Source organism: Sorex fumeus, unplaced genomic scaffold (assembly GCF_029834395.1).
Source record: "Sorex fumeus unplaced genomic scaffold, SorFum_2.1 ptg000026l, whole genome shotgun sequence".
NCBI classification, from domain to species: Eukaryota; Metazoa; Chordata; class Mammalia; order Eulipotyphla; family Soricidae; genus Sorex; species Sorex fumeus.
In genome coordinates, this window is record NW_026606083.1 from 14144695 (window position 1) to 14197415 (window position 52721).

Consider the following 52721-nt stretch of genomic DNA (forward strand, 5'->3'; position numbering starts at 1 on the left):
GTGTATATCCTTCGCATGGCTTTCACAGGCCAGCAGAGCCTCAACTTCCTCCGCAGCAAAGCCGGCTTCCTTCATCATCTTATTTTGACTTCTTATTTTGCTTGTTCCTTTACTGGGATATGGTCTCCGTCACATGCAGAGGCACAAGCAAAAGAACTCTTCTTCGTTGGGGCTGAAGTGATAGCACAGTGGGTAGGGCATTTGCCTTGTATGCAGCTGACCCAGGTTCGATCCTCGGCATCCCATATGGTTCCCCACGCATCGCCAGGAGTAACTCCCGAGTGCAGAGCCAGGAGTAATCCCCGAGCATAAGCATTGCTGGGTGTGGCCCAAAAAGAAAACTCTACTTTGCAAGAATGTATGCCTTGTTCCTGTTTTGTCCTCTTTCCTCAGCATCTGACAGAGGGCCTGAGTTCCTGGTCAGCCACAACATCTTACTACATTGCAGTAATGTATAAAGTGACCAGCACACTGCTTGACTTAATAAGTAATAGTGAAGATTAGCTAGCTTCCTTGCTTCCGCTGGAAGCACTCATGTATTCTTCATTCAACACATGAGCTTGATTTCACTCCGGGTACCTAGCAACATGAGACAGAGAGAGAGACAGAGAGAGAGAGAGAGAGAGAGAGAGAGAGAGAGAGAGAGAGAGAGAGAGAGAGAGAGAGAGAGAGATCCCTACCCTTAAGGAGCTTCATTCTAGTGCTGGGAGTTGTGACTGATTCACTTAGGGTCCCCAGGGAGGCTTAGGAATGTAGACACTGAGGGGGCCAGAGAGGTCAGCCAGAGGTAAGCTGTTTGCACACATGTAGCTGACTTTACTTTGATACCTGGCACCATCTATGGAGCCCTGAGAAGTGTCTGGAACAATCTCTGAGCACAGAGCCAGGAGTAAGTCCTAAGCACTGCAGGATGTGACCCAAACACACACACAGACACACACACACACACACACACACACACACACACACCTGCAAATACTCAGAGTAAGTGGTTTTGGGTATGGATTGAGACCCTGGGCAGGGCTAGGAGGGCCTGCAGGTGGGGAAGCCAACCAAGGATGGCGGGGGAGGGGAGGAGAAGGGTCTGGAATGGCATCTGATGGCGCTGTGGAAGGAGGAAGCCATGGAACCACGGGATGGGCACCAATTGGGTCTTGGGCCCCAAGGGTCGAGAGGGGGCAGCCGAACATTTCCCGTCTTGCAGTTGCTCTGCTGTCTTCACTAGACAAAGGTGTTCAGAGCAGGAACTGCTATGGTTGGTGAGCTTCAAGCCCAGTCTTGACCAAGATGCCTCATCTGAAGAAATAGAAAGCAACCTCGGTGACAATGTTTTACGCACAAAGGAAGGACTGAGAGAACAAGGGGAAAGCAAACTCCAGAGCTGGAGAAATAGTCTGGCGTTAATTAAGGCACTTGCCTTGCACGTGGCCGACCCTGGTTCGATCCCTAACACTGCAAACAGCGCCTTGAGTCCTGAACTGCTGGGCTGGGTGTGGCCCAAAAAACAAGAGAGAAAACGAAAGAAAACCAAGCTTCACCCCCCTTTTTTGTGGCTATAGCCATGGGCCATACCTACAGATATGGGGATAGGACACACAACGTCCAACTCAAGTGGTCCTACCACTTAAACCACATCTGTGGCTTCCAACTCCCTCCTTTCTCATCCTCTCCACAATCATGCTAAGCATAAAACACGATCAGCCAAAGTCCCCCAAGAATCAGTTTCTGCTCCTGGCACTGAGTTCCAAGAACACGCTGGGCATCTTCGTCATATTTGCAAATTCCACTGGTGAGCAGTGAGCAAAATGACAGCTTCAGCACCAAAGAAACAATAGCCCGAGGGTCAGAAAAGGCCCGCTCCCAGCCCTGCTGGTCAGACCACCAGCAAAGCACCGTCTGCTGAAGCGTCTCTGGGGCCTTATTTGCCTAGTGGATGCTCAAATCTCTCTCACAAGATGCTGAGAGCATGAAACGAACTGCATACAGAGCTCTGTCACCCAGGATGCACACCCATTTGTGCACCTGTCATATTACTGATTGTGAGCAGTTTTGTGACTAGATCTTTTAGTTTTGCCATGTGGCCCATGGTCTAGCTCTCTCTGGACCAGAGGGCTAGAAGCCACAAGCTCCACATAGAATTGTCAGCCAGGTTTCCCAAAGCCCCTCCCCATTACCTTCTGCCCCCCACCCCGCCTCGTGGCCCGGAGTGCCTCTCCTCTGTATGGGGGGGAGGGGGCATCAAAGCAAATTGTCCAACTCAGGTTGACATCACCACAGCCTGCAACCCCACCCACCCCATCACTGAGAGTACCTCCAATTTGGTCGTGCAAATGTCCAGCCAACACACGGGGCCTCCAGGCTTGATACACACCTGCAGCGTGTATCAAGAGTCTGCCAAGTCAACAGGCTTAGAAGCTGGCTGGTGGAGAAAAAAAAACATAAGTCTGAGGAAGGTTTTCACAGTTATTAAAAAAAAAAATCTGAGAACCAAGAAGCTCACGACTAGGTGACTCAGATTCTAGGGAAGGCCAGTGCACAGCGCACAGGAAGATGAGCATCAACCCAGCAGGACGTGCATCTGGCCAGCTTGTGTCTCCTGCTGCCTGGCCTCTCCTGCACGCATCATGTGACCTTCTCAGAAGTTGCCGAGTTCCTGCATCCTGAGTGAGGGAGACCAGTGTGGGACCCCTCCCCACTCCCAGGCCCCTGCAATGCCACCGCCATCACGAGGGATTTCCAGCTGGAAGGGTACCCTGGATAAACGCTTCTCAGCATTTCTTTACTTCTTGGACCCCCACAAGATTCCAAGGGGACCACAGGCGAGACTTGTTGTAAATGGGAGGCATGGCATGAGACTAAGGCGTCAACTGGCTGGACAGGGACGACACAGGAAGAAAACAAGGTCAGAAGGAGGCCCCAGAGGGCGAAAGGTTGAGGACCATGCAATACTTCAATGTGAGCATCTATGCAGTCCAGCCAATGCTACTGGCCAAAGTGACCCGCTGCCAGGAACCCTGACCTCCAATGTGATGGTATTCAGGGGCTGGGGTCTCTGGAAGATAAAGCAGCCGAGATGGCATCCTGAAGCTGACGCCCCTGCTGAGGGGAGAGACCTGGGAAGTGGGACAACAGGGTCCCCCGGTGGGCTCCCAGTCATGAGAAGACTGGCAAAGGGACTAGAGAGAGAGTGCAATGGTTAGGGCTGACCCGGGCTCAATCCTCAGCTCCAGTAAAGATTCCCTGAGCCTCACCGGGAATAATCCCTGAGCACAGACTCAGGAGAAAGGCCTGAGCACTACCAGATGTGACCTGAGTCCCTCCCTTCAACCTGTGTGTGTGAGAAGAGTCTGCCAAGCCACCAGCAGGTCCTCATGGACACCCAGAGTTCTGGTGGCACCTTGCTTTGGCCTTGGCACCTGTAGAAGAGTGAGCAGGCAGGGGCTGGGTTGGTGCCATCCCATCCAGAACAGCCCATCCCAGGCCTGGGGGGGGGATGGAAAAGAAGGGGTACCCTCACACAGAGGAGGGTGCCCACTCCACCCTGGAGGATGAGTCACCATCCAGAGGAATGTGCTGTGGTCACCACAGGGCACACGGCCACACCGTGCAGGTCTTGCGTTATTATCTGGAGCCAGTCAGTCCCTAAGCGCGTGCGCGCGCGTGCGTGCGTGCGTGCGTGCGTGCGTGCGTGCGTGCGTGTGTGTGTGTGTGTGTGTGTGTATGTGTGTAGGGGTCCTGCTGGTCTTTGCTCCCCGTCCCCACCTTTCCCCAGTCCCAGGGGATTCCAGGCAAACGCACAACGGTGACATTTGCTGAACTGTGCTGTGCTCCGAAAGGGCGCTCAGCAAGCCAGAGGGCACCATACCGGCCCCCAGGACTGCTCTGGGGAGTGACCCACTCACCTCCCCAGTGGAGGTAAGAATAAAAGCAACACGCACATCGGGAGAGCCTGCAGCCAAGCCTCTGTGCTGCTGGACCTTGGCAGAGCCACTGGCCGAGAGGCAGTAAACAAAATATTGGCTAAAAGAGGCTTGCACAAAGCAGCTCGAATAAACCCTTCATTTGGGTTCAAACGATGCTCCTTAAACGCCAGGTAACCGCCAGAGCCCAAACAAAGGGAAGAGCAAGACTTACAAGCGCCTCCCCCTTCTAGCCGGAGGGAACCAACTAACAGCTACTTTGAACACTCTGTCCTCCCAGCACTCTCAAGCCTTTTGAATAACAGAAAAACAAATAAGGATCGGTCGATTTAAAAAGTGCTACTTAATCTCCAGAGAACTGGGGGCCTTCGCTCCCCTCACTGCCCCAAGAACTAAGGATCCGTGGTTGGGAGTTTCTAACCTCCCCAGCTGAGACTTGATCTGTAAAGGCTTTGGCTGCGGACCATACCCCCGGGTTCCCGGCAGAAACTGGCTCTGGAGCCAGTTTCCTTCTGGTCCAAGACCCCTTGCTGAAACTTTTCTACTGAAAAACAGGCATTTCTGTGCCCCGCGCAATGAAATTCACGCTTCAATCGACTTCTCCCAAATATTGTGTCATGTGAGTTACATAATGGCCTTTCGTTAATTAAAGGTGGGAGGGGCGTTCGAGGCGAAACCTAATTAATTCCATGCTTGGTGCCGGCTACACCTTTTAAGACTGCCCGCAACTAGCAAGAAAATTTAAAAAAAAAAATTTTTTTTCAAAAAACTCGGCAATCACTCCATCTGATGTCAGAACGACAGATGCGGCTTCCTCTTTCACCCAGAACTTTGAAGTAGGGTGTGGCTCCGGGGTGGGGGAGGGCAACGGATGAGCGGGGGACTGGAGAGGCGGGGGACAACGACGACAGCTCCGGGGAATTTGCAAATAAAACTCCCCCTTCACCACCCCCCTAAGCGCGCGTTCTTCAGAGGCTATCGTGCGGGGACCCTCGAGACTCTCCCCAAGTTTTTTGCTCGGGAGAAGTTGCGCGCTTTGAAACGTCCGAGCTTGAGCTAGTCCTGAAGAACTTCGGGGCGCTGCGGCCTCCCTCCCCCCACGCCCAACTCCGGGTTCCAAGTTGGGGAAAACTTGGAAGGGCGCGCGCGGCGCGTGCATCCAAGTCCAGCTAGTCTAACGGTTTCGCGGGCACCGCTAGAACCTCGGAGCGCGCCGTGACTCACGCCAGTGACTCAGCCCTGACCACACCCCTGTCCCCCGGGCTTTCCTCGGCCGCCGCCCCGCTGCCCGCGCCCTCGAAAGCCCCAACAAGCCCGTTAGATTCCTGCACCCGGGTCCGATCGTGGCGCGCGACACGCCTCGGGGTCCCGGGGGCAGGGGCACCCCAACCCCGCTCTGCAAACTCGGGCGCCTTTTGTCTCGTTCTCGCCTAGTTTCCTTCGAGTGGACCCGCCCCCTTCTCCCTCCCCAGCAGGGTCTCCCAGTTCTCTGCAGCCTGGTGGTCCTGGCGCCCGGGACCCCCGAGATCTAATCCCAGTCGCCCTCTGCACCCCAGCACGGCGCAGTCCCCGTCCCCCGCAGCACCCCGTGGGTACGCGGGACTGACCATCAGGAAAATCCCAGCGCGGGCCAGAAGTAACGGGACAGCCCAGGACAGCCCGGAGCTGGGGGTGGGGGGGGGCGCCCGGGGGACCCCGCCCTAACCCCCCGCCCACCCTTCCCGCCCCGCGCCGGGTCCCCATTGGCTGGCGCACTCCGGAGCTGGGATGGCTGTGGGAGGGGACCCTCTGGTCGGACGGGCTTATAAAAACTGCGCCCGCGGCGAAGTCCCGTCCTCTGCGCTCCCTCGCTCCGGGTCCCCACGCCCGATTCGCAGCCGCCGCTCCCAGCCACCGCGCCCCGCAGCCATGTCCACCAGGTCCGTGTCCTCGTCGTCCTACCGCAGGATGTTCGGCGGCCCGGGCAGCTCGAGCAGCCGGCCGAGCGCCAGCCGTAGCTACGTGACCACGTCCACCCGCACCTATAGCTTGGGCAGCTCGCTGCGCCCCAGCACCAGCCGCAGCCTGTACGGCGCGTCCCCCGGCGGCGCGTACGCCACCCGCTCGTCCGCCGTGCGCCTGCGGAGCGCCGGGCCCGGGCTGCGGATGCTGCACGACTCGGTGGACTTCTCGCTGGCCGATGCCATCAACACCGAGTTCAAGAACACGCGCACCAACGAGAAGGTGGAGCTGCAGGAGCTCAACGACCGCTTCGCCAACTACATCGACAAGGTGCGCTTCCTGGAGCAGCAGAACAAGATCCTGCTGGCCGAGCTCGAGCAGCTCAAGGGCCAGGGCAAGTCGCGCCTGGGGGACCTGTACGAGGAGGAGATGCGGGAGCTGCGCCGGCAGGTGGACCAGCTCACCAACGACAAGGCCCGCGTGGAGGTGGAGCGCGACAACCTGAGCGAGGACATCATGCGGCTCCGGGAGAAGTAAGCCCGGGACGCGGCGCGCCTCCCCGCCCCCCACCCCGTGCCACGCCCTTCGGGATGTGGCTCGGGGCGGTGGCTGCGGGGGTGGGGTGCTGGGCGCGGGGGGGGGGGGGAAGGGGACGGGGGGTGCAGGGCTGTGGCTGCAGGGCTGTGGCTGCGAGGCACAGCAGTCCCGCCCGAGCCCAGAGCTTGCATATCCGTTCCCCCCACCTCACTCCCACTCATTGCCCCAGTTAACTGGGGCCTGGAAAGGACCGCTCGGTGCAGCTGTGCGCGCTTGGAGAAGACTTGCGCAGTTTCCCTAAAACTTTTACAAAGTTTCCAGTTTCCCCCACCACACACCTCTCCCTCTCTCTCCCTGTGTCCCTCCCTTCCTCTCTGTCTTTCTGTCTCTGTCTCTGTCTCTGTCTCTGTCTCTGTCTCTGTCTCTCTCTCTCTCTCTCTCTCTCTCTCTCTCTCTCCCTCTCTCCCTCTCCCCCCGCCCCTCTCCGGCTTCCACTATTCTGGCGGGCTGCCAGCGCATGGTGGGAGGAGGGAGGAGAGGATGGCCCGGGAGGACGGGAGACAAAGGGAAGCGGGGAGGCGCCCCCGGGATGCGAGGTGCAAGGGGTGCAAGCGGTGGCTCTGATGGCCTTTCCCTCCCCCACTGCGGCCGATGTCCCGCTAAACATCCCCGAGCGCTAAACATCCCCGAGCGAGTGGCCAGCTGTCAGGGGAGGTGGCACCGCCTCTAGGAGGTTGGGTGTGGCTGCCCTGGCGGTCGGGCGCGGCTTCCCAGTTCCCCTTTGGTTCATGTGCAAACTCTTTCAGGTTGCAGGAGGAGATGATGCAGAGAGAGGAAGCCGAGAGCAACCTGCAGTCCTTCAGACAGGTTTGTTGCAGCCCTCGCGCCACGCCCTACCCCACCACCCCACCCACCAATCTTCTCCACACACTTTAGCTCCAAACTTAAGGGCTGTGCAAAAAGCCCCTTAGGGGCTCCAGATTGGAGCCTGGGAATGAAAAACAACCACCACACAACCCGCAATTGTAGCTGTTCCCCGGGACAGAAAGAAACTTTTGAATTTTCTACTTTTGTTTCCGTTCTTTTTTTTTTCTCCCAAAGAAATATCCACCCCACCAACCTACTCCCACTTTTCGTTTTAGCAACACACTGACATTCCGGTTTGTAACAGTTCCAGTTCACTTCAGATTGTAGTCTGGTAACCTCAATTTGACTTTTACGAGGCCGCTGGGGATTAAAAAGAAAAAAGCTTGATGCTGCCCTGTAGTTTAAAATGTAAAGCGCGTTGGAGAGTGAGACGCGGAGTTTCCCTGAAATGAAGCCAACAAAGTTGTTTTCTTTTTGCTCTGCAAGTTCTATTGTGCCCTTCAAGTTTGATGGAAGTAGTGCTGTGCACAAGTATTTTGTGATTTAATAAGGGTGAAAAGCAGCCATCTGTCCCCTGGGCTGAAAGGTATTAATGGTTTCCATGGGCCCCACTACGGAATGTAGATACAGACATTCTGGCAAGGGTGCTAGCTCGGGACTGAAATAATAGCAGCCTTTGTGTGCCCAGAGAAGCTTTGCAACAGGCTACATTCTTATTGAATATGTAATGATGTCAGCGCAGTTCTAATTGGACACAAGTATTTGCTAACATCCGTTATCTAATATCTGGCCCAGGCTTGTGGAGGATGCTGGATTCTTAGAGCGGTAGACAAACCTCACATTTTGCAGGCCCCCTTACATGGGGTTTTTATGCTTTAGGATAGTCTTCTTGGGTGAAGAAGAAAGCTACAGCATTGTCATGAAAGGGCTTTTCTTGTTGCCCTTGCTCTCCAAATTAGATAGACTTAACTTAGCTTAAAATTGAAATCCTAAAGGCTAAACGGGTGCATTGCTGAGTCTCCAGAACATGCCCTGAGAGGTAGATAAGAAAGAGGCTCCAAGAGCAATAGTAAAGTAACATTTTGAGGCAGGAAAACACTTGCTAAATTAATTTAAATATACAACCCGTATAATTCAGCTGGGCTTAGGCTGTTAGTATTTATGATCCTGTCCTTTGTAATGTTTTCTGCAGAGTAGTAAATGAATAGAAAGTTTTAGCATAAAACATGCCCTGTTTAGGAATGAAAGTCCATGCCTCAGATTTTCTTACTTGAAGTAGACTGTCCCATCAAATTCTCTTAGAGGTTGGTAAATTATCTTTCCTATATTTGTTTTGGCAGGGGTGGTAGGGATTTCCCTCAGACAAAATTCAGTTTCCCCTAAGCCTGATATTCTTTTCTGAGTCTAAAAACATTTTTCCAAAAGTTGATAGAAACATCTCAGTACTTAAGTCTGTAAAGGCTATCAAGTGTGTGTTCGATACATAGAGAAAAGGTCCCCAAAAATCCAACTGACATTTCTTTGGTGGGTGGGGTTTGGGTGGGATCTAAAAGTCTTAGTTGCAGAATTCCACATTCTGATTTGGAACACAGCAGATGACAAATGTGGATACACAGAAATGAGGGAGGGGTGTGGGGCGGGAGGTGGGGGGTGTGGGGAGAGCATGTCTGGCTCCATTGTCTGTCAGCCCTTTGATCAGTCATTCTGAAAGAAGCCAGCAGCCTCAGAGCCAAGTGTTGGTGGGGCAGAGTCAGGAGAAATCCGCCCTGAAAGCAAAGCAAATCAGCCGAGAGTGACATTTCTCTTACCACCGGCCTGGCCTATAACTGAGTATCAGAGGACCTGGAAGCCAGAATGTCCAGCAACTAGATAATGGTTTGGGATCCTTAGGAAGAGTTTCAGATTCGAATAGAGAAAATAAGAGTGTAAGTACACTGTAACCTGTGAAGCACATACTTTGATACCATTAATGACATCTGGTCGACCTCCTATTACTGCACAGATCCATGAAGTAATCAGAAAATCTTGACCATCTGTAGCATTGCTTTTCTATATAAAAAAAATAGAAAATTTTACTAGCATAAAGTGGAATCACTAATTGGGTATGCTGACCATATTGGTCATTAAACAAGTGCCCTTGTTTAATCTTGTCTCCTTGACAACCATAGAGTACCCCATCATATACAGAGAAACCCATCATATATTCTAGCGATAGGTGAGTTATCAACTTCCACCAAGATCATAAAAGGAGTTGAGGAATCAACACCGTTTCCGCAGCGTCCTTGAGCGTGACCTAGGGGTTTTAGTCATAGTCCTTCATGTTCTCACTCTCCCAAACAGGACGTGGACAATGCTTCTCTGGCACGTCTGGACCTTGAACGCAAAGTGGAATCATTGCAGGAAGAAATCGCCTTCTTGAAGAAACTGCATGATGAAGTAAGGCTGGGAGGAAGGTGCCTCTTAGGGAACGCATGTGTCTCGGGGGTTCCGTCTCGTCCATGGTACAGCTGACCCTCTGCCTGTCTGTCCATTCTGCAGGAGATCCAGGAACTGCAGGCGCAGATTCAGGACCAGCATGTGCAGATCGACATGGATGTGTCCAAGCCTGACCTCACGGCAGCCCTGCGTGACGTGCGTCAGCAGTACGAGAGCGTGGCCGCCAAGAACCTGCAGGAGGCTGAGGAGTGGTACAAGTCCAAGGTAGGCAGAGCTGAGGGGAAGTGTCTGACTCAGCCAAGACCCTGTGCCTGCCTGTTGTTCCTACCCACCTCTCAGCTCTCGCTGGAAAATGGGCTGGAATGCCTATTCACGTTTTTGTCTGTTGTTTGAGTCTCCCCACCTTTCTCACACCTCCTGTTCAGACTGGCAGACACTCCTCTCTTTTCCCTCTGATTAAAGTCCAGCCTCCAGCCTACCCTTACCACCGCTTAACCCTATCAGCTTTCCGCTGCTCTTCCTTGGCAACTTAGGCATTTTCTGGAATGCTGAGATGAGAGCATTAGTGACCCGAACTTGCCTATCTTCGTGCTCTCTTTCTGTTGTCATTAGCCATCACTATGCTTTCTCCTTTGCTCAGGAAGGGAGGGTCTGAGGGGACAGCTCTCTGAGGCAGAATCCACATGTCCCGTTTCTTCCTGACAGTTTGCTGACCTCTCTGAGGCTGCCAACCGCAACAACGATGCCCTGCGCCAGGCAAAGCAGGAGTCCAATGAGTACAGGAGACAAGTGCAGTCCCTCACCTGCGAAGTGGATGCTCTGAAAGGAACTGTGAGTAGCATCTCCTCCAGCACAGTAGAAAATGAGTGACCATGAAGGGCCATTTCGTAGAACAAACCAGTGAGATCTCAGCAGAATGGGATAAGGAACAGTACATACACAGACACATACACACACACACACACACACACACACACACATGCACACACACATACAGTTCTACCTATTTATTTTTGGGCCACACCCAGCAGTGCTCAGGAATTGCTCCTGGCAGTGCTCAGGGGACCAGGTGCAGTGTCTGGGATCAAACCCAGGTTTTCCGCCTGCAAGGGATGCATTCACTGAAGCTACCTTGCTGGGTCCCCCACAAATGCATATCTTAATACAAAGAAAATGGCTTGTCAGGATAGGCTCAGAAGCCATTTGACAGGTGAAAGCTTTTAGCTCTGATACATTATTGCTTCTAAAAGAACAGATGAGTGCCTTGCAGTCTCCACTTAAGCTTGGCCTGTTCATGGTTTGCTTCCCTGGAGAAAGGTTGCCAGTTGTCTGCAAATGGTTCTAGCAATAGCTGTCATAGTCCGTCCCCTCCCCCCCCCCCCCAGGGAAATAAATGTCTGGGTCTTTATTTTCTCCTGCAGAATGAGAGTCTGGAACGTCAGATGCGGGAAATGGAAGAGAACTTTGCTATGGAAGCTGCCAACTACCAAGACACTATTGGCCGTCTGCAGGACGAGATTCAGAACATGAAGGAGGAGATGGCTAGACACCTCCGTGAATACCAGGACCTGCTGAATGTTAAGATGGCTCTTGACATTGAGATTGCCACCTACCGGAAGCTGCTGGAAGGCGAGGAGAGCAGGTAAGACCCAGCAAGGAAGAGGATGTGGGAGTTAGACACCACTGCCTGTTCAGGAGATGCCACTGGCTTGAACACATGCCACCTCATTGGCTACTTAGAGAAAGTTTTTAAGGTGGCACTTATCCCTCTACAGATCTCTATAGTTCTATGGACTAACTCAGCTTAGTCAGTTCATCAATAGTAAAGTTGGGATGTGAATCATAAATGGGTAAAGTCCAGTACTGCCCTCCAGCTCAGTGTCCTGCACAGAATATTCTAGAAGTAAATGGCTTAAATGCACTAAGACCCCTGAGTGGGCAAATGCTTCTGAAAGTAAATCCCTCACTTAGGAAGTCTTGTGAGTGGTGTCTTTTTTGACGAAATCAAGACGTCTGTGATTTTGTTCCTTGACTCAATGCAGTTTCTGATTTTATTCTTTTTTTATTTTTTTTACAGGATTGCTTTGCCTCTTCCCAGCTTTGCTTCCCTGAACCTGAGAGGTAAGCATTTAGTTGCCTTTTATGAAACATTTCAGTGCTGGTCACTCTTGCATTTTTGATAAAGCATTCATGTTTAATGATATCTGCACAGTGCCATATGAGAGAAAATTTTGGAACAGTAGCTATAGGATCAAAGTCAAGTAATGCTCTACAGTCTGTAAATTCTAAATTAGAATTTCTAATTTTAAAAATTTAGAATTTAAATTCTTAAATTTAAATTTTAAAAAAGCTAATTTTTAAGTTTCAGCTCCATTTCACTACTTCTCAAGGGAGTGTGTGTGTGTGTGTGTGTGTGTGTGTGTGTGTGTGTGTGTGTATGGGCTTTTAGAATAGGGAATAATTTTAGTATAACTTCAAAAACAATTTAAAAAATTGTAATTCTTTTCAGAAAATAGTTACGTGAGTTTGCTTTTTTTTATGTCATGTCTGCTCATGTTCATTCTTTATTTCTTTATTTAGAAACCAATCTGGAGTCCCTCCCTCTGGTGGACACACACTCCAAGAGAACACTTCTGATTAAGACCGTTGAGACCCGAGATGGACAGGTTGGTGTCTCTCCATGGAAGTCAAGTCATCTCTGTCTCTGATACCCTATAAATTACATATATGTAGATTCTACAACAACTAGTGAGTTTGGATAGTCCTATTCCATTCATGTCTACCAAAAAGATGCTGTGTCTCTTCTTGTAGCCAGATGCTTAGCCAGTTCCTACTGAGCTCTTAGACGGGAAGGAGAGTGAGGGCCAGTCCCCATGCAGTTCAAAACTCCAATGCTCTTTTTAGGGTACTTGATTTTAAAAGATAGCAGAGCTTCCTTAGGTGACACAGTAGGAATTCAGTAGACTCTATCACCATCAGGAACACTTTGACTCAACCTAATAATATGGGATCCCACATGTCCTATCTCAAGCGATCCCTCCAACCATCATTGACTTAGTAATCCCTTCTCTATCCCAGCTGCCTTCTCCCCAGTTCATGAGACAGGCGTCCAACTATGGAGCAGTCTTCCTGGCCCTTGTCTCTATTGTCCTTTGGTATTAGTCTTATATTATGATATTTTATATTCCACAAATGAGTGCAATCATTCTATGTCTGTACCTCTTTCTGACTCATTTCACTTAGCATGATACTCTCCATGACCATTCACTTATAAGTAAATTTCATGACATGAAAGGTTACATGTATGTCCCTGCAAGCCATTAACCCATGTCCTGCACATGCAGCATCATTTTCCAACTTTGCCAATGGCCAATCTGGATATGGAGTAGGATCCTCCTTGATAATATTTGATAGGATCATTTAGTCTTTAGTATGTAATATTACACTTGATTGAAGTGTTATTTTTTTTGACAGGTTATCAACGAAACTTCCCAGCATCATGATGACCTGGAGTGAAAATCTCAGCCATCTGGTGCAGCAGTTTCTTACCAGCAGAATAAGAAAGATCCATATCATAAAGGAAACAGCTTTCCAAGTGCCTTTTCTGCAGTTTTTTAAGAGCGCAAGATAGATTTGGAATAGGAATAAGCTAGTACTTAAGAACCAACATTTGTAAAAGATGTAGACAAAAAGTTTACAACCTAATCTAGTTTATGAAGACAACTTGTGCTAGAATACTTTTCTTAAAAAGTATTTTTGAATACCATTAAAACTGCTTTTTTTCCGAACAACTCTGACCAACCTGTCTCTGAATAAATCTTTGGGAAACTCATTTGGTGTGATTTTTATTTGAAAACATTAAACAATTATCAATTTTTAGGAGAAGATATTTGTCAAAGGTATTTTGGCATCCTATTGGTAAATTACTACCAAAAATCTAGCATAAACTAATAAATGTCACTTAATGATTTGCACTTGATGTATCTTAAATTCATTTCAGTGAAGCTATTTTTAAGATTTGTGAATAGTTTTTTTAATATGAAAGAATGTAAAAAATGTAATAGGTCCTTTCATAAAAAGAGTTTAGCTGGACCCAGGTCTGTGTGACATTAATTCTAACACATAGGCCTCCTTAAATGAAAAACTTCGCCTAAAATGAAAATTTTAGGATACATGCAATAAATAAGTAACACAGATGCACTTAAGTTAACCAAAAGATGTGAGTAATTGATGTCCAGGAGACTAGCAGCATCTTCTACTGGCAAGACAAAGAGATGAGTTCATGAAGTCTCCGCATATGAATCTCTTGCCTTTGTGTGTGTGCAGGTGACTTGAACAGGAGCAGGCAGGGACTGCCACCTCCTCCCCATTTGAGACACCTAAGGATGTGGCCTTCAGTAGACAAGCAGATACCACATCTGTGGATTCAACCTAATGTGTCAGAGATCTGTTGAATCTGAAAGTGGGACTTGTGGGTAGAAAAATCCCCAATGAAAATACCTCTTTTGAAAAGATAGATTCTATCTACAGATTTTATTTTACTTGTTTATTTGGCTTTGGGGGGCACATTCAATGGTACTCGGGGCTTATTTCTAGCTCTGCACTCAGGAATCACTCCTAGTGGGCTCAGAGAACCATATGGGATGTCGGGGATTGAACCTGGGTCAGTTGCATGCAAGACGAACACCCTTCCCACTGTACTATCTCTCTAATTTCTAAAGATTTTTTTCTTCTTTTGAAAAAACAGCTTCTGTCTTTGGGTAAAAGATATTAAATAATAGCAAAATAAGATCCCTACATTTTCTTCTCGGGTGGGAAGAAATTATGAGGACTCCTTGGTTTAGATTGCTCGGGGTGATGTAAGATTTGATGCTCATAGCACTGTGAATGCAGAGATAGTCAGAGAGTACTTCAGTGAGCCCAAGGGAGATGCACTGAGTTAGCCAAACAATAGTGATTTCCTGGAGAAGAGTCACCATGATTGGGTAGCATGGGTGATGTGGAGGGAACCTCCCTGAAAAATGTCTAGTCCTTTGTAAGGCAGCCTTCTGGTGACTGTTACCCCTTTTCTAGGAATGAAAAGAGGCCTTTTCGGTGCACTGGCTTCTACCTCTCTCTGGGAGAATAATGGCAAGATAATTCCCCAAAGCCTATCTAAATGCCAGGCACTGTGTTCAGCCTCAGCAAATACATAACCTGAAGTTTTCATCATTTTTTTTGGTTAATGTCAGTATTAAATGAGCAAAGAAAGGGTTGGCCTTGGAAGTGACCCCCAGTTAGACTGTTGCTATATCCTCGTTACCTCTAATGGTCTGGGATTTTGCTTGTCTTCCTCCAAGGTATGAGTAAATGCCTTAGACAAAAGATTCTATGTGACCAGAATCAGACAGATAGTACAAAAGGCAGGGCACCTGCCTTGTCCACAGAAGACTCAGGTTCAATCCCCAGCACTACATACAGTCCCTCAAGTACCACCAGAAGTTATGCCTGAGCCATAGAGCCGGGATTAAGCCTCGAGCAATACTTGGTAGGGCCTAAAAACAATCTGATGGGTCATCCTTCCCCTAGCATGATCTCACAGGAAGTTGTACACATGGGGGAGGGGGGAAAGGATATCATACCTACCACTATTTGAACAGCTGTCAAGTTTTCTTTTAATTGAATCACCATGAGACAGTTACAAAGCTTTCATGTTTTAATTTCAGTCATACAATGATCGAACACCCATCCCTCCACCAGTACACATTTTCCACCACCAATGTCCCCAGTTTCTCCCCACCCCTTCCCAACCCTCCCCCTGCCTCTATGCACACAATTTCCCCCATATGCTCTCTCTAGTTTGGGACATTATGGTTTGCAATATAGATACTGAGAGACCATCACATTTGGTCCTTTATCTACTTTCAGCACATATCCCCTGAACGATCCCTCCAACCATCATCGGCTTAATGATCCTTTCTCAATTCCCAGCTGTCAAGTCTGATTGTTATTTTACTTTATATTTTGGGTCTGGGGCTACACACTGTGGTGCTCAGAGCTCACTCCTGGCTCAACATTTAGGAATCACTCCTGGCCGTGCCCAAGAATCGAACCAGAGTCAGCGGCTTGCAAGGCGAGTGCCTTAACCCCGGTACTATCTCTCCAGCTTAGTGTCAAGTTTAAAGGTGGAATCAGAGCGCGCAAAGCAGACATCCAGTGTAAAAACAAATCCCGCATGCTCAAGGAGCTGTGAAATTGCCCACACCGGGCTGTGTAAGCCCCTCATGTGTTTGCGGGCTCTATAGGCAGCTCTCTCTCGCCACCTGCGTTCGGTGCTCTTGAGCCACTTCTCCATCTGGGACGGCTATGGCCTTAGACGGATGAAGGAAGAATGAGGGCCAAGCTGGTTGCTGATTAGTTGCCTTTTATTCAATCTCTCATCTCTCCCAGATCTCTCCAACCCTCTTTCTCTGTGTGTGTGTTTATCTCTCTGCTGTCTCTTCTTCAATCCCCCTGCAGCAACCTTCAATCAATTTCTTCCACTATCCAACAACCAATTCATTTCTCCAATCATAAATCCCCTCCCCCTTTCTCCTCACAGCCGCTCTTTTTTATCCTCTCCCACGCCTCCCCAACCACGCCCAGGGGAAGGGTGATCAAAAATGTTTTTCCAGACTTCTCGACCACCTGCAGCCCACAAGGGCAAAACTACCCTTTAGGTGTGTTTCTCCTCTCCTTAGACCTGCAACTTAATTAGCATCTTTAATTCTCCTTCCTAATATTTACCATTCTGTATGGACACGGTATTAGACACCTTTAGGCTTGTAGGGCAACACTCCTGAAGACATCTTACCACTCAGACTCAGACTACAATGCTCATGCCGTATCAATCATTCCTAACCCCAGCAGGGTCCAAATCCAGTTATTATTTTTGGATCATGACAGAATTTGTCCATGACCAAGCTCTTAGCTTGTAAGTATTAAGTATTAGGGCACTTTGGCAAGGCCCATTTTGATGCCAGGGTAGCTCATAGATCACTGCTTTCCCTGGGTTCATTCAGTTCCTCATCGGAACTCTGCTTTTGGGGATCTAGGAAGTAAGGGCAACTGAGGCTTAAGTCGAGAGAGCATATGTCCAGGAGGTATATTATCTGGAGTCAATCAACTCCCAAGCCACAGGCTTGTCTTTTTAACTGTCTTCCTGTATCCATAGAAAAAGCAATTGCTCTGAAATAACTAACCATGCAAAGGACATTAAGGAGAAAGAAAAGACAATATGTACAAGTCAGAGTCTGATCAGGAGACAAAGATAATTGACAGGTTGTAGGGGGGGGGGAGGGATCAACAAACACAAGCTCCCAGCAGCCAGGGAGGAAGAGCAAACCAACTGTTATCCCACAATCCAGTGGGGTGGACCCTCAAGAAACACCTCATGCTTGAGCTCTGAGGACAGTCCCTTTAGCCTCCATTTCCAATCTCCCTTACTTCTCCAGACTCCCTAATGATGATCCTATTCAGGAGAGGCCAAGCCCATGCTGGTTTGCTTCAAACTTTTATTATAAAAAACAAAACAAAACAAAACAAACAGAAAAATAAAACACCACAAGATGTAGGTTCTTTCCCAGGGGAAGAAAGGAACCAGGACTAGAAGTTCTGACCACGTACCTCAAGAGAAGTGGATTTCCTCCTGTAGAAAATTCTTTACAGCATTTTCTAGGTCTTTTTTTTTGTTTTTTTGCTTTTTGGGACACACCCAAGTGGTGCTCAGGGGTTACTCCCAACTCTGCGCTCAGGAATTACTTCTGGCAGTGCTCAGGGGACCATATGGGATGCTGAGGATTGAACCCAGGTTGGTTATGTGCAAGGCAAATGTCCTCCCCACTGTACTATCGCTTTGGCCCCATCTAAATCACCCCTTAAAAGGGAAAAGAAGAGCCAGAAATGAGCACTGGTGCAACCTCGAGGGAATCAGCCTCGATTCAAATCTACTGGGTTTCCCACCCCCCTTCAATCTTTAATTATACTGTTAGTATTGTCCTTCTCTTCTTTTTGAAAATCCAATTAAAAAAGTACACTATGTTCTCCCCACCTATGGCAAAGACTTGGTTCTTTTATGTACAACATTAAACAAGAGTAAAGGAGACTGAGAAAATAGGGAATGATACTATTACAAAGAAGGAAATGATACTATTACAAAGAACAAGTCTGAAAGTGGGGAGAGAGAGAGAGAGAGAGAGAGAGAGAGAGAGAGAGAGAGAGAGAGTCCAGGGGCTACATCCAGGGGCTACAGCAGCAACCTTGGAAGAGGCCAAACCTGATACTCCCCCAAGCACCCCTCAGTGAGATCCCAACCCCCACCTCCACCCCCATCTCCACACAAAACTTTTACAAGCCTGAGAGAGATCATCAAGGAGAACAAATTCCATAAAAATCCATAGAAATAATAATTCAGGTCATCTCAGGTAGGAGGTGGGATTGAGGGATAAATCAGTCTTGCTTCAGCTGGTGTTAGGAATCAAATTTGCTTTGTTAGGCTCTAGGTCTCTGTTATAGTATTCTATAATACCACATAATTAACAACAGCAACATCCTCGTGGTTAAAGGTTTAGGAAAACGTTATCTGAAAAGGGTGTGCCCTGGCCCTGAGTGGATCAAGGACCATTTGCTCCGATGTGAACCGGACCTTGCTGTCCCTTTGGATATAGGACTGTAGTTTTGATACAAACATAAGTAAAACCTGTATTTAATCTTGCAAGATTTTAATTTACGCTCTGGAATGTGCTTTTGGGAATTTAACCGCATCTGTCGAATGGGTTAGAGTCCCACAACCCCAGGACTGTGGATCGTCAGAGTCCTGCAACCCTGGATTGTGATCCTGGGCCCACCGCTATAAAATAAATGCAGGTCCTGCTCTCCTCTGTGTCCAGCTACCTCATTAAGTTATGATGCACTCAGGCATCACACTGGACTCTGCTGAGCTAGGAAAGAAAGCTCTTTCCTTGAGCATAATTCACTTTGCAGCAAGGAGAGATGGAGTGGAGTGAGCTGGGAAGAGAATAACATTTGGAAGCACCCAAAGCCGTGGGAACCAAAAGCCAGAACCTCACCTGATTGGAGGGCTGGAATTTGTAGTCCCACCCACTGACCTGAAGTGAAGACAGGGATTGAAGATTATTGAGCACAATGGCCAATGGCCAATGAGTTCATCACTTATGCATAAAAAAGGAGGCTTGTGGGTTGGGAGAGCTTCTGGGGTGGTGAACTTGCAGAGGTGCGGGGAGAGAGCATGAAAAAACCACCCTCTTTCCCCCAACCTTTTCCTTCTGACTGTTCCTAAGGAATATCCCTTTGCAACCAACTAACCAGTGATTCTGCCATCATTAAACAGGCTCTGTGAGCCACTGCAACGTATCAGTGGAACCAGAGGGCTAAGGGGACCTTTAACTTGTTGACCAGAAGCAATGGTAGCAGCCTGGCCTTACTCCTGGGGTCTGGAGTCGAGGCTGATCTTGGCAAATTGAGCCCCTTCCCAATGGAATATTCCATTGTTCTGGGCAGATTGTGTCAGAACTGAGTCGAATCCTTGAGGACTCAGTGGAATCAGAACCGCTTCTTAGTGTTGGAAAACCTCCACACCTGGGTTGAAATGGGGTCCGGGACCCTTTTCATCAAGAGAATGCAACAGATCATCCAAGATAAACTCCCAGATTTCAGTCAGCGTGGCTATACTCTGCTATAATAACAATACTTTAACACCTTTTGCGACAAGACAGCAGAATCCAATCGATCGGGAAGCTTAAGTAACAAATGTTCTTTTCTCATACTTCTGCAGGTTGAGGCATGAGGTCAAGCACATGGCAGATCTGGTGCCTGATTATTTCTCTTTTGCAGTTTCCAGTATTTTTTTACAGCAATCTTTTGGCTTGTGTCCTCATGCTTGGGGATGTGGGGGTGGGGTGGTGATGGAAGTAAGAGGAGAGAGGATAAAGGAGAGAGACAGACCAGAGGGAATGAAAGGGATGCTTTAAGGATGTACATTCCAACAAGAGGACCAACTCTAGGAACCTCATGTGAACCCAGGTACCTTTATAAGCCCTGCAAATATCCAAGGCCTCTCCAAAGAGCATCACCTTGAGAGTTAAGACTTTCCCCACATGGCATTGCACCCATCAGCCTGAGTATATGAACATTGACACCATAGAAGGGCCTACATATCCCTCTCTGTTCACCAGGAAATCAGTGCGGACTGTTAAGCTGTCACTATTTCCCACCCAAAGCCTTGTTGGAAGCTTTTCTGGATCCAATATTCTTTATGAGTACTTGCCTCCTTTTCTTGAAGATATGGTGGCCTCCTGGAGGGGAGGAGATGGTGTTTGGGTGGAATTAATGGTCCTTTTGTGACTTGCCAAAGATCTTCTTGGTCATGTACAAATTCCAAACCTCCCTGTTCACCGTGGAGCAGAATTCATTTCTAGAAACACACTTAAAGTTCGAGAAAGCCGCCTATGTTTGGCAACCTTGAAATCTCCTTTCATTCCTCACCGAGTTTGCCCCGTTAGGGTTGGCCCTAACTTCCAATTCCAGTTGAACCAGAACCTTAAAACTTCTTTGGTGCTTAATCTGTGCAGGAGCCATGGGCACAGTCAGCTTCTTGAGTGTCCTCTTTCCACTACCAGCTCAGCTCTTGTCCCTTCTGTGATCCACTGACCACGAACGGGTTGTCAGTGAGATGAAATAGGTTGGGACCAGCTGTTCCCAGCTGTAGATGGATGAAAGGCCCACGAAAATGCATTTTAAAATGTTTCTCCCCTATGTTGTGAGGACCCTCCCAGGGTGGGAGAAGCATGCTAAAAGTAGTCTACAGACCAAACATGATTGCCACTCAATGCCTCTCTTGCAAAACACAGTACCCAAAAGAAGAGAGAGAGAACAAGGGGGAATGCCCTGCCACAGAGGCAGGGTGGGACGGGGGCGGGGGGGATGGGGGGTGGGGAGATGCTGGGACCCGTGGTGGTGGAGGATGGGCACTGGTGGAGGGATGGGTACTTGATCATTGTATAACTGAAACCCAAGCACAAAAATTTATAAGTCTATAACTGTACCTCATGGTGTTTCACTAATAAAAAAAATACTAATGAAAAAAACCCCAAAAACATGCAGAAAATCAAAAAAATGTTTCTCCCCTAGCGGGTTTGACAGAAACAGGCAATTTTTATTTCAACTGCTGGTGCTTGGGCACATCATCCTGGCTGTTCTGAGTCATCACCTTTCAAGTCCCCTCACTGTTGCTTAGGTGCAAAGGGGCAGTGTCCAGTGGAAGCAGTACATGATTCACACCTTTGGAGACTGTCCACTTCCAGGACTTGGTTTACCCAGCCCTACTGTGTGCTGTCCCGGTGCCACCCAGCTCTCCTTGCACCAGGGAGAAGGAGAGTAAACAGAAGGCCACGAGACTTCTGGGATGAATGCCCCTGACCGGGAATTCGAGTTCTGATAAAGGCAGAAGTCACTCTGCTCACAGTGCCCAGTCGAAGCTTCACACCACTCCTTGGAGAAATTATCGATCTGCTCGGGTTTCTGTCCAGCTGACTGGGTTTCTTCTTGGCTGAAAAGGAGGAGGCTACTGTCAATTTTCTGGAGTCAGCCAGTTTTTGCCAGGTGGGAGCATTAAACAAAGAGGAGAGAGAGCGCCCCCTGGTGTTCTCCTGGTTCTCGTGGTGGCATTTGTCTTTGCCAAAGTTTGTGACTCCAGCTCTTGGCCGGTGCAGGGCTTGGGAGTTTGGGGCTGGGGGACAAAGCCTGCTCAGTGACCAACTTAGTCTTTCTCTGACAGCTCTTAACTTGCAGGTCACAGTCCCCATGTGCGGCCATCACACCTCTCACCTGAGGCTGGCTGTGTTGGCTGAGGTCAGTGATCTATCAAGAACCAAGGAAAGTGAAATTGGAGAAGCAAGGAAGGCATCAAGTCTTTCTCAAACTGTAAGTTTGTTTCTAGAAATGAATTCTGCTCCACAGTGAACAGCCAGGTTTGGAACTTGTACATGACCAAAGAGATCTTTGGCAAGTCACAGAAGATGATTTTGTTCTCCTGTCTGTTTTAACGATATATCAGGGCTGGGAAAATGCCAGTGGGTGAGTTTATGGATTCAGTGGCCTCTTGATGAAGTGGACCTTGTCCAGGACTCTCCACACTTCCTGGTCTAGGGTGGACTCGCACTTTAGCTTCCACAGTGGACTCATGCCCTGCAAGGCGCTGATGTCCGCCATTCTCCGTGGCACACTCCCTCCCCCTGTGTGCAGGAGATGCTCCATGGCATTCAAAGAAAGGACTTGGAGAAAAATGCCACAGCATCTCAGGGGCTTCCTGTTACCTCTCCCATGTGTATCTGAGCTCTGATATGCAGAGAACTGTGAGGTTTGCTCAGGACAGCTCCTGGTGGATGAAATAGTGACATTCCCAGAATCAAAGATCGCCCTGTCCTAGTGTGGAAGACAGGAATTACGGCCTACCTGGCCACAGGAAGCCCCCAGGTTCTGTGCTTCCTCACATCCAACCCTACAGATAACAAACCAACCAAGCATACCGCTTCTGCTGGTCTCTGTTCCCTTGTCCCCTTTTCCCGCCTAAGAAAACTTAAAAGCCCGCTTAGTCTCTCCTAGGACTCGGCTCTACCCCAGCCTCACCCGAGGTTCGTAGAGTTCCACCTGGGAGGGCCCCCCAATAAACTTCTTCTATTTCCTTCACTTTTACTTGTCACTGTATCTCTGTGTGTGTCGGCTGAGATCAGAGCTCTATCAAGAACCAAGGAAAGTGGAATCAGAGAAGCAAGGAAGGCATCAAGTCTGTTTTGCTGGACTGAGGTGGGGGCAGTGTCGCCATTAACCTTCTGATCCTCTGTTCTTGGCCTTCTGGGGGGAAGTGAGGGGAACACCCAGCAGTGCTCAGGGATTACTCTGACTCTGTGCTCAGGAGTCACTCCTGGTGGTGCTCAGGGGACCATAAGTGGCATCAGGAGTGTAGATGTTAAAAGCAGGCAATTGTCTCTCATTATTTCCTATTAGGAATCAATTCTATTAACCTACAACCTTGCTGGTTGTCCTTTGAACCCTGCCAATCATTATGGGTCAGTGTGGCTCTGTCACCAGGACAGTTAAGAGATGCCAAACATCCCTTTCCTAAGGCCAATTCATCAGTCATTCCTGTGTCAGCCTCACTGACCACCAGCCCTGTCTGGCCTCCCTCATCGCCCCCGTTTTCTCAAACCACTCATGATTTCAGCTGGGCTCAGATGTCCTAAGACTTGGGAGCCAAGACCAGACCAGACCTACAAGACATCCTTTGAACGAAATGTGGGATGCCTAGGAAGCATTGAGGGACAGGATACCCCCTCAAATACTCACATCACGATGGAGAGATAATACAGCATGTAAGTGCTTGCTTTGCACTTCGCTTTGCACCTGGTTCGATCCCAAGCACCCCCAGGAGGGCACAAGAACTAGAAGTAAATCCTGAACATCACTGGGTGTGGCTTAAAAAACAACTAATACACTAATACCAGCACCAACAAAACAGAGCTCAGTGGAGGTTGAAGTGTGTAACAGGAGAGTAGGAAGAGCTGGTGAGGAAGTGGCTCCAAGCCCAGCGCTGGCACAGTCTGGAGCAAACCTGCCCCTCCGACTCTTCCCGGACACAGAATGAAAATTTGATTCCAGCACATAGTCCGGGGGCCATCGGGGGCGGGGCTCGCCCTGTGTCAGAGTGTGAGTGAGGGCCCAGGAAGGGTCCTGGGCCATCAGCCGTCCATAACTGGCTCCCTGGAAGGAAGGACTGCACATTGATGGGCCACCCTCCCCGGACCACACAAAATCCGTCCACTGTCACATGAAGTGGAACATTCTTTCCACCCTCTAGACCCAGCAGAGTCTACCCCTTTGGCCTCTTTCTTTCTTTCTTTTTCTTTCTTTCTTTCTTTCTTTCTTTCTTTCTTTCTTTCTTTCTTCCTTCCTTCCTTCCTTCCTTCCTTCCTTTCTTTCTTTCTTTCTTTCTTTCTTTCTTTCTTTCTTTCTTTGTCACACCCGGTGATGCTCAGGGGTTACTCCTGGCTCTGCACTCAGCAATTACTCCTGGTGGTGCTGGGGGACCATATGGGATGCTAGGGTTCGAACCCAGGTTGGCCGCACGCAAAGCAAGTGCCCTACCTGCTGTGCTATTGCACCGGTCCCCGGCCCCTTGCTTTCACATTGTGTTTCAGCACCAGCTTTTACGACCAGAAATCTCTAACTTTCATCTTCTCTGAAGTCTGCGAGTCCCCCACCATCTCCAGTCACCCCGGGGTCCACTGGGGTCCTGAAACAACCATTCTCCTCTCAGGTCACCCCCCGGATGACTTTCTTGACTTTCCTCCTCATGGTCTCATGTCCTCCAGCCCACTCAGGAGTGTATAGCTCTCAACACGCAGCGAAATGTTCACAAAACTGAGAGGTGTCCCCCAGAGCCTTCAACCCCACAAAAGCAGGATCCCCCAGTCATTAATGGCCACAACCTCAGAACTTTGAGCACACCAGTACTACAGAGTATGTGTGTCACACAAGGTGACTGAATGAGGTTGGCCACATGTCGGGCAAGCTGCCTCTCTGATCACAAGTGATCTCATTCCCTGGCACAGGTAGGGCAGGCTAAGGACAGCTGTTTGCCCGGGTAAGTGAGGACCTTGGTTATTCTCTACTTGGTATACCCATTTTATAGATAAGGAGTCTGAGGGCTTCCAGAGAGTTATTCACAAAGCCAGCCAAGCAGATGAACAAAGCTGTGAGTTGAGGGATCTAGATCACTCTAGATTCAAATCCAAAGGATAACCCATGACCTAGTTTAGACACAGATTAGCACCATACTGGTTCCATTCCACACTTTCTTGAACAGATGACTCTCGCCATCAGTTTATATAATTGCCATATCACATGAAGTATCCTGAGTAACCTCACAGCACTTCTAAATTTCCCAACTTGAGACTGATTACATCCTCTTTGGCAAGGGAAGGAAAACTGTTTGTTAATCAGGCCTCTGAAGAGCTTCAATGTTCCACCCAGAATATTGGAAAACTAGAGAACCATTAAGTCATTACCTCGTGCCAAATTGAATGCTACAGTGTATTTTTCTGGTATTTTAACCTGTCTAGCATCTAATGACTCAGAAAGGGTTTCTCTTACTTAATCTCGCTCGTGATTTATTTATTTATTTTTTTCTCCCCTAGAAGCTACTAATAACCTCCCTTTGTCAGAGAAGATAGTCTCTTCAGAGACCTGTCAAATAATTTTATGTGATTAATTTAAAGCAAAGGTGGGAAGGAAAAAAAAAGGTAAAGGTGAAAAAAAATCATGCCGTCTTTCCAAAAAGCAAACAAGAAAAAGCGCTCGGCTGCAGAGTCTAATTGTTATTAGCACAGGCACGGCTGGCAGGAATGTGAAAAAGCTCCACAAATCAAAATCCAGCTGCGAAACCCAAGTGCACGTCAAGTTAAATTCCAGTCTTCTGCTAACCTGATAAATTATTCAGTCTTCTTGCACATTTAATAAAACTCTGACACTGGTCCCAGAAAATATTTGCATATAAAATATCATTTGAGAAATAAATAAAGCCCTTGGTAAGGCCTCCGTCTCACCAAGCTAACACTGATAAAATTATTCCAAGCCAGCAGTCTGCCCTGCAAATGTCCAAGTGGCTCTCTTCAAAGGAGAACTCGGGTGGGGATTGATGGGCATCCTTCCTTCCTTCCATCCTTCCTTCCTGGAGAGCAGATGGACTTGGTTTACTGGCCAGAGGGCTGCAAGAAATCTGACTTTAGCATCTTCAAGTGTCTTCCCTCCACCCTCCCACCCCAACCTTGGCATAAGAATTTCTCCTTGAGAGACAAATCCTTCATTTAAATTCTTTGCACTGAAAAAGAAAAATGAGTGTGTTGTGTGTCAGAGAGATGGAAAGAGGGGTAGTGAAATCAGAGGAAGGGCTAGAGAGAGATGGAGAAAGAGACTTGTCTTGGGTCCATTAAATCTCTTGACAATATTTGTCTAAGGAGATTGCACCAACCAAGTGAAAATGGAGAACAAACACTGCTCATTCTTGAAAGATAATTGATTTGCTATTGACAATAGTTGGGCAAAAAAACCCATGAGATCATCTTGGTGGCCAAAGAAACAGTGACACCTACTGGTGCATTTATGAGTCACAGAAAATGTCCACAGCCCCCTTAAACGGAAGTGGTGGGATTTAAAATCCAGTGGAATGGGGTTGGAATGGATAAAGCGAACTTATTATAAAGGCTAGCTTTAGATTTTTTTCTATTCCTTATGATGGTCCTTTTATCCACCAGATATTCAGTGACTGAATCCCAACACCTGAAACATTTACTCAACAGCAGTAGCCAAGGCAAGAGTAATATTGACCGGAGTCTTAACTCTCGGTGACCCCCAAACACACATCTGTATTAGAAACTGCTCCCTCAAGAAGCCAGAACGATGGGAAATGATATTACTTGGTCCTAAAGCCAACCTGTGTTCAAACCCAGGGATCTCCATCTGCTTTGGGAAATCTCTACCATTTCACCTTCTCCAAACTTCAGTCTTCTCCGCTGAAAGAAAAAAAAAAGGAGGATCCAGAATACAAGCCTACAGACTCCAGACTACACTGGTAATTAGAGGTAATTAACACAAGATGTCTTGCTCCTATTAAGTGCTCCACAGCAGGGTGGTTCTAATAGGCCAAAGGCAGGAACATTCTGGCCTCATTTGGTTCTTGATTGACCAAGCTGTGATTTAGGAACGTGCTCCTCCAACTTTAATTTGCATACGAATCACCGGGGAATCTCGTTATAATGAAGCCTCAGATTTAGCCAGTTGGGAAGGAGCCTGAGCTAGGGAGCCAGCCTGGCTGGCTCCTCCCGCCCTTGGTGCAGCTGGTCTGGGAGTACAGCCAGCGCCCTCTGCTGGCCAGGTCTGTCAAGCTGGTCTCTCTCAATGGTCCTCTTGGACCATTTAAGTGGCTCCATCATTCCAAGGCATGGATGAAAGGTGTATAGCAACATGTGGGTGCAGAAAAACCCATTCTCATCCCATTCAATGTCAGGCTTCCACTTCTCATGAGAAAGATGAGGAAAATTGGGTTTTGAATGATAATTCCAACCCCCCACCCTCCCCATCCCTGGTGAATTAAAGCTCATTTCAGTCACAGGCTTTTGACAGAATTTGGTGATGGGGAGCAAGTGAGTCACAGGCTTTGGGGTCACAGTGAATTTGTTCCCTGGTCTGCCACCTACACCCGCAAAGTGTAGGAGTTTCCTTAGCTTATCTCTATAGAGTCTTCGACTTCCCAGGAAACCCTGGGAATGCCCCATGTCACCTTAGCACATGTGCTGTTCAACAGATGATGAACCAACCAAATGGTATTATTGTGCTTCCAGGATATAATAACTGCCACTCTCAATGCCCAGGCTTTTAAAAAAACAACCCTACATCTAAGATTAGAGAGCATTAGTGGGATATTTTAGGTGAGGTGCCAGAGGAAGCAAAATATGGGTAAGAGTCCAGCTCTACTGTGTGACGGGTAACTCCGAGCAAAGCTCTCATTTCTCTGGGCCTCAGAGTTCTTTGATCAGCAGGTAATGTTAACTTACATGTGTGACTCGAGAATTAGAAATGTTAGCAGCACTGTCAGCATCCAAAAAATCCTCCTCATCTACTATTGATACCAAGGGAAAGTACCGTATTCTGAACCAGGAGACTTTGCTTCTTTAGATACGTAGCAAACCAGTGAATGACCTGGGACCAGAAACTCTGAAATGGGGATAGGAATTCATGTCGTTCCTAATGGGCACAGCAGGCTAACTGTAGAGCCCCAGTGGAGAGGGCACTTGCCTTGCATGTGATTGACCAAGATTCGATTCCAGGTACCCCATACGGTCTCCTGAACTCTGCCAGGAGTGATCTCTGAGTACAGAGCCAGGAGTGAACCCTGAGCACCACTGGGCCCCCCTAAATAAAGAAATTAATATTGTAACTAGTTATTATTATAAGCAATTAAATTATATTTCAAAGTAGTTATACTTGTGAATAAGTTTTTTTTTGAATAGGGAAGGTATTGGAGGTCATACTCTGTGAGCTTATCCTGGCTCTATGCTCAGGGATCACTCCTGGTGGCACTCAGAGAACCATCAAAGGTGCCAGGAATGAACCAGGATTGGCTGTTGAATTGCCTTAACTTCTTACTTATTATTTTAGCCCCACAATAAGACGTTCTTAAAATGACACACAAATCTCTCCTCCTTTGACCTCCCAACTGGGTTATACAATGATGAGCCATGTGTGATCACTGTAGGAGGAGCGGGTACGCATGCACTTTTTTTTACAGACCAAGAACAGAGGTACAGAAATGAAGTCAGTCATTTTAAAGAGTGGAGTTGGCAAAAAGGCAAACGTAGGTGTCTGCACTCTTGGAGGATTTTTGCTAGAGATTAGGGAGCAAAGAGAACAGCTGTAGGGCTGGAGTGATAGCACAGCGGATAGGACGTTTGCCTTGCACGCGGCCGACCCGAGTTCGATTCCCAGCATCCCATATGGTCCCCTGAGCACCTCCAGGAGTAGTTCCTGAGTGCAGAGTCAGGAGTAACCCCTGTGCATCACTGGGTCTAGCCCAGAAAGAAAAAAAAGAGAGAAAAAGAGAACAGCTGATAGGAGCAAAGGATAAGGCACCCGGTCTTAACTGCCAATACGGCAACCCAACATGGGCTGCTGGTGCGTGGACAGCATGGCCCATGGAGGAAGCCACTGTTGGTGGGAGGAGGCAGGGTCAAGCTCTGGCTCTGCTGCTTCCTGGAGGGGACCCTGGGCACCATCACTCCCACCGTCACAGGAAGACTTGAAGCTAGATCTTCTGAAAGATTTTTTCCCACCCCCATGGCTCAAACAGACGGTTCTCATTGCTGGCACAAAAGCAAGCACAGAAAATGGAAGGGTATATGATCCACTCTCGACAAGCTTAACCTTGGATGCTGGGACGCTGGCATTTGAGAGGACACATCCAAGCTTCAGAGGACGCTCTCATTAAGCATCCTCTTGCCTTGCTTAGGAGACCTCTCGTGTCGTGACAATCTTTCTCTGGCTGCCCAGGTGACCTGATTTGCCTTCTGTCACAGCAGCTGGGGAAGTCCTGAGGAAAGCAGAAGGGTGGCTGGAAATTGCATTCATGGGCTCATCAGAGACGATCGTGGACTCATCTTCCCAGCCTGTTCTTCCAACCCATCAATCCACGGGTGCTCCAACTCAACAATGCCCTTTGGGCTCCAAGCAGGCAGGCTGAGCGTCTGTGGCTGCTACGGCGACTTTGACTTAATCAGCCCTTGGGCACTGACGCTTTGCAGGAGCAACTGTCAATCTTTCAGTGATGAGCTGTGGGACCCTAATCCAAAGGCAGCTCTGCAGCTATGTCAAGATGTGTGTGAGCACTAAGAGAGACAAGGGCATTCTTTAGGCTTGTGGCCATTCCAGTGTCCCTCTGCCCCATGAATTGGCCACTCGTGTGCCTTTCTACAAATGGCCCGCCACACTAATACATTCAAAATTCTGCTTGCTAGGCTTGTGTCTGAGACGGGCAGCTGGCAATCCAATGAATCCAAAGGGGAAGAGCTGTGTGCTCTGTATATTTAGGACGGCATCTCCCTCATGGCTAAGTGTTTATTACTGGGGGGAAATAAATGAAAAACAGTGTTTTGTTGTCAAAAATGATCTTCGGTTTCCCTGGTGAGACATTTTAAGGACCATTAGTTGTTTAAAGAGAAATTGTATTTGCGCAAAGAGGAATCTGAACGATTGTTCTCTGGTTGAAAATTATTGCTTTACCTGGCCATAAAGATGGACACTCAAGTCAGCACTTTTGCACGTGGCTTCTTCCACATTCTCTTGCCTGGCTCAGCCCCTTCTTCACGGAGTTTCTTTCAAGAAGCTCTCGGAAGTGACTAGGTCCTTTAGGACTCGGACAAACAGATGACAGTACCCAGCACAGCGCCAGCCTCAACCCAAGGCTTCACAGAGCAAGTTCTCCTTGAGCAGTCTGATGGGTCCGAGGAAACACATCTCTGGGTTTTGCTCACTTCATGGAGATGATACTGTGATTCCTGGGAATGGAGTTGGCCAGGAAAAAGTGATCATCTTGAAAATGAAATTTTTTTCTCAAGAGCTACAGAAAGTATAATTAGATTTAAACAAGAAAAGGCTTGTTTTCTGTCTCTGGCAAACTAGCTAGTCCCTCATCCCTCTGATTTCTTTTCCCCCATTTCTGCTTTAATTTAGGACTCGGGGGAATGGAGAGCTCTAAATGGCAGCAGGTCATCTTCAGAGCAGCCCGGCCTCCCCGGGTCCAGTGGGGGTTCTGCCTGATGGCTTCTGATATGGATTATTCAAAGAACGCTTTGTTCAGAGGCCTCCTTCATTTCCACTATTGTCTGTCTCTGTGGAGCTGGAGGTCTAAGCAACCCGAGAGCTGATCTTTCCTAGAAATGAAGGTCAAGACATTAATTCTGTGAGCTGCTCTTTCTCGTGTTATAAAAAAAATACTAAGACATCTCTCGGAGGAACAGGTGCTTTGCTGCAAGAAGTCTCCTGAGGAAGTTAAGGAATGATTCCCTTGGAAGGAGCAAGCCACCTGTGTGAGCTTCTTCTCCTGGGCTGGCTTTTCTAGACAGCCCAGTTGGGTTCAGAGGGGTCACTGTCTCCTAAATCTCAAATGCTTCTTGCATGGGTGTTCACCCCGTGGAGGATCTGAGAAGATCTGAATGAATTGCCCTATGGGCAACATTTATCCAATTCCCAGAAAGGGACGGATCAGAGAATGTGGGAATTTTCCAATGGGGATCCAGCATTCCAGCAGCTGACACAGGCAGAGGGGGCTCCATCATAGTCGGCTAGGGAGGCTGCAGGAGACGGGTCCCTTGTGTAGGATGCACAAATGGGGACAGGCCAACTGGTTGAGTCCCCAAAGACTCAGCGGGCCAGCTCTGCTGAGGAGAAAGGGAGAGTCTTGAAGTAGGAGAACAAAGTCAGCTAAGCGGGAAGAAGGTCAGCTTCCAGTGGGTACTGCTGGGATGCAGGCTCCTTGAAAGGAGAAGCTTCCAGAATGAATCAGGAGGGAAGGGACAGATAGAGAATGACTGCATTCATTTGTGGGATATACAAAATATAGTATGAGAATATTCAAGGCCAGGGAAAATGGGGCCAGCAGGACTGGGCAAGGGTTGGAAATTACCACAAGTATGTGGTAGTTAAGAGAGAGGAGGGTCCAGTATGACAATAAGAGTTGGAAATGGTCACTGGGGACAAGGCTAAGTGTTGAAAGCAGGCAAAGGGATATACAAGATAACCTTTTAGCATCTGTATTGCAAATCATAATGCCAAAAATGAAAGAGAAATAGAGACAGAGGGGAAGAGAGAGAGTGATAAAGAGAGAGAGGTGCTACCATCCATCGAGGCAGGCTGGGGTAGAGGGGATTTCGAGGGATGGGAGGGAAACTGGGGACACTGGTGCTGGGAAATTACACTGGTGAAGGGATGAGTGTTGGAACAAACACTGTATGACTGAAACCCAATCATGACAGCTGTGTAATGCTTTATCTCATGGTGATTAAATTACCCCCCCCCTTTTTTTTTAAGAAAAAAGAAAAGTGGACTCTCCTTCACTGCTGGTGGGAATGCCAACCAGTCCAACCTTTTTGGGAAAACAATATGGACATTCCTCAAAAAACTAGAAAGTGAGCTCCCATTTGACCCAGCAACACCACTTCCAGGAATATATCCCGGAGATGCAAAAAGGTACAGTAGAAATGACATATGCACTTGTATGTTCGTGGCAGCACTATTTATAATAGCCAGAATCTGGAAATAACCAGAGTGCCTAAAAACAGATGACTGGTTAAAGAAACTTTGATATATCTACACAATGGAATACTATGCAGCTGTTAGAAAAGATGAAATCATGAAATTTGCATATATATGGGTCAACATGGAGAGTATTATGCTAAGTGAAATGAGTCAGAAAGAGAGGGACAGACATAGAAGGACTGCACTCGTTCGTGGAATATAAAGTAACATAATATGAGACTAACACCTAAGGGCAGTAGAGATAAGGGTCAGGAGGATCGCTCCATGGCTTGGAAGCTGATCTCATGTGCTGGGGGAAAAGGCAGATGGGATGGTGAAGAGACCACTAAGTAAACCACGGTTGGAGGGCTAGCGTTGGATGGTAGATGCGTGCTGAAAGTAGATAAAGGACCAAACATGATAGCCACTTAGTACCTATATTGCAAACCATAACACCCAGAAGGAGAGAGAAAGGGAGTGTGCTTGCCACAGAGGCAGGGCGTCGGAAGGGGAGGGGGTAGGAGGAGGGATACTGGGAACATTGGTGGTGGAGAATGGGCACTGGTGGAGGGATGGGTACTCAAACATTGTTTGAAATGCAATCATGAAAGTTTGTAAGTCTGTAACTCTATCTCCTGGTGATTCATTAAAATAAAATTTAAAAAATTTTTAAAAAAAGAAACGCTTCCAGAAAGACAAAGCTGCAGCTCAACGTCATTAGGCGTTTCAGAGCTCACGTGTTCAAAACTTAACCTGTGGGATGAGCTGGCTCTGTGAGCTCAGGACTAGCAGACCTGCAACGCTGGTCCAGGCGGGGACTTTGATCTGCAGTCAAGGAAGCAACTCACCGAGGGACTAACGGATTCCCCTTTTGCCAATTGGAGAAGCCCGCCCCCCAGTGGACAGTAAGAGGAGATGCTCATACATACCATTACCAGGAAAAGAACTCTGGCCATTTATGTCCATCAACGCATCATTGGGTTGGAGCGATAGCACAGCGGGTAGGACATTTGCCTTGTACGCGGCCAGTCCGGGTTTGATTCCTCTGTCCCTCTCGGAGAGCCCGGCAAGCTACCGAGACTATCCTGCCCGCACGGCAGAGCCTGGCAAGCTCTCTGCGGGGTATTCGATAAGCCAAAAACACTAATAACAAGTTTCAAAATGGAGACGTTACTGGTGCCCGCTTGAGCAAATCGATGAGCAATGGGAGGACAGTGCTACAGTGCTACGCATCATTATTATTATTATTGAAGACCAATAAATCAGAAGATATAGTCTCTGGTATGGGGCCCATGAAAGAGTATGAACTCAAAAAGGAAATGAGTGAAAATGGAGGTATAAATAATTGAGGATGGAGAAATTTGCTGGCACAGCAAATGTTTATGTTCCTTTCGGGTTCCATAGGACCGGGGGACATAAAACACTCAAAAAATGAGAGGAAATCCATTTAGCTGAGGTGATGAGAGGGGAGGCTAAAGATTCCAGATCAAAAGCACCTGCCGAAGCTGAGCAGCCTCATTTTCAGTCAGAACACTCTGCTGCTCGATTAGCAGTATAATTAAAAGGTACTTTCTACCAAATCACTCTTAATTCACCCTCAGAAATGAAGCAAGCATGTTTCACTGTGATGGTGCCTGGTGCGGAGTGTGGAAATGAATGATCAATAGGATGAATCTTTCTTTCTTCAAGAATAAGAGTTTTATTGTAACCCGAGAAATAAAAACTGTGTTACCATGATATAATCTATAGCTAGCACATCAAGAACTCCATTATTACGTTCAATATTTTGAAAAAGGCTTCGAGCCTGCCACGTAATTAAAGTCACCGCCAGGCCATGGCGTCCATTCCAACACGAGTCAGAAGGAAACTGTTGGTCTCAACACCTACTTCCTGGCTTTCCTCAAAACTCCTTCCTTGCTTCCGAAACCTTAAGCTCCATTTGTCAGATAACACTTTTAAACATTTAAGATTAATATAAAAGAAATTTCAAAGACGGAATGAGATAATCATTGTGACTACACTGCTTTCAGAAGACTCAAATTTCCACTTAGCTTTTTGTTTTGTTTTGTTTTGTCTTGTTTGGGGGCCACATCCACTGGTGCTCAAGAGCTACTCCTGGCTTTATGCTCAGAAGTCATTCCTGAGAATGCTCAGGGAACCATGTGGTATCGGGAACGAGACTTGGGACTTTTGCATACCAAGCATGCACTCAGCCTATGAGCTCTTTCTCTGTCCCCTCCCCTCTTAGTTTTTTCAGTATTTTTTTAGGACCACACCTGGCAGTACTCAGGGCTTACTCCTGACTCTGTGCTCAGGACCTAATCCTGGTTCTGTGCTCAGGGCTCACTCCTGACTCTGTACTCAGGGCTCACTCCTGGCTTTGTGCTCAGGGCTTACTCCTGGTTCTGTACTGTACTCAGGGATCATTCCTGATGGGGCTGGAGGGCCATAGGTAGTGCTGGGGATCAAACCTGGGTCAACTGAATGCAAGGCTAATAATCTTCCCTGCCACCCCATCCACGCAACTTAGTTTTAAGACTCCACCAAGAGCTGAGCTGAAGGTTTTCATATAAAAATCCCCAAGTAAAATAACTTTGCAGACTTCTTTTATTAAGAAATAAAAGCACTGTACAACTTTTCAATGAAAGGGCATATGGAGTTTGTTTGTCTTGCAGTACCCCTGGTGATTAGAGATCATACCTGACAGCGATCAGGGACTATCTTTGGAGCCAGGATTCAAACCAGAGTTGGCCATCTACAAGACAAGCCTCTTAACCCTGGTACTATTTCTCTAGCCCCAGGAATAAGAATTTTTAGCGGAAATAACAATTCATCCTAAGGTCTTCAACTCAATGTTAAACTCATATTCATCCTGTTTAGGGTTATTTTAAAACCCAAGGTTTTGGCTATCTAGACACATATATATCCTATACCAACCTCGAGTTTTTGTTGATTCTTGTTCTTTCCAGGGCTGGAGCGATAGCACAGCAGGTAGGGTGTTTGCCTTGCACACGGCCAACCTGGGTTTGATTCCTCCAACACTCTCAGGGACCCTGGCAAGCTACCGAGAGTATCCCGCCCGCACAGCAGAGCTGGCAAGCTCTCTGTGGTGTATTCGATATGCCAAAAACAGTAACAACAAGTCTCACAATGGAGACATTACTGGTGCCCATTCAAGCAAATCAACTATATAATCTATATCAATGAACAACAGGAGGACAGTGCTATAGTGCTTGTTCTTTCCAGTCACCTCTTAACGAAAATGTGAAAATCCCAGGCTGATGGACATTGTGTTTGGAGGTAATCACATGACATTTAACTGTCACAGAATCCTTCCTTTGTATGATAGCCAAATATCTTTCCTTCTGCGGAAACCCTAAAATACCTATGATTTGTCATAGATGAAAGCCCCAGGATCCATTTATGTACTGCAGCTACGTTCGTTCTTTCAAAGGAATTTTATAAATGTGAAAGATTATCTCATTTCTCACTTATCAAACAGACGAGATCATAACACTCTCAAATAGTAACCTCATTACAGAGTCCACTTATTTATCCCCTGCAAAAGAGAGAGAAATATGGCTGCATGAAGATTTGATGGAAGCTGGAAGAAATTATTTTTCAGCTCCTCATCCCCCAAGACATTTGTCATTGCCCTCAGACCCATCCCTGACTCTCTTTCCACCACACCCTTGCTGACTCATTTAAGGCATCTGTCGTATGTTGTCATTATTGTGGTCTGTCTTTCCAATATAAGCCACCATGACCCAGACTCCCAGGTCTTCTTGTGAGAATAAACGCTGGAAATGAATTGTTATCTTTGATCTGATAAAGCAAAATGAATAAAAAATAAGATGAAACTTAATAAGGCAAGGGAAGAAAATGAAAGTCTGAACAAGAAACCCAGGATAGAGTTTCTTTTTCTCCATCATCTTGCTTTAGGAGACTTTAAGATGTGGCATGCATGTTGATACTCAGCAAGGAGTTCACTTTGGTGGAGAGAAGACACTTCACAATCAAAATATTTGGTTCTAGATGCTAAAGTCTCAACAGCAACAACAAAATCACGGGAAAGAAAAAAATGGGGAGTAAATATAAATACTAGGTCCATACTGTACTGTATGCTAAGCAAAATTTTAAGGACTGACATAAACAGTGACCAAGAAGGTGAATCTGCTATGCAGGGTCACTGAAAGTGTTAAAAACACAAATTCATTATCCAGTCATCTGTTCTCAGACACCTGGGTTATTTCCAGATTCTGGCTATGGTGAATAGTGTTGCAATGAACATATAAGTGCAGATGGTGTTTCTGTTGTGTGTTTTTGGACCCTCAGGGTATATTTCCAGAAGTGGTATTGCTGGTCAAATGGGAGCTTTATTTCTAGTTTTTTGAGGAATGTCCATATTGTTTTCCAAAAAAGGCTGGACCAGTCAGCATTCCCACCAGCAATGAACGGGCAGGCTGGAGTGGGGGGATATTGTGGGGATCGCAGGGGTAAGAGGGATACTTGGGACATTGGTGCTGGGAAATTACATGGGTGGAGGGATAGATGTTGGAACATTGTATGACTGAAACCCAATCATGATCATCTTTGTAACACTCTATCTCAGAGTGATTCAATAAATATATATTTTTAAAAGACAAGTTCACAAAATACAATGAATTCTTACTGGTCCCCTACTTAGACTATACGTTTAAAGAAAAACGTGGAATAATACACTTATGATGGAGGATATCCACTAGATTTTCATTTTCACAAATGAAGTATTAAACTCTCCTCTCTCCAGGATTAAATATTCTCTTGATATTAACTAGCAGGACAAGCATTACACTGATTAACAGATCATTTTTGAATTCTTGTGATTAATTGCAGTTTATTGAGACCTGCATGAAGAGTGTCATCAGGCTCTAGATAGAGAAATTTAATGTGAGTGGAAGCAGAATCTGTAGCTTACAAAGCATTTAGAGTTTGTATCCACACATGCATACATATGCAATTTATACAAACAATCACTGTATCATTGTTATCCCGTTGTTCATTGAATTACTCTAGCGGGCACCAGTAACATCTCTATTCCTCCCAGCCCTGAGATTTTAGCAGCCTCTATTTATTCATCTTTTCCCAATGATTGGAGGCTCATTTGGCCTCAGGGGAATGAGACCTGTTGCCGTTACTCTGTTTGGCATATCGAATACCTTGGGGATCTTACCACGCTCTACCCGTGCAGGCAGGCTACTCTCAGTAGCTTGCCAGGCTCTCTGAGAGGTATATATTTATATATTTGTTGCCTTCTGTATGAACCCCATCAGATATGGTGTAGTAATTGTGGAAAGTGGGTAGGAAGTGTCTTATAATGTCCGGAGAGTGGCCTGGAGCGTGGCGGTGGTTGAGTAGTGGAGGTCGGCTGCTGGGGCTGAGTCCCTTGGGGTGGGGAGGGCTCTCACCCACCGCACAGCCTGGTGCAGAGTCCGGTGGCATGGTTCTGGGATGGTTCATGGTTCATGGTTCTCATTTTATACTCCCTCTGGGAGGAGCATCCATGAGTTCTGGAGGATGGCCGATAAGGAGATTATCTGGTTTTGGCAGACTGTGGCTATGGGTGTGATCCCTGAGTCACTGGAGAGTGGGGGAGCAGGCAGAGGATATCTGTTCCTGGGTTCCGTTGAATCCAGAATCCAAGATCACAAAGTTCTGCATTATCTGGGTTCCGTGGGGCTTTGTTTATGTGTGAGGCTCAGCCTGAGTGTCCGGAAAGCATTCTGGAGCATGGCAGTGGTTGGGTAGTGGAGGTTGGCTGCTGGGGCTCGGTCCCTTGTGGTGGGGAGGGCTCTCACCCACCTCAGAGCCTGGAGTGGAGAGAGATAAATGAGGGATAAAGACAGAAACCAAAGTTTCTAAGTCATGTAAAACAAAGGGTCTACACATAAATAACATATTTTGACTTAGAATCTCTTTTGTCTTCATAAAATGAAGATATCTCAGAAATTTTTCTTCCTGACCTCCATTTCTGCCTTCAGTACCTTCTGTTTTCCAGTTTGGGGGAAAATCATGATTTTCATTTTTCAAGTTGCTATTATTTCCACTCCCTCCCCATGACCCATATGGGAAGATGCATTTCTGACCAAATGCAATTTATCTGAAATGTTCGCTCAACCCTCCACATTGCATTTTCTTCCAATATCTCATGTTCTACCATCACAACCCCTCATCTCCCTCCACTCTTATCTCCCAAAATTCCAACAGGAAGGGAGGAACATTTTGATAATGTTCCCAGGGGATTTCTGAGATCATATCAAGGCTTTTCAACTGGGTCAAAGTCAAATCCCCATGTCGGATTTTCAATGGACTAGCAATGATAATGATAATGATCATCTCAGGATGTGTCCCTGCATCTCATATCATTGCTGAAGTTCTGATCTTTTCACAGTGAACAACTTTAAAATATTTTTTTAAAGTAAAAAAGAGGATGTTCCCCAACCTTCACCACAGGCTGTTCTTGATGGTCAACTTCCAACTGGGTCTTTTCCAGATACTTGTGAAGTATGTGAGTCATGTTTATTTTCTAGTTCACTCTCAGTGTCACCCAGGAAACATGAAAATCAGCTTGAGAGCAAAAAGTCGGCTTCTTTCCCAGAGAAAGCAACCCAGAGGTATTCAAGGGAGATAACCTTGAATCTGCTCTATTTCATTTTTAGGTAAACTGTTGACCAACTTGATCAAAATGACTAGAATTACTTATAACTTGCCCAGAATGGAGTTCTTACCATATTTCAATGTTTTTGTGAACAAGTCCTCCCAGATACCTTCTTATGACCTGGGGTCAGCAAACTTCCTTCAAGCAAACAGGCTGTAAATATCATCCACTCTCTGTCTTTTGGGCAACCACTCAATTCTACCATTGTAGGACACAGATTCCCACAGAGAATCTCTAAAGGAATAAGCAAACTGACTTCCAAGTGAAACTTGATCTACAGCAGCAAGCAGGGCAGATTGGGGGTGCATGTGGGAAATGGGGTGCCTATTTTGTTGGCTATACTCGAACCAGTTTTCCCTCTCTTCCTTGTCTCAGAGAAGACCCTCCCCAGTTCATCTGGCCTTAGCCCGTCTCTTAGCTGCTGCCTCATCCCTGCAATCTATCATTCTCTTCCCTGCAAACCCAACCTCTTAGATCCTATGTTTTTCATTCAGGATGTGTGATATTGTTTCACACACATTTCTGAAACTGTTGTTTTCCTTCAGTTATGATATCCTAAAACATCTTCCTCTGTCTTATCTCTTATATCTGTCCATGATAATACATATTTTTGATAGAGGGCCGCATTTTCATCATGAAAGAGAGTACCACTGCCTTTATAAATTTTCTCATCAGCAGTAATTATTGCCAAACAGAGCAACATTTCTAATTAAGAGGAAAAGTCCACATTGTAAATGATGTGCCAGGCTACTTAATTTGAATTGTCGCTTGTTAATTCCCTGACTGGAAGCCTTGTGCTTGGCTTTATCCCCAAGCCAACATTTCTTTTCTTTAGCCTAACCTCAGTTTTACTCTAGGTCATATTAATAGTCCCACCTAATCTGTTTGTTTACCTCAAGTAGAGGACCCTTTTGTCCAGTGAATTCAGGGAATGTCAGCATCCCTCTTACCCAGGTTCCACTGCTCTTACTTTCCAGGCAAGAAAAGCAATCCTTGAAAATGACTTTGTTCTTCAGGTCTCTCTCTGTTTCTCTTGAAGTTTCTACATTCAAAATATAACAGAACACTAAAACGCCAAGTGATGACACAGAAGAACTGGAAGTAGCCTGTTGTTACTTGATACCCAGAAACAAGGTGGAGGTATTATCTTGTGACGGAGGATGGCAAGAAGGATGCTGAAGGGGGAAATGATGGGCATTTATACACGATGGCAACAGTGTTTCCCTGCTATCTTCTCCTCTTCACACTCACTTCCTGATGTTTTCTTGCAGCCTGGTATCACTTTGTTAGCCAGGAGCAGAAGCAGAGAAAGCAAACGTGGCCTCTAACCAAGCAAAAGGAGGAAACTGAGGCAGGATCCGCCCTCTGTGGATGCCAGATCAACTGAATTCTTTTTTTGAATCTACTAACAAAAATTGTCACTTAATGATTTAGGCTGGAGCGATAGCACAGCGGTAGGGCGTTCGCCTTACAAGCGGCCAACATGGCCGACCCGAGTTCGATTCCTCCGCCCCTCTCGGAGAGCCTGGCAAGCTACTGAGAGTATTCGATATGCCAGACACAGTAACAACAAAGTCTCCAAAGGAGACGTTACTGGGCCCGCTCGAGCAAATCGACGATCAATGATTTAGGCAACATCACTCATTGACATGCAGTTCTGGAGGTCAAAAGTCCAAACTAAGTCACACAAGACTAACATGGAGGGGTAAGTAGGGAGAAATTTCTCACCAAGGGTGTAGAGGGAGATCTGACTCCTGCCTTTCCCAGCTTTCAGAGCCACCAGCTTCCCTTGGCTTGTGGCCTCCTCTTCCATTTAAAAGCAACACAGGAGTACATTTGATTTCTCTCTGTCTCTGGTCCTCTTGCTTTCCTTACAAGAATATTTGTGATTACATTGGATTTTCTCAGACAATCCAGGATAATCTCCTCCACCAAGATCACATGACTCAGAACCTCAATTTCACCCATAACTTTAATTCCTCCTTATGATTACAGGTTCTGGGAAAAAACATCTTTATAGATTGATTCATCCTTTGCCCACCATATCAGTTGAGACAAATGACAGTTCTGGAGGCCCCTTGTTCATAAACTTTGTTGGTATGCTGGAATTTTAAAATGAAAAATATAATTTTACAAGAGCCCAGACAGAAACTTAGAGTGATTCACACCTATACATGTCAGATGATTGGCATTAAGATTGATGGCAGGTTGGACACAGAGGGTAGCAGGCATCTGTAGACTCATGAATATCAGGAAGTTTAAAGCATCTCTGAACATTAGACCATGTGTACTCATTCATCAGGATATCATCCACACACTTGCAAATACATAAGGACCCTAAAAATGAATGCCATGGACCTTCTTTAAAGACAATATTTAAGGAAGAAAACAATTAGCCCAACAGAAAAACACTCAAAGCAGAGATGAGAAAATAAAAAAAAAGAGAACTAGTGGTCAGTAATGCACCTTGAAATTTACCCCTCATTCTATCTCAATGTAGAATGGTGGATGACGAAGATAATAAATTAGAAAATTTATTTCACTTAACTGTAATAAATTTGTGATTTTATTGGATAAGAAACCTTACAAAGACATTCTCAAGAATTTTCAGACATTGCCTTAATAAACGGGGTGAGAGAAAGAGGGATGAAGAATGTTTCTATCTTAAGTGAACAAAACAGAGTCAGTTATAGAATATTCTGGGTAGATCCATGTTTTTTTGAGATCATATTGACTCAGAGATGCCATCTTAAATTTACTGATACTTATGAGAAGGAAAGAGACTTCTTGAGAAACATAAGTATTTGGCACTCAAGCTTGTAAATATTATGGTTTAGCCACAAAGCTTGAAAACATTGTCACAGGACATTGATTTTTGTTCTCTTTTGGCTGCAAATTAACTCATCAAGCCTGTGACAAATAACTTACCACCCAAGATGCAAAATTTCTGGCCTTGTGATAATGAATCTACAGCACTGCATGTACTCTTGTTTTTGCAAAATTCTCTTGTTTTATAAGACGAGCTTCCTTCCCAAGAGTCACAGAAGTAATTCAAGCAGCCCCGGGTAGATCTGATCCATATGCGACACACGGTTTCTGCCACACACTAAGTGAAATGCTAATAATAGTCTTGTACTAAAAGTTATATACGCAGCAAAACCCAGGAGTTGAGGGAATGACAGAATGTAAAATTGAAAAGTGCTCTAAATGTGTCTTTTTTTTGATGCAAGGGAGGAATCAGCGAGGAAATAAGGGAATCCTGTTTTCCTATACTGTCAAAGACATGATGCCTTATGGCTGATGTAACTGTTTCCAAATGGGGGGGAGGAAACCCACATTTTCAAAAGATGAACATTTAAGAACCTGATAAAAATACAACAGAATTAGTTTTTTTAGAATGCCCATTAGAAAAGAAGAAATTCACTTCAGAATATAACTTGGATGAAAACGTCACAGATACTCTGTAGATGCAATGAAAAGAATACCAGCCCCCCACAAAGCCCCTGGAACCCACAAAAAATACCTCAGGGGGAAATTGTAAGCTTCAATGCTCTATTGGAGGTCCCAACGGTTACCCTTAGATCTGAAAATTCATTGGTAGTTTCATAGCACCTAGAAGTAAGCTGAGAATTAAGGTTGAATGTAGGAAAAGAGACAGGAACTAGGAGAGTGGAGGGAAAAGTGTTTGGGATTGACCAGAAGGAGCCAAATCCCACTTTCCCTGTGCCCTCTCCCAGCTGCCACACAGATGCAAGGATTTTCCCAGCTATCATATGTGGTAAAGCTTGTAAAGATCTCTCGATTGCGGACATGTATGTCCACTTGAGCCTCAATATAAGGGTTTTGATCAGAGCATAGACAAAGGCATAATGGTGAGCATGAATGACTTTGGCAACACAGACACCAGTTTCCCATGCAAAATTGGACATTCACAATAAAGCACATTTTGGGCGAGAGATGTGGGTCCTTGGTAGAGCTCTTAACTTTGCATGCATAAGGCCCCATGTTCAATCCTTGGCACCACAAAATTACACATACACACACAAAGAACAAAACATTAGATGAGGCATTTATATTTGGGGCTGGAGTTATAGTACAGGGGTGTACTATAGTACAGGGTGTACTTGCCTTGCACACAGCTAACCTGGATTCAAACCCCAGTATCCCAGGTGGTCCCTCAAGCCCTGCTAGGAGTGACCCCTGAGCGAAGAGCCAGGAGTAAGCCCTAAGCACTGCTGTGTGTGCCCTCCCCACCCCAATTAACAACAAAAGCAAAAAAAGCACATTATTACTAAAACTATCTGATTCAGTAGATGCCATAGAACCCAAGATCTCAGGCAGGCAAAAATACTTAGTAATGAAATGAACTTCTAAGGACTCAAAACTCACTCCTCAGGAGACAGCAAGGACCAGTCCTGAAACAAGGCATGGGCAGAGTTTGAGAAACCAGACCAGCAAAATCATCATTTCCCTGTGTATGCAAACATTCAGGATCATAGAAATGAAATTGAAGAAATGCAATGCTAGGTGTATGGTGCTGCCAGCAGGTCAGTCTGTACCTGTGAGGCGAGTGCATCAGCAGCCTGATGGCGCCTTCAGACTTCCAGATACCCCAAAATTGCTGCTGTGCCGTTGGCCAGACCCCAAAAACTTGGGGCAAAGTTTACCAAGAAAGTAAATGGCTAAAAGTTAGGTATGTGGGAGACACACCCACAAACCACCTTCGACTCAGCTATATAATTGGAGGCATGGCCTCTCTCGTTGGGCTGGAAAGATAGCACAGCAGGTAGGGCGTTTGCCTTGCACACAGTCAACATGGCTGACCCGAGTTTGATTCCTCTGCCCCTCTCAGAGAGGCCAGCAAGCTACTGAGAGTATCTCTCCCACATGGCAAAGCCAGGCAAGCTCCCTGTGATGTATTCGATATGCCAAACACAGTAATGTCTCACAATGTTACTGGGCCTGCTCGAGAAAAATTGATGAACAATGGAAGGACAGTGACAGGCCTCTTTGGTGCCTGATCGAACTGCTTAAAGGCCATGATCCCAGAGACTCAGCAACAAATCTTGAAACCCAATGGCTTTTGGCAGAAATGCATCCAGTCTCTGTAGTAGGTTATAGGCGCTGGGCCACCCCAGGAGGGAATAGGTTTCGTGCCTTGGCTGCCATCCTCCAGAGGCCACTGGACAGTCAGGTTTGGGCCTGCAGTGACGAGATACGTGGGGCCACACAGGATGGGGGTGGAGCTGGCCGTTTCCTCCCCATCCCAAGAGACCCCGAGTAGCTGCCCATGAACGGCCTCTCTGGCTCCTGATCAATCTGCTTAACGACCATGGCCCCAGAGACTCAGAAACAAATCTCAAAACCCAGCAGCTTTTGGCAGAAATGTGTCCAGACCCGCAGTAGGTTACTGTCGACAGGCCAACACAGGGGGAAAGGGTGCTGTCGCTCTGCCTGCTCCCCCTAGGTGGCTCGGTGGCTGCCATCTTCCAGAGGCCATTGGACAGTCAGGTTTGGGCCTGCAGTGATGAGACACACAGAGCCTCATGGGACAGGGGTAGAGCCGGCCCTTTCCTCCCCATCCCAACAAAACCCCGAGTCGCTGTCCATGAATGGCCTTTCTGGCTCCTGATCAAGCTGCTTAATGGCCATGATCCCAGAGACTCAGGAACAAATCTTGGAACCCAGCAGGTTTTGGTAGAAATCCCTCCAGATTTAATTGTTAAAATTTCGGAATTTCAAAATCATGCAGCCACTGCTGCAGTCACGTGACATCATATGTTATTCATAAGCAGCAATAAAAAAGAATTGTCTACTGTTGCCTTTTCAGCAGATCTGAATGTTGGAGTAAAATCCCAAATAATAATAGTGGGTCTGGTGTCAAAATATTGAATGTAATAAAAGTAGATAGAGAGTAATGTGGAAATCATCTGCCCCACAGGGAGGGGGAGGGTGTTGGATGGGGGTATACTAGGGTTTTGGAGGGTGGAGAATGGGCACTGGTGGAGGTATGGGTGTTTCATTGTATGACCGAGACTTAGACCCGAAAACTTTGTAACTGCTCTCACGGTGATTCAATAAATAAAATTATAAAAAATGAAAAAAGCTAAGGTGGAGTTCATGCACAATTCAATCAGCTAATCAGTGGCTGAATAAATAGCAGTACTCCTACATAAAAAAATAAGTGTAATGCTAGTTTTAAGATACCACAAACAAAATAAGAAAATGAAGAAAAATAAATTAAAGTCTTTCCCATTCACTTAATGAAGTAGTATAACCTCTATTTTAAAACTAATAAAATAATATTAAAGGAAGAAATACAGACCAATTGCACATATAAACAAATGCAAAGCAACCTATCAGCACATAGAATCCAGCGACATATCAAAGGACTAATTAATACATTATTATAAAGCAAGTTTTGTTTCATAAATCCATGGCTGCTTTAATCTTATAAAATATAGCAACACATTTCATTGTCTTAAAGAAATTTGAATAGGAAGAGCATAATGAAGGTAACAGATATAAAGACATTTGATAAAATTAAAAATATGTATCTAATGAAATTATAGTGTAAAAATGGAAAAAAATGCCCAATAAAGGTAATTTATTTTTACTAAAAGCAATATCAAGTATCATCTTAACTTGTGATGCACTAAAGCCATTTTCATTAAAATCAGGAACCAGGCAAGGAAATCACATTAATATGCAAAGCTGCATTGGGAGATATGGTAAGTGTGCCAGAAAAAATACGGCAATGTATTTGAAAAGAAAAAGGAATAGATTCTGCTGTTGATAAGATTGTATGTCTAGAAAACCCAGCTCTAGTTTAAATAAAACTATAAGATTAATCAGTGTATTGGGTAAGGTATTACAAACGTAAAAAATATAAAAATATCTACATTAATAATTATATCCATATCAGCATAATAGTGAGAAATAGACATAATAAAACTGCATTTGCAATAGTATCAACAATTAAAAGTAATGCAATAAGTTCAGTTTAATGAGGTGCTTCTAATGAACCTTAAAGTTTACGAGGGACATAAAACAAAAATAGAATAAACCAAAGACACATTATTAGAAGATGTAAAAATTCAGCATCTCCAATATTTTGTAAGTGTATATCTTATATGTATATACTTTTTCCAACTGTGCTTTTATTTTCTTCCTTTTTTCTTTTTGGATCATACCCAGTGGTTCTCTGGGCTTGCTCCTGCCTGGCTTCGTGTTCAGGGATCACTCCTGTAGGGCTTCGAGGACCGAATGGGGTCCAGGGATAGAACCTGGATTGGCCACTTACAAGGCAAATGCCCTACCTACTCTACCCACGCTCTGGCCCAGGATACACTTTTTTCCATGTGAAATTCAGAAACGTGATTAGAATTTCATCTGAAAGAACAAGTGTTTGAGACTAGTAAAAAGTATATTTTGAGCAAACCTGGTGGTGCTCAGGGCCTTCTCTTGGCTCTGCTCTCAGGGGTCACTCCTATGGGTGCTCAGGAGACCACATGGGGTGCCAGGATTGACCCCAGGTGGGCTGTGTGCAAGACACGTATCCTGCCTGCAGTACTACTTCTCTGGCCCCTAGTCAAAAGTATTTAAAAAGACATTGGGGTGCGGGTGGGGGTGGCAGAAGTTGAAAAAACATTATTAGTATCTGGTTACTCCTGGTTTTGTGCTCATGAGTCACTCCTGGTGATGCTTAGGAGACCATATGGAGTGCCAAGAGAGAAACGGGATTAGTGTGTGCAAGGCAAATCCATGCACTCGCTCTTTGGACTCTAAAGATATTTTAAAATGTATTTTCATTTGAGTAGACAAGAATATTAGTGAGGTTAAATAAATAAATAAATAAATAAATGAAATTACCCCAGCCCTGCGTCTTACTGGCAGGCTTAACAGAGTTTACTACAACACGGAACTCAGTGGAGTGAAAAATGGATTTGTTTGATCAATGGGGCTGACAAAACTGTGTATCCCTAATCGTGGCCGCGTGTCGATTCTGCATCTCTTTGGTTTCTCGTCTGCTCGAAGTAGCAGGGTGTGGGTGACCCCAGAGGCTGTGCTCTCTGGCTTCTCTTGACCAAAAGCTGAGTTCCATTCCACACAGGCTACTGAAAAGAAGTGGAGAGAAAAAGACATTTTTTCCGCCTCTCTTATACCAGCTGGGGGATTCGTATTTGTGATAGCATCAGCTTCTGTTTTTCAGGTTTCTTGGGGCAGTTGAGCTGCCCTCAAGAAAGCAGACATAAGAGAGGTGGTAAAGAAATATACCTGATAACCTTTCAGTACCTGTATTGTAAACAATAGTGGGGGGAGGGAGAGAGAGAGAGAGAGAGAGAGAGAGAGAGAGAGAGAGAGAGAGAGAGACAGAGACAGAGACAGAGACAGAGACAGGGAGACAGAGAGAGACAAAGAGAGATGTCTGCTGCAGAAGAGGCAGGGGTTGGGTGGGAGGGAAACTGGGAACATTGGTAGTGGTAAGTGTACCCTGTTGAAGGGTGTTGGAACATTGACTGAAACCCCACAACAAATCACAAAATCACAAATCATCCTGTTATTCGTCGATTGCCTCGAGCAGGCCCCAGTAACGTCTCTTTCATCCTAGCCCTGAGATTATATTCAAGGCTCTTTAGGAGAATGAGACCCATCATTGTTACTGGTATTTGGCATATTGGGTATGCCACGGGGAGTTTGCCAGACTCTGCCGTGTGGGCAGGCTACATTCGGTAGCCTGCCAGTTTGTCCAAAGTAGGAATGAGATAATAAGATGTCAAAATAAGATGTCGCATTCGCGGCCGCGCGGTTCCGGGAGCTGGTTTTTATAGTCTCTGAGTCTTGGCCGCTGATGGGATTACACTGAAACCCCAATATTGAACAACTCTGTAACTGAGTATCTCACTGTGATTCAATAAAAAAGAAAAGAAAAGAAAAGAAGAAAAGAATAGAAAAGAAAAGAAAACAGCCATAGGGAATTCCTAGGAGACAGAGCAAATGATTCTTCTTTCAGGCTAAGCTCTTCAAGACATAGAACCTAGGCCAGGATTGAGGTGCAGAAGGAGTACTTGGGAGTGGGAAAATGAGCCAGGGAAGTCCAAGTTGTATCAGGAAGTAAATACCATCGTTGGGATCTGGAGATGAGGCAGCTGGGAACTCTGGGAAGTGACAGGGCAAACAGTGCAGAGCAGTTACCGCCCCTCCCTCCCGCCCTCACAGGTGAAAGCCCATCCACGAGCAGCAACAGGTTGCTGCAAGTATCACTTCCCCAGAGGCAGAATGGATCCGGGAGTCAAAGCAAGTCCTCTCTCAAAGAAATTCAGGTGCTGGCAGCCGGAAGTTCACTGGGCATTTGCAGGAAAAGTTGAGTCAGGAGATGTGGCAGGACACCAATAATATTGGCTACAGTTATTAAATACAGGGATATGTTCAATTGCCTGCCAGATGGGAAACTGCTCCTTAAAATACTAGCAGCTCTCATTGCACCCCGTGGCTTTGGGGATGATAAGGAAGAGTTACGGGAACAGATGTTCTCATACTTGGCGGTAGGTTATGAAACGTTACAATCTTTTGAAGAGCACCCTTGTAATCCTCATGAAGATTCAGCAATTCAGGCCAGAGATATATTACAAGGGTAAGGTTCTTGGCTTGCATGTGGCTGGTCCTGGTTTATTCCCCTGGACCTTAGAAGGTCCCCTGAGCACTGCTGGGGCTCACTCCTCAGTACAAAGACAGGAATAGCTCCTGAACGCCACTGTTGTGGTCCCAATACTCCACCCCGCCTCCAAATTATCAGCAATTTCAACTGGAATTGATCCAGGATACATTTTATAAAAATAAATATAACAATCTATAGGAATATATATACATATATAATATATTCAGCATGGTTTTCATACAAAGCTATAGAGACTTTTGAAAAGTAAATAGTAAAATGATCAAAGAAATATTAATTGGAGTAGGAGCAATAGTCCAGTGGGGAAGGTATTTGCCTGGCACAGAGCTGACCGGGTTCGATCTCTGGCATCTCATACGGTCCCACAAGCACCATCAAGAGTAATTCCTGAATGAAGAGCCAGGAGTAACCCCAACAACAATAAAAATATTAATGTCAGGGATATGGTGCCTCAAGCAGGTCAATCTGTACCTGTGAGGCGAGTGCATCAGGAGCCTGATGGCACCATCAGACTTTCAGATACCCCAAAATTGCTGCTGTGCCGTTGGCCAGACCCGAAAAACTTGAGGCAAAGTTTACCAAGAAAGTAAACGGCCAAAAGTTAGGTATGTGGGAGACACTCCCACAAACTACCTCCGGCTCAGTTATATAATTGGATGCATGGCCTCTCTGGTTCCTGATCGAACCATTTAACGGCCATGATCCTAGAGACTCAGAAACGAATCTCGGAACCCAAAGGCTTTTGGCAGAAATGCGTCCTGTTCCTGCAGTAGGTTACTGGTGCTGGGCCACTCCAGTTGGGAATAGGTTTCATGCCTTGGCCTGTTCCTCCTGGCAGCCCAGTGACCGCCATCCTCCAGAGGCCACTGGACAGTGAGGTTTGGGCCTGCAGTGACAAGTCACACGGGACCTCACCAGATGGGGGCCGAACCGGCCCTTTCCTCCCCATCCCAGCAAGACCCCGAGTCGCCACCTATAAATGGCCTCTCTGGCTCCTGATCAAGCTGATTAATGGCCATGATCCCAGAGAATCAGAAACAAATCTTGAAACCCAACGGCTTTTGGAAGAAATGCATCTAGACTGCATACAAGGTGGCCACTGCCTCAAAGCTTATAGGAAAGCCAGGTATGAGCCAATGGTGATGGGGCAACTGAAGTCTCATGGGAAGGAGGGCGGTACCGGCTCGTCCTTCACGCCCTACCAAGGTCATGAGTTGCCCCCCACGAGTGGCTCTCCAGCACGGCCATGGCTCCAGAGGCAAAAGGACTTAATCCAGAGCTTGGCATCTTGCGGCAGAAAAGTGAATGGACCATGTGTTAAACTATGGTGTTATGCCTCCCTGGGGGGGAAAGGGTGTTGCTTCCTTCCGCCTCCCACCCCCACCCCCGACCCCCGCAGCAAGGTGGCCGCTGCCTCAGAGCTAATTGGAAAGCCAGGTAGGAGCCGGCAGTGACAGGGCAACTGCAGTTTCATGGGAAGGGGGACAATACCAGCTTATCCTTCATGCCCTACCGAGGTCACGAGTTGCCCCCCACAAGCGGTTCTCTGGCACGACCATACACCAGACACACAGAAACCAGTCTTGTAATTATCTGGCTCTTTGCAGAAATCCAAAATCGTGCGGCTGTCACGGCTGCACGACATCACATGATTCTCATAACCAGCTATAGAAATCAAAGTATTCCACAATGCCTTTTCAGCAATTCTGATTGTTGGGGGTGGGATTCTAAACAATAATGGTGCATCTTTTGTTGAAATATTGAATGTAATCAATGTAGAGAAGAGTTAAGTAGAAATCATCTGCCTCACAGGCATTGGGAGGGGTGGGAGGGGGGCATGTTGGGGTTCTTGGTGGTGAAAAATGAGAACTGGTGAAGGGAAAGGTATTTGATCATTGTATGACCGAGACTTAAACCTGAAATCTTTGAAACTTTTCCCACAGTGATTCAATAAATAAATATAAGAAGAAAAAATGTATAAATAAATAAAATCTTGAAAAAAAAATAAGGTGTAGTTCATACCCAATTCAATTAGCTAATCAGTGGCTGAATAAATAGTAGTACTCCTACATAAAAAATATTAATGTCACTATGTCATATATATTGTACAGTTGCCTGAAAGTGGTTTTATCTGATTTTTCTCACTGCATTACTGAAAAAACCAAGATTAGAGAGTATGTAATATAACTTTTTTTCATTTTAGCAAAATTAGTCATTATATCTGCATGTGCGTATGTGTTTACACAAGATTAAATGCACAAGAAATTCACATAGCAGCTTGTAATACGACCCAGATTGTAGGAGCGAAGGGAGTAATGCCAATAAGGGAACCACAGGGCTATCTAGGATAAAATAACACAATAACATACATGGATTTATGCAGTGTTCTACATGTGTATGTGTATCGGGAGAGGTAGGAAAGAAGATCTTAAAAATAAAGTTGTGTCTCTCTCCATTACTGTTCAATATCGTACTGGAAGTACTTGCAATAGCGATTAGGCAAGAAAAAGATATTAAGGGCATTCAGGTAGGAAAGGAAGAAATCAAGCTCTCACTCTTCGCAGATGATATGATACTATACATAGAGAACCCTAAACCTCTACCAAGAAACTCCTAGAAACAAGAGACTTATATAGTAAAGTTGCAGGCTATAAAATCAATACCCAAAAGTCCATGGCTTTCCTATATGCAAATAGTGAAAGAGAAGAAAGTGACATGAAGAAAACAATCCCGTTCACAACTGTGCCTCAGAAAATCAAGTATCTAGGAATCAGCTTAACTAAGGAAGTAAAGGACCTGCACAAAGAAAACTACAAAACGCTACTTCAAGAAATAAAAGAGGACACGAGGAAATGGAAAAATATCCCCTGTTCATGGATCAGGAGAATTAACATTGTCAAAATGGCTGTATTTCCCAAAGCACTGTACAAATTCAATGTGATCCCTATAACAATACCCATAACATTCTTCAAAGAAATGGAGCTAATCCTCCTGAAATTTATATGAAAAAATAAGCCCCCACGAATAGCTAAAGCAATTCTTGGGAAAAAGAAAATTGGAGGAATCAACCTCCCTAACTTCAAACTCTACTACAAAGCAGTAATAATTAAAAACAGCATGGTACTGGAACAAAGGCAGAGCTGTAGACCAATGGAACAGGGTTGAATATACTGACATCTCTCCCAAAACATATGATCATCTAATCTTCAATAAGGGAGCAAGAAATGTGAAGTGGAGCAAGGAAATCCTCTTTAACAAATTGTGCTGTCAAAACTGAATGGCCACATGCAAAAAAGTGGGCTCAGATCTCTGCCTAACACCATGTACGAAAGTAAGATCAAAATGGATTAAAGACCTCAACATCAGACCGGAATCCATGAGGTACACTGAAGAAAAAGTTGGCAAAACCCTCCATGATATTGAAGCTAATGGTATCTTCAAAGATGTCATGCCACTGGCGAAGCAAGTGAAAACAGAGATAGATAAATGGGACTATCTTAAACTAAGACGCTTCTGCACCTCAAAAAAAACTGATCAAAATACAAAGACAGCCTACACAATGGGAAAGGATATTTGCTGAATACACATTCGACAAGGGGTTGATATCAAGGATATACAAAGTACTGGTTGAACTCCACAAGAAGAAAACATCCAACCCCATCAAAAACTGGGGCGACGAAATGAACAGAAACTTTCTCAAAGAAGAAATCCGAATGGCTAAAAGGCACATGAGAAAATGCTTTACATCATTAATCATCAGGGAGATGCAGATGAAAACAACAATGAGATATCATCTCATACCACAGAGACTGGCCTACATCCAAAAGAACAAAAGCAACTTGTGTTGGCGCGGATGTGGCGAGAAAGGGACCCTCCTTCACTGCTGGTGGGAATGCTGACTGGTTCAGCCCTTTTGGAAAACAGTATGGATGATGCTCAAAAAATTAGAAATTGAGCTCCCATTTGACCCAGCAATACTACTCCTGGGACTATATCCCAGAGAGGCAAAAAAGTATAGTCGAAGTGACATCTGCACTTGTTTGTTCATTGCAGCACTCCTTACAATAGCCAGAATCTGGAAAAAACCCGAGTGCCCGAGAACAGATGACTGGTTAAAGAAACTTTGGTACATTTACACAATGGAGTACTATGTAGCTGTTAGAAAAGATGAAGTCATGAAAATATTTACATACAAGTGGTACTACATGGAAAGTATCATGTTAAGTGAAATGAGTCAGAAAGAGAGGGATAGACATAGAAAGATTGCATTCATCTGGGAAATATAAACTAACAAAATAGGAGACTAACACCCAAGAGTGGCCAAGGAGGTTTGTTCCATGGCTTGGAGGCCAGCCACACATGCTAGGGTAAAAGGGAGCTCAGATAGAGAAGAGAGCACCAAATAAAGGGTGTTGCGAGGATCCTCCCAGGATGGGAGAAGCATACTGAAAGTAGACTATAGACCAAACATGATTGCCACTCAATGGCTCTTTTGCAAACCACAACACCCAAAAGGAGAGAAAGAACAAAAGGGAATGCCCTGCCACAGAGGCAGGGGGTGGGGGGAATGGGAGGTGGGAGGGATACTGGGACCCGTGGTGGTGGAAAATGGGCACTGATGGAGGGATGGGTATTTGATCATTGTATAATTGAAATCCATGCACAAAAATTTGTAAGTCTACAACCGTACCTCATGGTGTTTCACTAATAAAGATTAAAGAAAAAAGTGGTGTGGGTGGATCCATGCTATATTTTCATCCTCTGTTCT

At 46.0% G+C, this 52721-nt stretch overlaps 1 protein-coding gene across 1 annotated transcript; it reads left to right on the forward strand.

Moving 5' to 3' along the window:
- The first annotated feature begins 5743 nt into the window (after positions 1-5743).
- On the forward strand, positions 5744-13533 carry VIM (vimentin). The gene is made up of 9 exons (XM_056114551.1): positions 5744-6394; positions 7205-7265; positions 9606-9701; positions 9804-9965; positions 10407-10532; positions 11123-11343; positions 11779-11822; positions 12282-12367; positions 13176-13533. The coding sequence occupies exons 1-9, from the start codon at positions 5829-5831 to the stop codon at positions 13215-13217; spliced, it is 1404 nt and encodes a 467-aa protein (XP_055970526.1). The 5' UTR covers positions 5744-5828; the 3' UTR covers positions 13218-13533.
- Positions 13534-52721: the final 39188 nt, after the last annotated feature.

What these genes read in the sequence shown, in the direction of transcription:
- VIM (XM_056114551.1), top strand. Translation starts at nt 5,829, where the DNA reads ATGTCCACCAGGTCCGTGTCCTCGTCGTCCTACCGCAGGATGTTCGGC. An exon ending in ACCTGCAGTCCTTCAGACAG is followed by an intron (nt 7,266 to 9,605) that starts GTTTGTTGCAGC and finishes TCTCCCAAACAG; the next exon opens with GACGTGGACAATGCTTCTCT. An exon ending in AGGAGTGGTACAAGTCCAAG is followed by an intron (nt 9,966 to 10,406) that starts GTAGGCAGAGCT and finishes TCTTCCTGACAG; the next exon opens with TTTGCTGACCTCTCTGAGGC.